At 47.9% G+C, this 63,203-nt stretch overlaps 5 protein-coding genes across 5 annotated transcripts; all 5 read right to left on the bottom strand.

The window, feature by feature from the left end:
* Positions 1–17,133: 17,133 nt before the first annotated feature.
* LOC102455267 (olfactory receptor 52E4-like) lies at positions 17,134–18,105 on the bottom strand. Its single transcript, XM_006111801.2, has one exon. The coding sequence runs from the start codon at positions 18,103–18,105 to the stop codon at positions 17,134–17,136; it is 972 nt and encodes a 323-aa protein (XP_006111863.2).
* A 10,095-nt stretch (positions 18,106–28,200) lies between these two features.
* Positions 28,201–29,136, bottom strand: LOC102455758 (olfactory receptor 52E2-like). Its single transcript, XM_006134189.3, has one exon. It carries the CDS (start codon positions 29,134–29,136, stop codon positions 28,201–28,203), a length of 936 nt encoding a protein of 311 aa, XP_006134251.3.
* Positions 29,137–40,761: 11,625 nt separating this feature from the next.
* On the bottom strand, positions 40,762–41,700 carry LOC106732859 (olfactory receptor 52E2-like). The gene has a single exon (XM_014579825.2). It carries the CDS (start codon positions 41,698–41,700, stop codon positions 40,762–40,764), a length of 939 nt encoding a protein of 312 aa, XP_014435311.2.
* An 11,647-nt stretch (positions 41,701–53,347) lies between these two features.
* Positions 53,348–54,295, bottom strand: LOC142829297 (olfactory receptor 52M1-like). Its single transcript, XM_075928755.1, has one exon. It carries the CDS (start codon positions 54,293–54,295, stop codon positions 53,348–53,350), a length of 948 nt encoding a protein of 315 aa, XP_075784870.1.
* A 6,582-nt stretch (positions 54,296–60,877) lies between these two features.
* On the bottom strand, positions 60,878–61,882 carry LOC142829284 (olfactory receptor 52R1-like). Its single transcript, XM_075928638.1, has one exon. It carries the CDS (start codon positions 61,823–61,825, stop codon positions 60,878–60,880), a length of 948 nt encoding a protein of 315 aa, XP_075784753.1. The 5' UTR covers positions 61,826–61,882.
* Positions 61,883–63,203: the final 1,321 nt, after the last annotated feature.

Raw genomic sequence — 63,203 nt, 5'->3', positions numbered from 1 at the left:
GATTCCACCCCCTTCCTAGAGAATCCATTCCAGCACTTCCTCACCCTCCTAGGGGAATAGTTTTTCCTAATATCCAACCTAGTCCTCCCCCACTGCAACTTGAGACCATTACTCCTTGTTCTGCCATCCAACACTACACTACAGGCCTCTCTCCATCCTCTTTGGAACCCCCCTTCAGGAAGTTGAAGGCTGATTGGGTCAGCCCTGGTGGAGGCCAGAACCGCATGCTAATCATAGTCATAGCCAGCTTCTTGTTCAGACTTGGCGTGCAGGTGTATGGGTGATGTCTTTTTCGATGGCTTGATACAGTACATTGGCACTTAGCGTCCTCCACCATAATAATAAGGACGCTTGGGTGGAAGTTCCAATTGAACAGCTCTCTGTTATTCTTTGTGACCGGGAAAGGGCTGGTTTAGTATTCTTCCTTCCACATCACTGAAAATATATAAGGGTTTCTGCTGTAGGGCAGAAAACCTTCCCTGTGCTATCCTGTGTGGGGCATGAGCACGCACAGGGCTTGGCTTCTCCTGGCAAGTTTTCTGGGCAAGAGGATCTTGAGCATTCCCTGGGGGCCGGCCCAGCCCGAGGCAGTGGGGGACGGAAGGAGCTGGCCAGCCAGGCTGGTGGTGAGCTGAGTGATCTGGTTCTCTACACAGTGCAGGGAGGAGGGTGCCCCTGATGGGAGGGAGATGCAGACATGACAGGCTGACGGGGCACAGCAGGGAGAGGGATGGGCACAGAGGTGACACGTAACCAGCCACCGCCTACCTGCACTCACCAGCAGCCTGTGGTGGCTGGAAACGGGACTGGAGGTGAGGGAGGTCTGCTGAAGAGGAGGCATCACCGCAGGGATGGACCAGCATTGGGTGTGGATGGCCCTGTCACTGCAGCTTTGCCCAACCACCTCCAGCCTTGGGCACCCACCTTGTGGTTAACCACTGGACCCCCCACCCCTCCCTGCTGGTGTGCGGGCAGCTGGCAAGCGAGGATCCGGACAGCTATAGGACCCACCAGTACAGATGGGAAGGGGGAGACAGAAAAAAAAAACAATTTGCCCATTTAAACCACAAGAAGAGATGGCTGTAGCAGGGCTTAAATAAGTGACAACCCTTGGAAAATGAGACTCTGGCCACTCTACAGCCAAGGATCAAAGAACGCAGGCGATGCTTCCATGACGGGGGATTCTCATTAGAATCGTGGTACAATAACGGGGTTAATTAAATAAGCAAGAGACGCTAGCGTGGTTCTGTGGCCAAAGGAGACAATATAAGCCTTGGATGATAACTGGTGTTATCTCACGTAGAGGTAGAGAAATCATTTTACCTCTTTCCATGACACTGGTGTGGTGGCTGCTGGAATCCCGCGTCCAGTTCTGGTGCCCACGATTACAGATGGATGTCGATACACTGAAGAGGGTTCAGAGAAGAGTCACAAGAATTAGCAAAGGATTCAAAACCCTCCCTTATAGAGCTCGCCTCAAAGAGCTCACTCTGTTTAATTTTAAAAAGGTGGTTATTGAGTGACTGGGAACCAGTCTGTACGTTTGGGGAACAAATATATAATAGGCTTTTCAGTCTAGCACACAGAGATGCAACGAGATCCAATGGGTGGAAGATGAAGTTTAAGACTGGAAATAAGGCACGGCTTTTTAAAGGATGGGAGAAGTTAACCATTGACAATTTACCAAGGGTCTTGGTGGATTTTCCATCACGGAGCATTTTTAAATTGTGATTGGATGCTTCTTTTAAAGATCTGCTCTAAGGCTCATTTGAAGGAAATTCTCTAGCCCGAGTTATGCACGAGGGGAAGTTAGACTAGATGATGACAATAGTGATAGAAATGTAGCCGTGTTAGTCTGGTGTAGATGGAACAAAAAACAGGACTATGTAGCACTTTAAAGACTAACAAGATGGTTTATGAGGTGATCAGCTTTCGTGGGCCAGATCCACTTCCTCAGATCAAATAGTGGAAGAAAATTGTCACAACCATATATACCAAAGGATACAATTAAAAAAAAGTGAACACATGTGAAAAGGACAAATCAAATTTCAGAACAGAAGGCGGATGGGGCGGGGAGGGAAGGTAAATGTCTGTGAGCTAATGATATTAGAGGTGATAATTGGGGAAGCTCTCTTTGTAATGGGTAAGATAATTAATGTCTTTGTTTAAACCTAAGCGTAAAGTGTCGAATTCAAGCATGAATGACAGTTCAGAGGATTCTCTTTGAAGTGTTGATTACCTGCATCCTGTGTCAAAGACTTTTTCAGACCACACTTCAAAGAGAATCCTCTGAACTGTCATTCATGCTTGAATTCGACACTTTACGCTTAGGTTTAAACAAAGACATTAATTATCTTACCCATTACAAAGAGAGCTTCCCCAATTATCACCTCTAATATCATTAGCTCATTGATTTTAACTCCATAAATCTGCGCTCAGGACTGACTGAGCCATGGAAGACTAGGGCTGGAAAAGACCGCAGGAGGACGTCTAGTCCATCTCCCCCTGCTCCTCTTGCCATAGCAGGATCAAACCCAAATAATCATCCCAGCCAGAGCTTTGTCAAGCCTGGCTGTGAAACCTTTAGGGGTGGACATTCCACCCCCTCCCTAGGGAACCCATCCCAGGGCTTCCGCACCTTCCTAGGGAAATAGTTTTCCCTAATATCCAACCTAGATCTCCCCTTCTGCAACTTGAGCCCATTGCTCCTTGTTCTGCCATCTGTCACTACTGAGAACAGCCTGTCTCCATCCTCTTTGGACCCTCCCTTCAGGAAGTTGAAGGCTGCTATCAAATCCCCCTCACTCTTCTCTTCTGCAGACTAAATAAGCCCAAATCCCTCAGCTGCTCCTTTAGATCATGTGCTCCTGCCCCCAATCGTTTCTGTTGCCTTCCCCTGGACCCTCTCCAAGGTGTCCACATCCTTTCTGCCATGAGGGGCCCAGAGCTGGACTGTACAATACTCACCATTAATTATTAAAAGCTCTAGGTAGCAAATAATCAAATGTATCATAACTCTGCTCTACTAACATTGTAATAATATCACTATGAAGAACAGAGCGGGGCCATATCACCCAAAGGTCGATGGTGCTTTTCACCGGTGAAATGCCTCGATAGTTCTTTTCACCGGTGAAATGCCTCGATGATTCTTTTCACCGGTGAAATGCCTCGATGATTCTTTTCACTGGTAAAATGCCTTGATGATTCTTTTCACCGGTGAAATGTTTCGATGATTCTTTTCACTGATAAAATGCCTTGATGATTCTTTTCACCGGTGAAATGCCTCGATGATTCTTTTCACCGGTAAAATGCCTCGATGATTCTTTTCACTGGTGATATGCCTCGATGATTCTTTTCACCGGTGAAATGCCTGCAGTTGAATAACAACAGCCACCACTGGAACCAAAACTGAGTAATGGTTATAACACGAGGCTGCTGTTCTGTAGCTTGCCAGGGCAAAGAGACCCAGTGACCTGCTCAAATGCCAGCAGGGCCAGAACACGTCCCAGCGCTGGCCTTGGACTCACAAAAACACACAAACATTTGATTTCAGCAGCACGGCCTTCCTGTCTGTGCATGTGATTCTCTATTCTGTACCTGAAGTGTGGCTAGTCTGTTCCTGTATATTCTTGTCACCTCCACAACACTCAACACTGGCTCTTTCTTTGTGGACCTCCCCACACTCTGCAGCATTGTCAACCTCCACAGCCCTAAATACTGGCCACTTCTCTCTGAATTCATCCAGCCATGCACCCACACTCCCAGCATGGCTCGACTGTCTGCGCGCAGCCCGCTCACCAACCCATAAATTTCAGGACTCCCGACTGCCCTTGTCCATCTCTCTCCTTCCCCACCATCTCCACTGCTGGCCATGTCTCCACAAAGGACCTCAACCCCACATATTCCAGCCCCACCACACTGAGACACCCCTCACCCAGGACCAAACCAGGTGCCAGACCCTGCTGCAGGAACTCACATCAATAGCTTGTCACGCGAGGTTAAACTCAGTGTCTTCCTGCCCCGGAAAAAGGGAGAAATCAGCCTGACCTGCCTTTCTGGGGGCGAAGGGAACCAAGTTCATCCTGGAAAGGGAAGGAGAGAGGGCCAGGCTTTGGTAGAGGACGAGAGGATGTGGAAATTAAGAGGAGCCAGCAAAATTAACTCTCCCTTAGACTATCCAAAGCTTTAACGTACTGCAGCCTGTTAGAAACCTAGACACACCGGAACAGGGAGAAGCAGGCTCAATTCAAACTGCTGATGTTGCTATGAGGCTGCAGAGGGATCATTTATGGGAAGAGGGATGGTCAGATGGGGGACAGCGTCAGAGACAATCTGCTACAGTGTGGTCCTCAATACCTCAGAATGTGAGGCACCCTGCCACCAAAGGAGGCCTTGTTACACCTCTTTGGTCCGTGCATTAGGCAGGCTGTCCATCCCCCATTTTGCCCAGTTTCAGGACTCTCAGGGTATCTGGATACCACATGTCCCACCGTTCTCCCTCCTCCTGCCTCCCACCATGCATTCCGGAACCTTCCCCGGCGAGATTCCCAACCCCTCACCCTCCCACTTTCCTCTCAGTCAGCATCACGCTTCTGTGTCCACAGCCTTTTGTTTCTTCTCCTCCTCTCCAGAACCAGTGGTGCAGGGGCACCAAGAGAGCAGAGCACCTCCCTATTTTTCCTGATTGTTTTGAACTTCTAAGCCTGTGAGTTGGAGATTTCTGCAGCTCCCCTGTCAGCTCGTCTTTGGCCGAAACAAGCTCACCCCTTCTTCAACAGCAGTTGAAATCCCTGGAGGTCCATGTAAAGTTTAAGTCAATGTATTTAAACCCCTGTGAGTGACTTAAGGGGAATAACTGGCTTCTAATTTTCCCTTTGATCTCAATAGGATCAGATTCACCTTAAGCGTTTAATTTTTAGCACTGAGCTCCAAAGATCAGGGCTTCCGAACATGCTACAGACAGCGGTATTCTGTGAAAGGGCTGAAAGAGACAGGGGGACACACCGAGTTCATGTGACATTCTGAGACTGGTTATGAACCACAGAGGTTTCGAAACATGGGCCTGATTTTATTCTCTGGGAGGACAGTGTCAAGGTGGCCTGACCGGGTGGAGGCAGATTGTGAGAGCAGAACCTGGCCCATGCGCAACCCATTCTTGCTGTCAACCCTCTGGTCACAGACACCCACTGCAGAGGTTTTTCCTGTCGTGTCTACCTGGCCAGTGTGGCTACATCTACACTGCAATGCTATTTCAGGATACTAGCATATCCTGAAATAGCTATCCCGCATCTTCACGGCAAGCCTGTTATTTCAGGCTGGCTATTCCAACGTTCCCGTAAACTTCATCCTACGAGGAGTAAGGCACGTTTTGGAATAGTGCTTTATTTCAAAATTTGGCACTATGTAGACAGCACCAAATGACAAAATAAGCTATTTAAATAGCATCAAAATAAGACACGCAATTTGTGTGGCTCAAGTTACTTATCTTATTTCGAGATGCTATAGAGAACTTTTTTCTGGGTGTCTGGCTCGTGAGTTTTGCCCACATGCTCAGGGTTTAGCTGATCGCCAAATTTGGGGTCGGGAAGGAATTTTCCTCCAGGGTAGATTGGCAGAGGCCCTGGAGGTTTTTTGCCTTCCTCTGTAGCATGGGGCATGGGTCACTAGCAGGAGGATTCTCTGCATCTTGGGGTCTTTGAACCATCGTTTAAGGACTTCAATATCTGAGATATAGGTGAGAGGATTATTCTAGAAGTGGGTGGGGAAGATTCTGTGGCCTGCATTGTGCAGGGGGTCAGACTAGATGATCAAAATGGTCCCTTCTGACCTTAAAGTCTATGAGTCTATGAGATAGGCTGTAGTATAGATGCACCCTGAAGTTGCTGAATGAGGCTATGTCTACACTGCAGTTATCTTTTGGAAAAAGGTACACAAATTGCGAAGTGCAATTTGCATGCCATTTTCCGATTCTTTTTTTTGGAAGAGGTTTTTCCAATATTTGGCCCGTCTACACATGGCCAAATGTGGGAAAAACCTCTTCTTTCAGAAGAGCTCTTATTCCTCAGAAAATGAGGAATACAGGGATGCCGAAAGAATGTGCCCACTTTTTCGGACACTGTTCCAAAAAGGCAACTGCATTCCCTGGACGCAGCAGAGTTTTTCCGGGATACCAAAGATATCCCGGAAAAACTCTATCATGTAGATATAGCCTGAGAGAAAATGAGCAAACTCAAATGAAAAGCCACACCGTCCAAAAAAAAAAAAAAAAGGAAGTTACTCAGGCAAAGCAAAAGACACAGCAGGGACAAGCAACTGATACGACAAAAATTACGTCTAAATTATTTCCGATGGATTGTAGATTTAATTTTACCACATAAATGCCTGGGCGTCTCTGAAAGCACTACACTTCTGCCCAGATGGCTCTTTCCTTAGACACGGGAAGCCTCTCTGAGCCATTGGCACTAACTCTAAAGCAGAAAGAAGCAACTCACAGAAATGACGTGAAGCAGAGAGGGGAAATCTCCTCACAGCGACATGAAAGCAGAGCCCTGGGAATCCGCATAGGAATGTCACCTGTCTGAGACGCAGTGTGCTGCACAGCAACCTTTATAGCTCTCCTTCACAGTCCCTACGTGCTCTCAGGTTGGCAGGATGCCCCGAACATTCCCTTGACTCTGGGAGCAGCGGGCAGAAAATAGACCCTGCGGAAGCACAACTAGGGAGCCTCCCCTGGGGGTGAAGAAATGATTATCCAGTTACCAGGGGGGAGATTGTTTTAGCAAACAGAGCTGTGCAGGCTGTTCAGCCTCACGATTGATAACAGCTTTTTTTGGTGTGTATAATATACGGACTTTGTCACTTAGGGTATGTCAACACTATAAGCCTCTTTCGAAAGAGATCGTCTAGACCATGGGTTCCCAAACTGGGGGGCGTGCCCCTCTGAGGGGGGGCATAAAGAAATTCCAAGGGGGTGCGCGGCGACCCAGCCCCACCCCCATCAAGTTTTGCTGCCCCACTCAGTTCCTATTTTTTTTTTGCTCAAGTTTTTTTTTGGAGGGGGGGCGTGAGGGCTTTTCAAAAATCAGAAAGGGGGGCATGATGCTGAAAAGTTTGGGAAGCACTGGTCTAGACAGCCCCCAGACTTTCGACAAAGTGATCTGCTTTTTCAAAAAAGAACACCCAGGCAATCTGGACGCTCTCACTCAAGCAATGCCGTTACGCCAATTATTTTCAGGAATAACTGCATTGCGCAAGAATGGACAATGTAGACAGAAAGGCAGAAAGGGATCTAGGAGTTATAGTGGACCACAAGCTAAATATGAGTCAACAGTGTGATGCTGTTGCAAAGAAAGCAAACATGATTCTGGGATGCATTAACAGGTGTGTTGTGAGCAAGAGACAAGAAGTCATTCTTCCGCTCTACTCTGCACTGGTTAGGCCTCAGTTGGAGTACTGTGTCCAGTTCTGGGCACCGCATTTCAAGAAAGATGTGGAGAAATTGGAGAGGGTCCAGAGAAGAGCAACAAGAACGATTAAAGGTCTAGAGCAGTGGTCTCCAACCTTTTTACACCCAAGATCACTTTTTAAATGACAGAACAAGCCAAGATCTACCCACTCCGCCCCTTCCTTGAAGCTCCACCCATTCCTTGAAGCCCCACCCTCTCTATTCTCCTCCTCTCCATCACTTGCTATCCCCAACCCTTATACTGCTGCTTTTTTCCCCAATTCTTCTGTAGGACGAAGTTTTTCCAACATTTGGTCTATCTAGACTGGACCAACTGTCAGAAAAACCCCTTCTTTTGGAAGCTCCCTTATTCCTCGTGGAAAGAGGAATATAGGGGTGACCGAAAGATCATGTTTGCTCTTCCACTAAAAGAAGTGGAAGAACAAACGCATCCCTAGATGCAGAAGAGTTTTTCTGGGATATCTCCGGAATCCTGAAGAACTCCTGCAGTCTAGCCGGACCCTCACTGGGTTGAGACAGGATGTGTAGGCTCCAGGGTGGGGATGAGGGATTTGGGTGTGGGAAGGGGTGAGAGGTGCAAGCTCTAGGAGGAAATCTGGATGCAGGAGGAGGTGGATAAGGGGACAGTGGCTCGGGGAGGGGGATCCAGGCTGGGAAGTGTTGGGGTTAGATGTAGGGTTAGGGTACTAAGCAAGCCACAGATTTCTGGATGTGAGGGCTCAGGAATTTGTGTTGGGGTAAGTGAGGGGCTCAGGGCAGGGGGTTCCAGTGTATGATAGGCTCACATGTAGGGTCTGGGGGAAAGGGGAGTGCAGGAGTGTTATGCAGTTGTGGCCAGATGGGGACTTGGCCCCAACTGGGGGTTTGTTGACCAGGATTCATTTTCAAATAAAATACTATGTCAAACAAAAAGTTTCTGCATTGTTTTTATTTCTGAGAAGGGCAGGGAACCTGTTTTGAGTCGGGGTCACTGACCCACAGAAAAGTCCATTGGGGCCACACAAGTGAGATGCAAAAAAAACCTCCTTCAACCCGCCCCCCTAAACTTCACTAACGTGGCCCTAACTGTGTTGGTGGGAGCAGGGGACATAGTACTGGGGAAGGGTGCTAGTGGGTGCTTTGGCAGGGGACAGGGTGCAGTGGGGACAGAGTTCTGCAGCTGGGGACAGGGGAGAGGGAACAGGGCACTGGGGAGACAGGGGACAGGGTGCCAGTGGGAACAGGTTTCTGAGTCTGGGGAGTGGGGAGAGGGAACAGGGTGCCGGGAGGGCAGGGTATAGGGTGCCAGTGGGGACAGGTTTCTGAGGCTGTGGAGTGTGGTGAGGGGACAGGGGGCTGGGGAGAGGTTTCTGAGGGTGGGGACAGGGTGCCAGTGGGGACAGGTTTCTGAGGCTGGGGAGGGGGGACGGGGAGGAGGAACAGGGGGCGGGGGAGAGGGCAGTGGGAACAGGGGGCTGGGGAGAGGGGGGAGGGAACAGGGGGCTGGGGAGTGGGAACAGGGGGGAGGGGAGTGGGAAAAGGGGAGTGGGGAGAGGAAGCAGAGGAGTGGGGAGAGGGGGCAGAGAGTCCCCTGCACCCACCTCCTCCCAGGATTCTCCCCCCCCTCCAAGGGAAGCCGGTGCATGCCTCCTCAGAGGCCAACCCCACGCCCCCCTCACAGTGCAGCCAAACCCCCGTGCGCGCCTGCCGCAGGGCCAAACCCCAGGGCCGACCCCAGCTCCCGTGACACAGGGAAACCCCTGCACTCAACTCACCCCTTCTGCAGTGCAGGGAAGCCACCGCACTCCTCCTCCGGGGCTGATGCCCCCTCCCGCAGCATGCCCAGCACGTCACAGAGCTGTGGGAGGGGAGCAGCCAGTGCACTTCCGGAACCCCTGGAAGTGGCGCAAAGCTGCAGGCAGGACTTCCATTCACCCTGCGGGAAACTGGCACTACGCTGGAGGTAAAGTAGTGGTGCTTCTCAGGGTGGGGGGAAAATGGGCGTTGGTTGGACATGAACACTTTGCGATCGACTTGTCGATCATGATTGACCGGTTGGTGACCACGGGTCTAGAGAACATGGGCTATGAGGGAAAGCTGAAAGAATTGGGTTTGTTTAGTTTAGAAAAGAGAAGATTGAGTGCGGGGGGCAACATGATAGCCGTTTTCAGATATCTAAAAGGGGGTCATAAGGAGGAGGGAGAAAACTTGTTCATCTTGGCCTCTGAGGATAGAACAAGAAGCAATGGGCTTAAACTGCAGCAAGGGAGGTTTAGGTTGGATGTTAGGAAAAAGTTCCTAACTGTCAGGGTGGTCAGACACTGGAATAAATTGTGCAGGGGGGTTGTGGAATCTCTATCTCTGGAGATATTTAAGAGTAGGTTAGATAAACGTCTATCAGGGATGATCTAGACAGTATTTGGTCCTGCCATGAGGGCTGAGGACTGGACTCGATGACCTCTCAAGGTCCCTTCCAGTCCTAGTATTCCATGATTCTATGATGCTTGTGCAAGAGCCTCTTCTGCAAAAATGGCGCCTCATTAGATATGCAAATGAGGCTTGGTGATATTCCACACTTAGCCGCATTTGCATATTTCTGACTCAAGAAGCTGTAAGTGTAGACAATAGCCCGGGAGTTTATCCTTTGTGGTATCCCCCATTTTATGAGAGAACAGCCACAGAGTTTGCCCGAAGTGTTGCCTGATGGCCATTTCAGTGTGGTGATGTTTCAGGTAGGTGTGCCCCAAAGCAGTGACATCAGAGTGGTAGAGATATCCAACTCCTGCAACTGTATCTTTTGGTTCAGCGACATCCCTGCCCCATGCTGGTGCTCCAGGAGTCTCAATTAGGATCCAAAGTGTGTGAGTGTGATGTGTTTTCACCCCTGGGGTGCAGTCTGTGAGCTGTAGGAATTGCCGTGTTCCTGTGACCACAAAGGTGGATTTGCACTTCTTCAGAATGCTTTCTTCAGATGCATCTAGACTGCAGGGAGTTTTTTTGGAAAAATGTCCATTTTCCGAAAACACTTCACGTACATCCACACTGTAATCGCATTCTTTCAAAAATAAATCCAAAAACCAAAGGGGTTTTTCCGACATTGGCAAACCTCATTCTACGAGGAAGAAGCCTTTTTCCAAAAGAGCTCTTTTGGAAAAAGGCGCGTGTGGACAGGTAAGAGGGAATTTTTTTGAAAGAAGAGTGAAGAGGAAAAAGCACATTATTATGCTTGATCCATAATAATCACAGTTTACATGCAAGGTGGTGTCCATTCAGTGTGGATACTCTCCTCCGGAAGATTTTTCAGAAGATCTCTTTCAGAAAAAGCTTCTTTCAAAAGAAGCCAGCAGTCTAGACGCACCCTTGGTGATGAAGGGGATGGTTTGATGGGATAACATGATCTTGGCAACTAATTGACCTTTCACTATCAGTGGTAAATAGGCCAATGGTGGGATGATAGGAGTTACTATCGAGAACTTTTTTCTGGGTGTCTGGTTTGTGAGTCTTGCCCACATGCTCAGGGTTTAGCTGATCGCCATATTTGGGGTCGGGAAGGAATTTTCCTCCAGGGTAGATTGGCAGAGGTTCTGGAGGTTTTTCACCTTCCTCTGTAGCATGGGGCACGGGTCACTTGCTGGAGGATTCTCTGCATCTTGGGGTCTTTAAACCATCATTTGAAGACTTCAATATCTGAGATATAGGTGAGAGGATTATTCCAGGAGTGGGTGGGTGAGATTCGGTGGCCTGCACTGTGCAGGGGGTCAGACTAGATGATCAAAATGGTCCCTTCTGACCTTAAAGTCTACGAGTCTATGATTCATTGTCTCGAGGCCCTGATATTAGCCAGCACAATAGCAGATGGCACCACACGCCTAAATGGAAGATCTTGGGGGCTTGCCTATGCAACCGAGTGCAAACTTTAAACATCAGCCAGTGTCCCATTTCCACAAGTTCCTCCTCCCCCTCTGACAAGTAACCTCTTGCACTGTACAGGTTAAACCCGACCATCAAGCTGAGCCATTGACAAGCAAGAAGATTAAGGGGGGACATGATAGCGGTTTTCAAATATCTAAAAGGGTGTCACAAGGAGGAAGGAGAAAATTTGTTCCTCTTGGTTTCTGAGGACAGGACAAGGAGTAATGGGCTTAAAGTGCAGCAGGGGAGGTTTAGATTGGACATTAGGAAAAAATTCCTAACTGTCAGGGTGGTCAAATATTGGAATAAATTGCCAAGGGAGGTGGTGGAATCTCCCTCTCTGGAGATATTTAAGAACAGGTTGGATAGACATCTGTCAGGGATGGTGTAGACGGATCTTGGTCCTGCCTTGAGGGCGGGGGGCTGGACTCGATGACCTCTCGAGGTCCCTTCCAGTCCTATGATTCTATGATTCTATGATAAGGCCGGGTTCAATCAATAGGGATGACACCTTTTCAGCCACACAGCACAGAGCTACCTTGAACCTCCACCCAGTAATCTGGGGAAATCCTCTGTGTACCTCAGGGTGCATCCACACTATAGAGATTTTTCAGAAAAACGGCCATTTTTCGGACAAAGCTTGAATGACGTCCACACTGCAATCGCATTGTTAACAGAAAATCGAAAAAACAGAGGGGGTTTTTTTCGGACATTGGTAATCCTCTTTCGATGAGGATGAAGCCTTTTGCCGAAAGAGCTCTTTCGGAAACAGGTGTGTGTGTGGAAGAGGGAGTTCTTTCTTAAGAAGAGGAAAGAGGAAAAAGCACAGGTGCCCTGGTGGCCACTCCGCCCAAAGTAATCACAGCTTACATGCGAGATGGTGTCCATTCAGTGTGGACGCTCTTTCAAAAAAGCAGATCACTTTTTCGTTGTGCTTTGGCTGTGTGGATCCTCCTTTCGGAAGAAGATTGTTCGGATGATCTCTTTCAGAAAAGCTTCTTCCAAAAGAAGCCTGCAGTCTAGACATAGCCTCAGAGGCAAAACTTCCCCACGCACAAGCACAATGCCTGAGTGGAGAAAAGGAAGGTTTAATGAAAAGAGTGAAATATCACAGATTTAGTTGGGCAAAACCACAAGCAGGGGTCATAAAGTTTCCTAACTTTCAAAAAACGTACTATCAGAGGCATCGCCACTCATGATTTTTATCCTTTTATCTGCTTACATCCTCACTTATTTACATGCAAAGCACCTGGCCGGGGTAGGACATTAGCCCTGCAGAGCAGGGGGTGGGCGTGGCTGTGACCTCACAAGAGCCCTTTGCAGGACCTCAGCTTATTGGTCAAAGGAGACTGGGAGGTGCTGACCTCACAGAGAGTCCATAACAACCACCAAGTCAGGCTGGCTGCAGGGCATTGGCTGCCTTAGAGCCCCCTGTAGCTTTGCTACAACCAGTGTCGCTTTTGAGGTCTGCCTTGAGGATTGAGAGAAAATTCTGGATCGTGTATGTGAGCGTGGGGAGGATCCTCCTCAGGATCATCCTCTTTTGCCGGGGTATTCCTCCCTTGTGGACAGAGATACTTAGCGCCTCTCTCCATGCATCTCCTGCTGAGAAACCTAGGGTAAGACTGTCCTGACCCAGGGGGCACTGGGAGCGGACAGTAGAAGACCGATGGAGCCGCCTCTCCTCTCCCTTCCATTAGAACTCAGCTCAGTTCCCCAAGACGGGGAATCTCAGGGCTCAGAGCCAGCCATGGACATGGGCAGACATGCCAGGAAGTGGATTTACTGGCTCTACCCACTGCTGCCACACCAGAGGGGGACAGAAAGCCAGCGGGGACATGGTACCCAGTAGAAGTCTGCAGTTGACAGATGTTGGGCACCAGGGCCCTAGAGGAAATGAGCCCTCTCACATCCGAGAGTGGCCCAGATGTGTAACGGGCCCCCTGTCAAAACCTGCCCACTCCTCTGAGATTGCCTCCCGCTGAATGATGAGTCTTTCTCCTCCTCTTCCTCCCCAATTTAGGATCAGATTCCCCTCCCCCACCCCTGCAGGATACGTCTTCCACTGGAGGGATCTCTGCTATTCTGTTGGGCCAGGGATGCAGAGAGAGCCCCTCCACGGTGTGGTCTCCAATGTGATGGGAAAGAGACAGGATGGGAAGGGTTCCATCCTTAGGAGAAGTCGCCATTGGCTTGGGTAAGGGCTGGAGAATTCTTTACAGAAACTAAGTTGATGTAGGTGTCTGACAATTCTGTTGTTTACTAGTTTAAATCAATTTGCCTCCTACTGAAGTTAGATTTATCAGCCAGTAATTTCCAGGGTCACCTCTAGAGCCCCCTTTAAAAATGTGTGTCACATTAGCTATCTTCCAGTCATTAGGTACAGACACTGATTTAAAGGCTAGGTTACAAACCACAGTTAGTAGTTCTGCAATTTCACATTTGAGTTCTTTCAGAACTTTGGCAGGAATACCATCTGGTCCAGGTCACTTGTTACTGTTTAGTTATCGTTTTGTTCCAAAATCTCCTCTGATGACACCTCAATCTGGGACAGTTCTTCATATTTGTCACCTTAAAATAATGGCTCCAGTTTGGTTAATCTCTCGTATGTACTTAATAAATGAATTCTTTGTGTCAGTCTTCATGGCTTTCTCTCCCCTTACCTTGAGTACCCCTTTAGCATCTTGGTTGTCCTATGGCTCTACTGGTTATTTAGCAGGCTCCCTGCTTTTGGTGTCCTTAAAAAACATGCTACTACTTTTTGAGTTTTTGGCTAGCGGTTCTTCTAATACTGTTCTTCAAGTCCCTAGAAAAATCCTGGAGAAGTTCATAAAGAAATCTATTTTGAAACACATGGAGCAGAGGAAGGTGATCGGGAACATCCAGCATGGATTCACCAAGGGCAACTCAAGTCTAGCCAACCTGACTCCTGTCTATGATAAGATAACTGGGGAAAGCGGTGGACATGACATATCTTGACATTAGCGAAGACTTTGATACAGATTCTCACAGTACACTCACCAGAACAATATACTGTATACTCACAGCATACTCACAGTATACTCACAAGAGGTCTGGCTTGGATGACTGGACTATCAGGGGGATATAAAGCTATCAGGCTCAAAGGGTAGTGAACAACAACTCGATGTCTTGTTAGCAGCTGGTATCAAGCAGAGTGCTCCTGAGGTCCAATCAATATCTTAATTAATGATCAGGATGAGGGGCTGGTTCGCACCTTCAACAAGTTTGCAGATGACACTAAGGCTTTGTCTTCACTATGACTTCTTCTGCAAGATCCAATGCAAATGAAGCACAGATTAGCATTTTCCCGTGCTTCATTTGCATACTCCCTTTCCTTCCATTCTTGCCCTAGGGGTTTTTCTGCAAGATACTTATGCCTCTCTGGGACAGGCAGATATGCTGGAGGGCAGGGATAGGGTCCAGAGTGACTCAAACAGATTGAAGGACTGGGTCAAAATAAATCTGATGAGGTTCAACAGGAACAAGTACAGAGTCCTGCACTTAGGAAGGAAAAATTGCATGGACAGTTAGAGGCTGGGGACCGACTGGTTAACGGGCAGTTCTGCAAGAAATGACCTGGGAATTGCAGTGGACTGGGACCAGGAAATGAGTCAAAAGTGAGCTCTTTATGTCAACAAGGCTAATGGCATATGTTGGACCATCCAGGGTCGGGGTATGACAATCCCTGCCCCTCTTGTATTTTTAACAACTCCCGGTGGAGTTGATTACTGTTGGCTGTCAATAAAAAATGCCAAACCAGGGAATTTACCTGTGCCTGCCTGGCAACTTTATTAAGATGAAATTATACCAGCAGTAGGGGGGTTACATCAAGCAAGCAGCTCCCATGTTAGACATAGCGATGCATGAGAAACTAGACCTCTTCCAAGAGCCTTTCTTTCACAAACATACACAGACAGTTCTTGGGCTCACCTCATATACTGTTCTGGTCTGATTCCCCTGAAGCAAGCCCTTGGAAAGCCCTCTGGTTGACATTTTCATAATCTACAAAAGGAGCATCATCAGCGTCTTCAGGTGCTTAAATTAAGGAACCACTAGTAGTTGGTTTGGCTTGATTCTTATTATCTCTTGCCCCAGATGAGTCACATGTTATAAAATCCTGTCCAATGGGTGAGTAGTTACTAATTGTTACCTAGTTAGTATTTTAAGGAGTACTAAAAAGGAGTGGTAACCCCCAAATCACCCCATTTTTATGCACTTATGAATCATTTTCTCTGGCCAATGCGTGACCTTCTGCTGTTAGGTTCGGATGACCAAGTCAGCTTGTGCTCCATGCTGGAACTTTACTAATTCTGGATGTAAACACTCCTCAAATCCAGGGTAACACAGTCCAGCTCTCAAAAAACACACTCCCACAACTTTCAGAAACAAACTCTAGTACGTCTTTAATTCTACAGCATATTTTCTGTATTAGCAGTTTCCAGTGGGAATATTTGGTTTATAATCCAGACTTTCTGAATTATGGGACATAGAGAAATCTGGTAATTTTTGCTCCCTATGTAATCCACACCCCTAGGCTATGTCTACACTCATGGCTTCTTGCACAAGTATGGCCGTTCTTAAGCAAGAATCCACAGAGCCTCTACACTGCCCACCCGCTCTTGCGCAAGGAAATTTTACAGTATAGCATGGTAAGAGAGGGCTTCTTGCAGAGGAGCTACGCTCTTTTTAACAGGTGTAAGCCTTCTTGTGCAGGAGCTCTCGCGCAAGAGGGTAGTGTGGACTGTGGCAGGGATTTTTTGCGCAAGAAAGCCCTATGGCTAAAATGGCCGTCGGAGCTTTCTTGAGCAAGAGAGAGTCTACACTGCCATGGGAGCTCTTGCGCAAAAGCACAGCACGCACATGGCAGTGTGGACATTTTCTTGCGCAAGACTTCTTGCCGCGAGTGTAGACATAGCCCTAGTGTGAGTCACTGTCCCATGCAGTGGCACTTAGACCACTTATGGCAATAGCTAGGAACAAGGGAGCTCTACAGCCTGGGCTGACAAGCAGCTGGCTTTTAGCTGAAACAGTAGAAGCTCCTACACTAAGCTCCAACAGTCCAAGGTTCAAATCTGCCCGATGGCAGTTACATCTGGATCACTGTACATATAATTAAGAAGCTCAGCATTGGAGTTACTTTCTTAGGCTATCAAAAACCATAGCTTCTCTTCCTGAAATCGATCCAGAAACCTGTTCACACGTGGTCTAACCGAAAGCCACATTGCTTCAGAAAAATGCAGTACATCCTGGTGGTATGGATACTAGGACTTTAACAGAGTTCAAAAAAGAGCTAGATAGCCATGATAGACCTAACTTCCATGAATCTATTAGCCAGGATGGGTAGGAATGGTGTTCCTAGCCTCTGTTTGTCTGGGAATGGGTGAAAGGAGAGGGATTATGTGAGGATTACCTGTTGGGGTCCCTCCTTCTGGGGCATCTGGTATTGGCCACTGTTGGCAGAGAGGACACCTGGCTAGATGGACCTTTGATCTGACCCCATATGGCTGTTCCTATGTTCTTATGATACCACAGAAAGGCTGAGTGACAGATTGTGTGAAGATGGGGGTGGACAGGTCATGCTGAAAATGATAAGGTGATGGTCAGAAAGAGGGATCCAAGAAATTGAGAGAGCAGTGTTTGGTTATAGAGGGATAGATCGGAGGGACTTCTTAGACTGAATTTCCATGTTGCTTCATCTTAACCAAATTAGGAGACAGAACCCTTGATTAATAAGGACATGGCCTTTCTCTCTCTGTTCACCCAGGTTTAATGTCAGTAATCCCAAGGGGTAACACCCTGCAGATGTATTGGCCCAGCTTGTCATGAAGCTCTTTGGTTTTAACCCCATAAATGAAAGGGTTGAGCAAGGGCGGGACGAGGATATAGAGGTTGGCCAAGATGATGTGCACGTGCGGAGAGATGCCCTGACCAAACCGATGTGTGAGAGTGGAGAAAAGTAAGAGCGGGTATGATATGAGCATCACAGAGATGTGGGCGGTACAGGTGCTGAAGGCTTTCAGGTGGGCTTTCTTGGAGGAGATTCTGAGGACGGCCCGGATGATCAAGCCATAGGACAGAGCAATGAGTGTCAGGTCTAACACAATTACTATAAATGCTGCTACTAACCCATAAGTTTTGTTTAATGTGATGTTCCCACACGACACCTTTGCCACAGACATATGGTCACAGTATGTGTGGGGGATGATGTGGTTGTCACAGAACGGCAGCCTGCTCAGGAGTAGGGGCATGGGCAGAATGAAGAGAACAGCTCTTAGCAAGCCCACTAGCCCAAGCTTAGCTACTTGTGTGTTGGTGAGGATGGTGGCATATCTCAGGGGGTTACATATGGCCACGTAGCGATCGAAGGCCATTGTCACCAGGATGGCTGAGTGTGTCATAGAAAATGTGTGAAGGAAGAAAGTCTGGGTGAGGCATCCACCCATTGTAATGTCTTTCAAATTGAACCAAAATATACACAGGGCCTTTGGTATGACAGAGGTAGAAGTCCCAATTTCAGTGAGCGCCAGCATGCAGAGGAGCAGGTACATTGGCTGGTGCAGGGTCTGCTCTTTGCCTACCACAAACAAAACTGTGACGTTTCCCAGCAGGCTGATAATGTAGAACGTAGACAAAGGGATAGAAATCCAGATGTGGGCACCTTCCAGGCCAGGGATGCCCATAAGGACAAAAGTTGTAGGGTTAAGGTGGGTATAGTTGAAAGTTGCCATGAGGTTGTTGATGCCTGGATTGGGCTTAGAAATGCTCATAGTGCCTATGAAGGGAGAGAAGCACAGCAAGGTGGTTATACAATTTATAACAAATAGTATGGTGAATATTTTATACCTATTAGGGATCTAAAAAGTGGGTGCAGTAAGGTGCCAACATATACAGAGAGCAATCGATTATTTAGGATGCAGTGCTGTTTAGGGAAGTCTTTGGAGGGAGATAACCAAGTCTCATGGATGGGCAACATGATGGGAGGAGAAATTGGATATCAATAACTGCAACCGGTCTTCCCATTGGAGGGAAAATCTTGAACTCCTCAAACAACTAACAAGGTTCTAATTTAACATTATGAACTCAGGACAAGGACTTGGGCTGTACGATAGGCAGTTCTGTGAAACCCTGGTCATAGATTCTCCTCCTGCTTACACTAAGGCTGTGTCCAGACTCAGGGGTTTTTTCGAAAAAAGTAGCCTTTTTTTGAAAAAACTTCACCTGCGTCTAGACTGCAGCCGCGCTCTTTCGAAATTAAATCGAAAGAACGCGGCTTTTCTTTCGACGGCGGTAAACCTCATTTCACGAGGAAGAACACCTTCTTTCGAAAGTGCTTCTTTCGAAAGAAGGCGTTCTTGAATGTAAATAGGGCTTCTTCGAAAGAGAGCATCCAGACTCACTGGGTGCTTTCTTTCGAAAAAGCGGCTTGCTCTTTCAAAAGTTCTGCGTGCAGTCTAGATGCTCTCTTTCGAAAGAGGCTCTCTTTCGAAAGAGGCTTGCAGTCTAGACATAGCCTAAGTGAAATAGAAAATGTAATGCTATGAGATCAGTTGGTTAACATTTCACCCTCCTCTGGACTCCTCTGTGTAGTACTGGAACCCTTTTAGAACAGGAAATTGCCATTCTAGAGGGGTTCATGCAAAGGCAAGGATAATGATCAAAGGGGAGAGAGAAGTTAAGAAGACTGGGACTGTTACCTTACAAAGGAGATAAATTAGAGGAGACTTGGGGGAAAATGTATATGATACCAACTCATAGATTCTAGATGGAGAATGTGTTCTCTCTGTCTCACAAGACAAGGGACATTTGTTCAACGTGAACCATGGCAAATTCAAAACGTTAAAAAAGGAATGGTTTCTTCACACTAATTAGACTGGGGAACTCACTGACACAAGATGTGGTTGGGGCCATGAACTAAACATGAATCATGAGAGTCTTGGACATTTACATGGATACTGAGATTATCCAGTCATAATACTTACAGCTAAATACATATTTTCAAAAAGCCTTTATCCCCCTGTTTCAGGGACACACCCATTTCTAGCTGTTAGGCATTCGGTTGATTGCCTGAAGAAGATCACATAATGCCCTGCATCCCCATTCACCCACTTCAAGTTGCAGTGGGGGAGGTCTAGATTGGATATTGGGAAAAACTACTTTACTAGGAGGATGGTGAAGCACTGGGATGGGTTCCCTAGGGAGGAGGTGGAATCTCCATCCCTAGAGGTTTTTAAGTCGTGACTTGACAAAGCCCTGGCTGGGATGATTGAGTTGGGGTTGGTCCTGCGTTGGGTGGGAGGTTGGACTTGATGCCTCCTGAAGTCTCTGCTAGCCCTGGGATTCTAGGATAGCTCTGGCAGGAAGAGCTGGGGCTGTCACTGTGAGAAGCAGGAATATATACATGATGGGTCTGTTCCACGTTGCAATTCCAATACTGAGAAGGAGCATGGTTTTCCCTCCATAGTTTATTTTGAAATAACATGTCCCGATAGGGAAGCCCCTAAATTAGTCCGAGGCAGGCTCCCCTAATGTGGATGTCATACCTCGATTTAAGAGCCCCAGGAGGCACTGGGGAGAAATTACTTTGAATGGCCCTAGGGAGGACTTATTTCAAAATAGCAGCAGTGGAGCATCCACACTACTGCTATTCCAAAATTTAGCAGAAGAGGCGTTATTCCTTGTGGAATGAGGTTTACAGAAGTCAGAATAAGCCGCCCGTTATCTCGAATTTATTTCAAAATAACAGAATTGCTGAGTAAACGCTCACATTGTTATTTCGGAATAACGCTATTGTGTAGACACACCCTAGCTATTGATTATGACTTTGTGTTGAATAGAATGGGAATGAAGGGCGCAAGGGTGTTGGTATTTCTGGATTTGGACCTCCACCTCGGTTACTTCCCTTATGTCTTTTGGGGAGGCACTTTCTTGCAGCTTTGCCTGATACATAAATTACAGACGTTAACTGACACGCTGAAGCAGAGACACTTGTCAGCAACTCATCTGTTTACTCTTCTCCTGGCTGGATCTTGATTATGTTTGCTGATGACACATAAACTAGGGGATTGTAAATAATAAAGATGATAGGCCACAGATTCAGAGTAATTTGGGTTAGTTGGAAAACTGAGTCAGATCAAATGATGTGTTCTAATACAGCCAGATGCATATGCACATCTGGGAATAAAGAAAATGTAGGTGGTGCTTTCATGATGAAGGACTATCATGGAACGAGCAATGACTCTGACCAAGCTGTGGACCAGAAGGGATAATTAGCTAACCATGAGCTCCCAACGTGCCCCTGTGGCTAAAAGAGCTAACGCTATCACAGGATGACAAACAGAGAAATCTGAAGGAGAATCAGAGAAATGATTTTACCTTTATATTTGTCACTCGTGCGACTGCTGCTGGAATCTTTTGTCCAGTTCTGGTTAACACAATGAAAGTTGGATATTGATATACTGAAAAGGGTTCAGAGAAAAGTCAATGTAATTAGAAAAGATGAGAAAACCTGCCTTATACGGAGAGACTCCAAGAGCTCAATCTATTTCATTTAACAAAGATGGTTAAGGTTTGACTTGAAAACAGGCTATAGGTACCAACAGACCCGGAAGTCCCTACATGGAAAACCAATAGCATAGATTTCTAGAAATAATTTTGGGGAAATTCTCCAGCATGCGCTTTGCAGGAAGAAAAACCATGATCACAAAGATCCCTTCTGGTCTACGAACATCTGTTACCTGCAGGATTTCTGAGCAGCCACTTTACGAATCAACAATAGAGAGGTTACAGACCAAATAGCTCGCTTGAACAGGACCCCACATCTTGACCATCCTGCCCTCATTCATTGAATCATAGAACCATAGACTCTTAAAACTGGGAGGACCTTGAGAGGCCATCAAATCCAATTCCCTGCCTTCATGGCAGGTCCATGCTATATGGAGCATACTGAGGAAGGCTCACTAGGTTGGAGATAAATTTCTCCTAAGGCCTATTGATTTTCCTAACGGTTCATTGCCTCAAAAAAGCTCTTTTCAAGCTGCTATCTACATCTTTCCTAGTGGCCAGTACCCAATGTAACTATATTAAAAATACAAATATATAGTCAATATTTATAACTTCAGATATAAACACAGAACATGCATACAAAGAAGATTTATATTATATTATATTATATTATATTATATTATATTATATTATATTATATTATATTATATTATAATCTCTATGAAGAATATGGCTAGCAGTGTCACTTAGGGTACGTCTACACTGCCCTGCTATTTTCAAATAAGCTATTCTGGAATAATTATTCCAAAATCACTTATTTTGAAATAGCATGTCTACACTGCAGGGAAGCCTCAGAATTAGTCTGAGGCAGGCTTCGCTAATGTAGATGTAGATTTAGGATACCTCTAAACTACATGGCTCCGTCGATGGAGCCATGTAGATTTGTTTTTTTGGCAAAGGCAAATGAAGCCGCGATTTAAATGATTGCAGCTTCATTTAAATTTACATGGCTGCCGCGCTGAGCTGACAAACAGCTGATCAGCTGTTTGTCCGCTCAGCACGCTAGTCTGGACGCTCCCCTGCCGACATCAAAGCCCTTTGTCGGCAGCCCCGGTAAACCTCATCCCACAAGGAATAACAGGGCTGCCGACAAAGGGCTTTGATGTAGGCAGGGGAGCGTCCAGACTAGCGCGCTGAGCAGACAAACAGCTGATCAGCTGTTTGTCGGCTCATCACGGCAGCCATGTAAATGTAAATGAAGCCACAATCATTTAAATCACGGCTTCATTTGCCTTTGCCTATCTGTCTAATCTACATGGCTCCGTTGTCGGAGCCATGTAGTCTAGACACAGCCTTAGAGTCCCAGGAGGCAGTGGGGAGGAATAACAGAATGACCCTGGCGAGGGGCTATTTCAAAATAGCAAGTGGAGTGTCTACACACGCCTTATTTTGAATAGCTATTTTGGAGTAGGTATTATTCCTCGTAGAATGAAGTTTACCGATTTTGGAAAAAGCCCTCCATGATTTCAAAATTATTTAGAAATGGCGGAATGGCGGTATAGAGGCTCACGTTGTTATTTCAAAATAACGTTCGTTATCTCAAAATAACAGTGCAGTGTAGATGCACCCTTAGAGATCAGTGTTTCTTCCCACGGGTGAAAGGCCTAATTTTACATTACAGCCAAGACTGTACATAAGAGTGAGAAAAAATGTGACCCCCAAGCTGCAGTTCTGTGGCTTGCCAGGGCAGAGACGCTGAGACCCCCCCCCAAATGCGCTCAGGGCCAGGGAAGGTCTCAGCGCTGACCTTGGACCAACAATCACAAAGAATAATTTACTTTCAGCAGCTCTGTCCACCTGCCCGTCCACCCGTCTACATGCTGCTTTGCCTCAGCACAACTCTCAGTACAGCTTGTCGGCCTATATACCTCCCGCTCCTTCCCCACACCCCTAGTGCTGGCCACGTGTCTATGCAGAACATTCACCACTCAAACTTCCGGCCATGCCACACAACAACACCCCTCCCCCAGGACCAAACCAAGTGCCAGACCCCACAGTGACACCTCACAGAACCATCCCCTCGGCCTAGGTTGAACTCAGACTCTACCTGCAGCTGGGAAAAGGGGGAGATCATCTTGAACTGCCTGTCTGGGGGAAGGGAACCCCAACAGCCTCTCAGCCTGGGCAGAGATGGAGAGAGGGACAGCCCTGGAGGGTGGGACAGAGGAGGCAGAGACTACAAGGAGCCACAATGAGTAACTTCCTGAATATGCCACACACCATGAATGTATGGTAGCCCATCATAATCCATGGTTGACGTTGCCCTCAGGCTGTAGTGGAGTTGCTTATGGGCAGAGGAATGGTCCGGATGGGGGATGGTGACAGAGACAGTCTGCTACAGTGTGGTCCAAGTTATGTCACAGTCTGAGATGCTCCTGTCACAGGGGGACCTACTATGCTTCTTTGGTCAGTGCTTTGGCAGGGTGTCCATCCCCATTTCACCCAGTTTCCACTTCACTTACACCTGGACACTGCATATCCCCCTTGAACCCCTGCCCCCCCCATCCATACACAGATTGGGTGTTCCTCAAACTGCCCCAGTGAGATTTCCAACACCACCTGATTTCCTCAAAGCCAGAAACTGCCCTTTGGTGCTGGCTGCCCATTCTAGATCCAGAGATGCAGGGGCACTGAGAGAACAGACCCCTTCCCTCCCTTAATTTTTTTCCTAATTGTTCTGAACTTCCGAGCCTATGATTTTGAGAGCTCAGCAATTTTCCTCTGAGTTCTGATTTGGTCCAAATGGCCTCACCAGTTCTTAGAGGCCACAGGATGATTCCAAGGGTACATCTAGACTACAGGCTTTTGTTGGCAGAAGTTTTGTCGACAGATACTGTGTAGATGCAAAGGACAGTGTAGATGCAATAACGCTTTCTGTCGACAGAACTCTGTTTGCAAGCCGCGGGAAGTGGTGTGGGTCGGGCCGCTGCTGCCTGTGGCGCCTTTGGACTGCAAACGGCGAACCAGAGCCAATGGAAGCTGGTGAGGCTCCGTGGGTGCGGAGCCGGTACATAAACACACCGCAGGGGCCAGTGAGTGGGTTTCTCAGAGTGGATCCACGGCCCACTGTGAGAAACACTGAGCTAAAATATTTCCAGTACATTTCTCATTCGAATTTTACCAGGTAAATCCAGTGTTTTTTCCTGACCATACTAAACAGTTCAAGTTATTCTATTGGTGAATTCCAGCTAAGATCTTTCTTTACTTAAACCCTGGAACCCTTGTGGACCCTTAGCACTAAATGTAATACAGAAACAAGCCACTCACCACATTCTCACTCAGCCGCGAGTGGAAACTTCCATCCCGTGACAGGAAAGCAGAACCCAGAGAATCGAGGAATGGATCTCACCTGTCTGACACGTGCCCTGCTGGGCAGCCACCTTTATGATTCTCCTGCGGAGTCTCTGTGGACTCTCAGGTTGGGCAAGATTCACAGACAAATCCCTCATCTCCTTGGGCAGCGGGAAGAGAAGAAAAATGACCTTTGGGCACAACAGCTTGGGAGCTTCCCATGGGAAAGGGGAAGAAATGATTCGTTGTGAAGCAATTGTCAGAGCAAACTGAGTCCTTCTCACACAAATAGGATAATCCTTTTCAGCAAAGGATAACTTCTCGGATGACACCGGAAAAGACAGACTGTACAAAATACATTGTATATGTCATAATTCTGTCATAATCATATGGGGAGGAATGTCACCATGAGGTTAAGAGGAAGATCCACTTCTAGGCTTCAAAAAGATTGACATGATAGCAGCAAAGCACAACAGAAAACACAATCCTAACTACACATATGAAATGACGGGGTCGAAATTAGCTGTTAACCGTCAAGAAAGAACTTGGGGACATTGTAGATAGTTCTCTGAAAATGTCTGTTCAATATGCATCAGTGGTGAAAAACGCTAATGGAAGGTTTGGGACCCTTAGGAAAGGAACAGAGAAACAATAATGCCATTGGCTACGTCTAGATTGGCATGATTTTCCGCAAATGCTTTCACCTGTCTGGCTGGTTGTTTGCTGCCATAAGAACATAACATAAGAACGGCCACACTGGGTCAGACCAATGGTCCATCTAGCCCAGTATCCCATCTGCTGACAGTGGCCAATACCTGCTGCCCCAGAGAGAGTAGGGTTGCCAGGTATTTTTGTCCAGTATTTTCTGGTTTCTAAAATGTCTGGTATTTTCTGATTTATTGTCCGTGCCAGGAGGCAAAAATACCGGACACCTGGCAACCCTACAACACACTCAGCAACTGAGACCAGCTCCTGCCCCGCTGGGCCCCCTCCCTCCTCTCCCAGAACTCCCCGTTAACCTGGTTCCTCAGGGAAGCTGCCTTCTGTCTCCAATCGAGAAAATAAGATGGCCGCTGGCAAAAAGCCTAAATTCTTTTCTTGAAAGGGGCCATGCTGATTTCATGCTGTTTTATTTATTTTAATTTTTGCTTAATAACTCTTGGGGTCCTTTTTTTTTCTCAGCAACTTTGGTTCCCCCCCCCTTTTTTTTCCCTCAACAGAATTTTTTCCCCAGTGGGTATTTCTTTTGTGTGGGGGGGTGCTGCTCGTTATTTTAGGTTAAACCATCTGGCAACCCTAAGAGAGAGGGAACACAACAGGTAATCCTCACATGATCCCTCTCCTGTCACCCATTTCGAGACAGAGGCTAGGAATACTATTGCTACCCATCCTGGCTAATAGCCATTGATGGACCTAACCTCCATGAATTTATATAGCGCTTTTTGAAACCTGTTAAAGTCCTGGTCTTCACCAAATCCTCTGGCAAGTAGTTCCACAGGTTGACTATATGCTGTATGAAGAAAAATGTCCTTTTGTTTGTTCTAAACCTGCTGCCTATTTATTTCATTTGGTGACCCCTAGTCCTTATAGTGTGGGAATAAGTAAATAACTTTTCCTTATTCACTTTTTCCACACCAGGCATGATTTTATAGACCTCTATCATATCCCCCCTTAGTCTCCTCTCCGTAAGTCCCTCTGGCTCTTGGTTAGCAGCTGTGGGAAAATAAAATTCTGCCTCCTTCAGTATGTCACCGTTGGTCATCACCCGTACATCCCACGTCAAAGGCCAACTCTGGGTTTGACCTCAGGTTTGACCCCACGTCTCTTAGGGGTCTCTTAGAACAGGGATTGGTGTTTCCCCACTAGCTGCTCTCTCTCTGCATTAGATGTGTTCCTAGCCCACTGCTCACTGCATTACGTTCAAACCACATACCACGTATTAACCAGCAATGAAAGAATAATATGAAATAAATGGGAAAGGTTCAAGGAAACAAGGAACCCAGTTCTGGGGGCACAGGACATGACACACAGCTGGCTGTGGAATGTAAGGAAAGTGCAAAATCAAGCCCTCACATTTTGCAGGCCACCCTGCTGGAGGCACTGCGGTGATACCACCAACAAGGCACCTGCCCTGGTAGTGACTGCATGCCTCTAGGCTGTAGGCAGCAGGACACTTCTCCCCAGCATCTGCCCTCCTGTTAGATTCTTTTCCCTGTTCTGAGTCCAGCCTCAGGGCCCTCTTTGGTGATGTCTCCCTGCACTGGGCCCTCTGACCAGGGCCCCACCTTGCTCTCCCTGGCTGTTCATTGTGCTCAGCTGCCTTGTTACTACAGGCATGGCCGGTTTCTCTGTGCCTACACTCCCTTCTGCAACTCAGCCCTGGCTCCCCATCAGTACAGCAGATCTGGACTTCCCCAGCTCTGCCTTGGTGGGTCTGCCAGCCGTTCCTCTGCCTCCATCCTAGTTTGAAAGACTCCCACATTTCTACCGCACTGATCATCCAGAGTCACTTGAAACTAACACGTCAGAACACTCCATTTAGTGAAACAAATGGGCTTTTATTCTTAACATGCTGACCTATCCGCCAAGTCATAAAGGAAAGCGTTGTTTATTCATTAGCAACATGTGGAAAAGAAAATCAAATTCACATTGAAACCCCCAATACTGGTACTTGTATCCAAACAGATTGTCGGCAGAGGTTTCAAATCCAAAAATGGTCAATCACAGCACTACCATAGCCCAGAAGGAGCCCAAAATATATTCAGTACAACAATAATATTAGTATGCTACTCATTTCTAAAGGGATCCCATGATAGGCACCAATTGGTTTTGTTCCATTAGATGCTGTTATTCTCTAAAATGCAACATTTCAGCTTCAGTGTCTTCATCAAAAGTCGAATGCTTCCGCTGCCGTCCATGCGTTTCGGCAGTAATTGCTCTCCTTGATGCAAACTGTTCAAAATTGGTTTAGTTGGTTCAGATATATGAATGTTTTCTACACCTTCTTGTTGCTCAGCTTTGTTTCTACCAAGTAGCTGAGGAAGCAATGTCTCATCTGCCAGGTTGCTAAAGGGTAGTGAAAGTGCCGCAGGTATAAATGTCCTAAATAACCCAAAAGGCGTTTGTCCATGGCCACATTAGAGTGTCAAGCTAAAAAAGCTCAACTTGTTTGGCCTAAGTACGAGGCCAGTAAACCTCTCTTCAGCTACCCCAGCTGTCCAAGTATTCACAAAACAGGGGCCAAAAAAGTGCTACCAGCCAATATATGTTGCGAAGAACTGTGCACAGTACATAAGAACATAAGAACGGCCATGTTGGGTCAGACCAAAGGTCCATCTAGCTCAGTGCCCTGTCTTCCAACAGTGGCCAATGCCAGATGCCCCAGAAGGAATGAACGGCACAGGGACTCATCAAGTGATCCTTCCACTGTCACTCATTTCCAGCCTCTAACCAATAGAAGCAAGGGAAACCATTCCTACCCATGCTGAATAATAAGTATTGATGGATCTATCCTCCATATAGGATTTGCTACTCCCTTCCCAGGTCATTGCACATATTTTAAAGCCATTTAGCACTGTAGTTTATGGCGTTGATTTAGGCTATCTGAAAGTGGAACTTCTCTAAGTTGGTCATGATCCCTGTTTACACAGGTTCTAATGGAAAGCCACCTTGTGTGAGAAAGCCACCATCCTCTGGTGGCTTGGAAGTCACGGAGAGGATGAGTGATAGAGTGTGTGGAGGTGGGGGTTGACAGGTGACACTGAAATAGGTCAGATGATGGTCGGAGAGGGGGGATTCAGTAATGCAGAGGGGTGTGATTGGTGGTGGAATGCTAAGTCATTAGGAACTTCTGAGACTGTGAACTTCCACAATCCTGAACTCAGCCACGCTGGCACGGAGAAATTTTGATTAATGAGGAAATATCCTTTCCCCTCTTATCACATGGGTGTCAATTAAGTGGCCTCAAGTGCTCACATTCTGCAGGTGTATTTCCCCACTTTGTCACGAAGCTCTTTGGTTTTGACCCCATAAATGATGGGGTTGAGCATGGGGGGAACGAGGACATAGAGGTTGGCTAAGAAGATGTGAATCTGGGGAGCGATGCCCTTACCAAACCGATGTGACATGTAGGAGAAGAGACACGGAGTGTAAGACGTCAGCATCACACAGATGTGGGTTGTGCAGGTGTTGAGGGCTTTCTGGTGGGCTTTCATGGAGGAGAGTCTGAGGACGGTTGTGATAATCAGACCATAGGACAAGGCAATGAGTGTCAGGTCGAACCCAGTGACTACACATGCCACAACCAACCCATATATATTGTTGACCGTGATGTCCCCACACGAAATCTTCGCCACAGCCATGTGCTCACAGTACGTGTGGGGGATGATGCGGTTGGCACAGAACTGCAGCCTGTTCAGGAGCAGGGGCATGGGCAGTATGAAGAGAACAGCTCTTAGCAAACCCACTAACCCAAGCTTCATTATTCGGGTGTTGGTGAGGACAGTGCTGTATCTCAGGGGGTTGCATATGGCAACGTAGCGATCAAAGGCCATTGTCACGAGGATGGCTGACTGCATCACAGTGACCGTGTGAAGGAAGAACACCTGGGTGAGACAACCACCAACCGTAATGCCTTTCAAATTGAACCAAAATATGCACAATGTATTTGGCACGACGGAGGTAGATCCGATGTCGGTGAGCGCCAGCATGCACATCAGTAGGTACATTGGCTTGTGCAGGGTCTGCTCTTTGCTTACAATGAAGAGAAGAGTGAAATTTCCCAACAGGCCAATAATGTAGATTGCACAGAAAGGGATGGCGATCCAGACGTGGGCAGCTTCTAGGCCAGGGATGCCCATTAGGATGAAATTTGAAGGGTCAGAAGAGGTGAGGTTAAAACCTGGCATAAGGTCACCAATATGTCTAACCGGCTCGTCAGTGCATAAGGTGCCTGTGAAGGGAAAAAAGCAAAGAAGGGAGTTTCACGCTCTGTAACAAAGAGTACTGTCAATATGGTATTGTCCTTAACAATGCTTGTTTATGATTATTTATGATCCTCCATTTTTGGGTCATCTGCAAACTCGATCTGGAGTCAAACCTCAAAAGAGTAACCCCCTGGGCTAATGACAAATGTAGCGGCTGGTGCTTTTTGGGTAACAACTGTAATGTCCGTCACAGACCTAGCAGTAGGGAGCCTGTAAGATCATGTCTCACAAAAAGCATCTTCCCTTTTGTATGTTACCCAGGTGAGTAACTCCCTGTACAATACAGATCCATCATCAATGCTGGTAACTTCAGATTCAAAATGATGCATGGATGAGAATCATATTCAGCAAATTGTACCTTTATAAAGAACATCTCACCTGCCTCTCTTATATAAAATGTACTCTAATTGTGTTATGGCCTCATAATAATAATAATATGGAGATATACTTATCTCCTAGAGCTGGAAGGGACCTTGAGAGATCATCAAGTCCAGCCTCCTATGTTTATAGCAGGAGCAAGTACCACCCCTGACAGATTTACCCCAGATCCCTAATTGGCCTTCCTCAAGAATTGAGCCCACAACCATAGATTTAGTAGGCTAAAGCTCAAACCACGGAGCTAGACCTACTGCCTTCTCTAGCAGCCTACTATTGCTGTGAAGAAGATGCTGTGCAGGGTTATTTAATGATCAATGGTTCTTTGCCCTGCTGAAATCATAGAATCCTAGGACTGGAAGAGACCTCAGGAGTCATCGAGTCCAACCCCCTTCCCAAAGCAGGACCAACCCCAACTCCATCATGGCAGCCAGGGCTTAGTCAAGCCGAGGCTTAAAAACCTCTAGGGATGGAAATTCCTGAGGTGACACAGCTCCCACTACCAATGTAGGAAAGATTTTGCCCCCCTTGCTGCAGTTGTGTGGCTTGCCAAGTCAAAGAGAGCTGAGACCCCACCAATGCATTCGGGGCAGGGAAAGCAGATGTGGACCAATACTCACAAAGAACAATTTAATTTCAGCAGCGCTACCCCCTCCCCCACGCCCTTCGTGCACCCCCAGCCCTCCTTCTGCCCACCTCTCCACATCAATCCCATCCTCGCCCATGACCCTCAGCGCTGCCCACCTCCCCGTGCACATTCTGCTTCCTGCCCCACATCCCCCCAGGGATGGACACTTGTCCATGTAGGTCTCCTACCCTGAGAACTCTCTGCTCTGCCACACTGTGATCCCCCTCACACAGGAGTAAATCCAGGGGACAGCTCACAACAAAGGTTCCTCAGACTAGGTTAAACTCAGGGTCTGCCTGCACCAGGGAAAGGGGAAATCAGCCTGAACTGCCAGTCGGGGGGCAAAACGCAGCGGCTGTGTCTAGACTGGCCAGTTTTTCCAGAAAATCAGCCGCTTTTCTAGATAAACTTGCCAGCTGTCTTCACTGGCCGCTTGAATTTCCGCAAAAGCATTGACTTCCTATTGTAAGAAATCAGTGCTTCTTGCGGAAATACTGTGCTGCTCCTGTTCGGGCAAAACTTTTGCGCAAAAGGGCCAGTGTAGACAGCTCAGATTTGTTCTGCGCAACAAAGTCCCAATCGCGAAAATGGCGATTGGGGCTTTTTTTGCGGAAAAGCGCGTCTAGATTGGCACAGACGCTTTTCCACAAGAACTGCTTTTGTGGAAAAGCATCCGTGCCAATCTAGACGCTCTGTTCCGAAAATGCTTTTAACGGAAAACTTTTCCGTTAAAAGCATTTCCGGAAAATCATGCCAGTCTCGACGCAGCCAGCCTGTACAGGGAAGGAAAGAGGGACAGACCGGGTGGAAGGGACAGAGGTTGTGGGAACAAAACCAGGGTCCAGCATCACTAGCTAATCCACTAAAATGCCAGAAAGTCTTACGATACTGCAGCCAGGGGACACAATAAAGCTGACAGAATCTTCTTTAACGCCAGGGTGGGGAACATTATTTTGGGTCGGGGGCCTCTGACCCACTGAAAAATCTGTCGGGGGCTGCACAAGTGAGAACCCAAAAACAAACCCTCACTGATGTGGCCCCGGACTAAGGAGTAAGACCCTCCTCACATTCTCCTCACACACCAGAACCTAGGGGGGCCAGCCTAGTGGATTTTTGGTACTGTAGCCCCATAGGGAGCGGGTTTGGGGTACCAGCGGAGGCTCCCGCATGCTGGTGGGGGATCCCTGAGCCTCAGGAGCTAGATCCAGGCAAGCGGGGGACTGCAACTGCCCTCTGGGCCTTAGGTTCCCCACCCCGGCTTTAATGTTGACTTTTTTTGGTTGTTGCTTCTCATACTCTATACAGACAGAGATGCAGGGACACAGAGAAAACAGAACCTCCCTCCCTTCTTTAAAAAACCCCAAAACGTTCTCCTCGTTTTAAACCTGCATGTCAGCGAGTCTGAGATTTCAGCATCTCTCCTTTCAGGTTTTCTCTGGTCTAGATGAGCTCACCTCTCCTTAGAGGCCATGGGACAGCTCCAGTTGGAGACCCTGAAGACTCCGGGTCAGCGTAAATCAGGCCATATTGGTTTAGGATGAACTCCTGGCCATGCTGGGAGTTTTGCCATGGATGTCAGTGGAACTAAGATTTCACCCTTCATGTTTAACTTTCAGGTCCAGCCTGCTGAATTGTGGAGGTCTAGGTGGGATATTAGGAAAAATGATTTCACGGGGAGGAGTAACAGAGAGGTAGCTGTGTTGACTGCTTTTTTTGTTCCACCAAGATCAGACTCTGTAGCACTTTAAAGACTAACAAGATGGTTTATTAGGTGATGAGCTTTCGTGGGGAAGACCCACTTGGTCTGCTCCATGAAAGCTCAACACCTAATAAACCATCTTGTTAGACTTTAAAGTGCTACATGACTGCTTTTTTTGTTTCACGAGGAGGGTGATGAAGCACTGGGCTGGGTTCCCTAGGGAAGTGGTGGAATCTCCATCCCTAGAAGTTTTTAAGTCCTGGCTTGACAAAGCCCTGGCTGGGTTGATTTAGTTGGGGTTGGTCCTGCTTTGGGCAGGGGGCTGGACTTGATGACTTCTGAGGTCTCTGCCAGCCCTAATAATCTGTGAGTCTACGATCTACAGGGAGAGCTATTCTAGGATTGTGCTGAAAGAGTCTAACCCCCCCCCCCCCCGTGCACGTATCTTTCTGAGAGTGGTTAGGGCAGATGGACATTTCAAAATAACTGACCCAGGGAAGGCAGACTGCCAGCGTAGGATCTGACCAGCGTGTGACCCATTCTTGTGGTGAGCTCTTGGTTAACTCAGGTACTCACTGCAGAGGCGTGGACTGCACAGGTTAAAAGAGAAATGAAGTTGCGGATTCTTTTTGAAATCAAGGGAACCAGAGGAGCCATCAGACAGTCGCCCAAGAGGAAACGACTGAGACGGATCGGAAGACACAGTCAGATCAAGCGACTGACATGAAATACAAACGCTCGTCTAAATCATCACCCATCCATTGGTGGTTCCAGGGTTACCCTGGGTGTTTCTGACAAAACTAAACTGTTCAAGTCACCAGGCTGGGGAATTCCTAACCAGGTGGTTCTTGGCTTGAGCCTGGGAAACCGCCCTGAGCACTAACTTTATTGCGGAAACAGGGAACTCACCACAAAGCCGCTCAGCAGCGAGGGGAAATCTCCTTCGTGCGGCGGGACGGCAGGGCCCTGAAAATCAGCAAATCAATCTCCCAAATGTGACGTTCTTCATGCTGGCCAGTGAGCTTTATGTGTCTCCTGACTCGTCCCCATGGACGCTGGTTGCCAGCTCTTCCAGACAACTCCCTGAGCAATCTGAGCAGTGGGAAGAGTAGAAAATTGGACCCTGAAGATCTTCAGCTTCAGAGCCTCCCTGGGTGAGAAGAAATGATTTGCAGACTGAGCATAAGAGCGCACAGCGGCACACCACCCAGGCAGCTGTAATACCCAGTCCATAGGCTACCCTGTTGAGACCAAATGAACATAGGAACAGCCATACTGGGTCAGACCAAAGGTCTATCCAGCCCAGTGTCCTGTCTGACGAAAGTGGCCAATGCCAGGTGCCCCAGAGGAAGAGAAGAGAATAGGTAATTCTCAAGTGATCATTCTCCTGTCACTCATTCCCAGCCTCTGACTAACAGAGGCTTGGGACACCATTCCTACTCATCCTGGCTAATAGCCATTGATGGGCCTAACCTCCACAAATTTATCTAATTCTTTTTTGGACCCTGGTAAAGTCCTGGTCTTCATAGCATCCTGTGGCAAGGAGTTCCACAGGTTGATTGTGTGCTGCATGAAGAAAAAAAAACTTCCTTTTGTTTGTTTTCAACCGGCTACCTCTTAATTTCATTTGGTGACCCCTAGTTCTTGATAACTTGATGCTGCATTGATACAAGCTGAAGGGCATGGGAAAGGATTTCTTCTCCGAGGCTTCTGGCATCAAAGTCATTTTCAAGTAGCCCACTGTAAGGTCTAAAGGGTGTATCCATCTGGGAGCTCTCAAATGTTATAATCAGCTACTCTTTTCATCGTGGAAGCAGGACAGTCCAATACTGTGTTGATCTGCAAAAAACTGATGTGTAAACAGGCTACGCTGTTCTCCACTCACTGTGGGACTCCCTCGCCTTTCCCAAGGACAGAGTGACCTGCTGTTTAGCTAACATGGGAGCCCACTTTTTTACAAAGGATCAGCCATGGAGTTGGTCTGAGGTGTGGCACTGGGGTCAATCCAGGAGGGTGGCAGTTGCAGTAGGCGTGCTTTGTTAGGGAGAGAACATAGTGGTGAAGGGATCAAACCTCTCTACATCTGGATTTTTTGTTAGGGCTCCGGTTCGCTCCGGTTCCTCCCCCCTCATGCTTGGGTCCCAGATGCCAGGGGGTGTAATTTAGACCAGGGAGGGTCTGAGTGAGATGGGATGTTGCCCTGGGCTGCAGTCCGGGAGCTATGGGAACTGCTATGGCCCTCTAACCACCCAGCTGGCCTGGCCCCTTTTCACATTTCTGTGCTGAGGCTTCAGCATCTCCACACTCTGTTATCACCCCGCAGGACAGCAGGTGGCGCCAGGCACCCTAACAAGCCTACCCAGGGCTTACCTAAGCCACCCAAGTACAAAGAGCAGATAAGGGGCTTTCCCTGCACCCTCTGGCCTGGGTCTTGCCCCACAGACAGAAAGCAAAAGGCCAGAGGTATGAAGGCCAGGTGATATTTCTTGGGGTTAGCTTCCCGCAAGCAGAACTCTGACCCTGCAGAGCCTTGTTTTGCAGGGTCCTTTCCTAGCTTTGATGGCGTAAAGCCTTCCTGTCCACTGTCCCAGCCTCCCGCTCCTTAGGGGGTAGTTCTCTTGTTTCTTCCATCATAGCTACAAATCGATCTGGCCGGGCAGAAAGAACGCACCGTGTCTATGGCCTTTGTTCACATGCATTGGCATAAGTGCGAAAGAGAGATACAATTTTGGATCTTGTTTGCCTCTTTGATTTTTGATCCTCATCTATCTGTCTGAAACAAAGATACAGGCTGATTCTTTAATTATCCCTCACACTCCTAGAACTTAGCTCTTTTTTTCTCCTCCCCCTGTTCTCTGTTTACTGAGAAGTCCGGGTATAACCCATGCATTTAATAGGGAGCTTTCTCTTTAAGAGACCCCTGTGGGGGAGGTAGGAGTGAGTTGAGTGTTACTGTTGCTGGACAGATTCGGCACTCCCCCCACAAGCTTCTGGAGGTGGGCCCAATAGTTTGGGGTCAGACTTCATGAGCAAGCGGGCAAGGCAGATGCTTTTCAAAGGCCTGTGTGAGCTGGAAGGAGCTAAGCCAGAAGCAGAGAACTGGCTGCTGTTCCTCACTCTTCAGCACTTTGCAGCAAGCAGGGATGTTCTTAACCCTCCACCAGGGATCACGGGCTATCCTTGCTGAAATTCCTTGGGGTATGTCTACACTACAGCGCTAATTCGAATTCATTAGCTAACCCTGGCTCATAGCACTCCATGGACCCAACCTCCATGACTTGATCTCACTTCCCTTTAAACTCTGTTCTAGTTGTAGCCTTCACAGCCTCCTGCAGCAAGGAGTTCCACAGGTTGACTCTTTGCTTTGTGAAGAACAACTTTCTCTTACTAGTTTGAAGCCTGCTACCCGTTCCTTTCCTTTGGTGTCCTCTAGTCCTTCTTTATGGGAACTAATGAAGAACTTTTCTGGATGCACCCTCTCCACCCCACTCCTGCTTTTAGAGACCTCTATCCTGTCCCCCCTCCGTTTTGCCACTGATCTCAACAGGACCAGATACTCCGTTGGTCTTTAACTTTCAACTCCGCTCTGAGAAAATCACAGCTTTGGGTCTTCCTACAGAAATGGTTATTCTCTTAGGGTACGTCTACCCAGCAGCAGTATTAGTTCAGAATATTTGGCGTTATTTTGAAATAACAAAGTGTGCGTCTAGACAGCAAGCTGTTATTGTGAAATAATTTCCAGGTGGCAGACATCTTACTCTGCCTCTTACTCTGCCTTCTGTAACCCTCATCGTTCGAGGAGTAAAGGAAGTTGAAGGAAGTGCGTTCTTCCTTTGACTTCCTGCTGTGTAGACAGTGCCAAAAGCCAAATTAAATGATTTCGACTTCAGCTACACAATTGACATAGCTGAAGTTGCATAGTTTAATTTGACTTTTGCTCTGCAGTGTAGCTATGACTTTAGGGTCTGGAAGAGTCTGAAGGAAACTCCCAGGCCATGTGGTGTGCTGAGACAGGGCACGAAATGGGGATTCCAAACACAGGGGCCCTGGCTCTGCTTTCAGAGAGGCCTGTGTCAAGCTTGAGTGACCCAGTGAAGGAAGAAAGTGAGAGCAAAATCTGGCCAGTGGGTAACGCATTCTTGTTGTGAAAAATCTTGTAACACAGATGTCCACTGCAGAGGCTTTGGTGGCACTTCCTGCCTGTCAAGTGAAGTTGCTTATTTGGAAAACTTTAGTGAACTAGAGGAAGATTCACCACGCCCACCCCCCAAAGAAAGTGACTGAGGCAGGTAGAAGGACAAAGTAAGAAACAAGGAACTGATGTTTGAGAAACACTGGTTTAGGCAAAGATTTCTTTAAAAGTGGCCCACGGATCCACTGAGAAACTTGCAAACTGGCCCCTGCGGTTTGTTCATTTATCAGCTCTGCAGCCACAGAGCCTTGCGGCTCCCATCAGCACCGTTTTGCCACTTGCAAGCCGCGGGAAGTGGTGTGGGTCGGGCCGCCGCTGCCTGTAGCGCCTTTGGACTGCAAACGGCGAACCAGAGCCAATGGACGCTGGTGAAGCTCCGTGGGTGCAGAGCCGGTACATAAACACACCGCAGGGGCCAGTGAGTGGGTTTCCCAGAGTGGATCCATGGCCCACTGTGAGAAACACTGAGCTGAAATATTTCCAGTACATTTCTCATTCCAATTTTACCAGGTAAATCCAGTGTTTTTTCGTGACCATACTAAACAGTTCAAGTTATTCTACTGGTGAATTCCAGCTAAGATCTTTCTTTACTTAAACCCTGGAACCCTCGTGGACCCTTAGCACTAAATGTAATTCAGAAACAAGCCACTCACCACATTCTCACTCAGCCGCGAGTGGAAACTTCCATCCTATGACAGAAGGAAGAACCCAGAGAATCGAGGAATGGATCTCACCTGTCTGACACGTGCCCTGCTGGGCAGCCACCTTTATGATTCTCCTGCAGAGTCTCTGTGGACTCTCAGGTTGGGCAAGATTCACAGACAAATCCCTCATCTCCTTGGGCAGCGGGAAGAGAAGAAAAATGACCTTTGGGCACAACAGCTTGGGAGCCTCCCCTGGGAAAGGGGAAGAAATGATTCGTTGTGAAACAATTGTCAGAGCAAACTGAGTCCTTCTCGCACAAATAGGATAATCCTTTTCAGCAAAGGATAACTTCTCGGATGACACCGGAAAAGACAGACTGTACAAAATACATTGTATAGGTCATAATTCTGTCATAATCATATGGGGAGGAATGTCACCATGAGGTTAAGAGGAAGATCCACTTCTAGGCTTCAAAAAGATTGACGTGATAGCAGCAAAGCACAACAGAAAACACAATCCTAACTACACATATGAAATGACGGGGTCGAAATTAGCTATTACCCGTCAAGAAAGATCTTGGGGACATTGTAGATAGTTCTCTGAAAATGTCTGTTCAATATGCATCAGTGGTGAAAAAAGCTAATGGAAGGTTTCGGACCCTTGGGAAAGAAACAGAGAAAAAATAATGCCATTGGCTACGTCTAGATTGGCATGATTTTCCGCAAATGCTTTCACCTGTCTGGCTGGTTGTTTGCTGCCATAAGAACATAACATAAGAACGGCCACACTGGGTCAGAGCAATGGTCCCTCTAGCCCAGTATCCCATCTGCTGACAGTGGCCAATACCTGCTGCCCCAGAGAGAGTAGGGTTGCCAGGTATTTTTGTCCGGTATTTCCTGGTTTCTAAAATGTCTGGTATTTTCTGATTTTTTTTTCCATGCCAGGAGGTGAAAATACCGGACACCTGGCAACCCTACGACACACTCAGCAACTGAGGCCAGCCCCTCCCCCTCTGGGTCCCCTCTGTCCCTCTGGGCCCCCTTCCCCCTCCCCAGAACCCCCCGTTAACCTGGTTCCTCAGGGAAGCTACCTTCTGTCTCCAATCAAGAAAATAAGATGGCCGCTGGCAAAAAGCCTAAAGACTTTTCTTAAAGGGGCCATGCTGATTTAATGCTGTTTTATTTGTTTTAATTTTTGCTTAACTCTTGGGATCCTTTTTTTCTCAACAACTTTGGTTTCCCCCCCTTTTTTTTTCCTCAACAGAATTTTTCCCCCGCTGGGTTTTTTTTTGCAGGTGGGGGGGCTACTCGGTATTTTTGGTTAAACCATCTGGCAACCCTAAGAGAGAGGGAACACAACAGGTAATCCTCACATGATCCCTCTCCTGTCACCCATTTCGAGACAGAGACTAGGGACACTATTGCTACCCATCCTGGCTAATAGCCATTGATGGACCTAACCTCCATGAATTTATGTAGCTCTTTTTTGAATCCTGTTAAAGTCCTGGTCTTCAACAAATCCTCCAGCAAGGAGTTCCACAGGTTGACTATATGCTGTGTGAAGAAAAATGTCCTTTTGTTTGTTCTAAACCTGCTGCCTATTTATTTCATTTGGTGACCCCTAGTTCTTATAGTGTGAGATTAAGTAAATAACTTTTCCTTATTCACTTTTTCCACACCACTCATGATTTTATAGACCTCTATCATATCCCCCCCCCCCCCCTTAGTCTCCTCTCCGTAAGTCCCTCTGGCTCTTGGTCAGCAGCTGTGGGAAAATAAAATTCCGCCTCCTTCAGTATGTCACCGTTGGTCATCACCCGGACGTCCCACGTCAAAGGCCAACTCTGGGTTTGACCTCAGGTTTGACCCCACGTCTCATTGGGGTCACTTAGAACAGGGATTGGTGTTTCCCCACTAGCTGCTCTCTCTCTGCATTAGATGTGTTCCTAGCCCACTGCTCACTGCATTACGTTCAAACCACATACCACGTATTAACCAGCAATGATAAGAATAATATGAAATAAATGGGAAAGGTTCAAGGAACCCAGTTCTGGGGGCACAGGACATGACACACAGCTGTCTGTGGAATGTAAGGAAAGTGCAGAATCAAGCCCTCACATTTTGCAGGCCACCCTGCTGGAGGCACTGCGGTGATACCACCAACAAGGCACCTGCCCTGGTAGTGACTGCATGCCTCCAGGCTGTAGGCAGCAGGACACTTCTCCCCCGCATCTGCCCTCCTGTTAGATTCTTTTCCCTGTTCTGAGTCCAGCCTCAGGGCCCTCTTTGGTGATGTCTCCCTGCACTGGGCCCTCTGACCAGGGCCCCACCTTGCTCTCCCTGGCTGTTCATTGTGCTCAGCTGCCTTGTTACTTCAGGCATGGCCGGTTTCTCTGTGCCTACACTCCCTTCTGCAACTCAGCCCTGGCTCCCCATCACTACAGCAGATCTGGACTTCCCCAGCTCTGCCTTGGTGGTTCTGCCAGCCGCTCCTCTGCCTCCATCCTACTTTGAAAGACTCCCACATTTCTACCGCACTGATCATCCAGAGTCACTTGAAACTAACACGTCAGAACACTCCATTTAGTGAAAGAAATGGGCTTTTATTCTTAACATGCTGACCTATCCGCCAAGTCGTAAAGGAAAGTGTTGTTTATTCGTTAGCAACACATGGAAAAGAAAATCAAATTCACATTGAAACCCCCAATACTGGTACTTGTATCCAAACAGATTGTCGGCAGAGGTTTCAAATCCAAAAATGGTCAATCACAGCACTACCATAGCCCAGAAGGAGCCCAAAATATATTCAGTACAACAATAATATTAGTATGCTACTCATTTCTAAAGGGATCCCATGATAGGCACCAATCGGTTTTGTTCCATTAGATGCTGTTATTCTCTAAAATGCAACATTTCAGCTTCAGTGTCTTCATCAAAAGTCGAATGCTTCCGCTGCCATCCATGCGTTTCGGCAGTAATTGCTCTCCTTGATGCAAACTGTTCAAAATTGGTTTAGTTGGTTCAGATATATGAATGTTTTCTACACCTTCTTGTTGCTCAGCTTTGTTTCTACCAAGTAGCTGAGGAAGCAATGTGTCATCTGCCAGGTTGCTAAAGGGTAGTGAAAGTGCTACAGGAATAAATGTCCTAAATAACCCAAAAGGCTTTTGTCCATGGCCAAATTAGAGTGTCAAGCTAAAAAAGCTCAACTTGTTTGGCCTAAGTACGAGGCCAGTAAACCTCTCTTCGGCTACCCCAGCTGTCCAAGAATTCACAAAACAGGGGCCAAAAAAGTGCTACCAGCCAATATATGTTGCGAAGAACTGTGCACAGTACATAAGAACATAAGAACGGCCATGTTGGGTCAGACCAAAGGTCCATCTAGCTCAGTGCCCTGTCTTCCAACAGTGGCCAATGCCAGATGCCCCAGAAGGAATGAACGGCACAGGGACTCATCAAGTGATCCTTCCACTGTCACTCATTTCCAGCCTCTAACCAACAGAAGCAAGGGAAACCATTCCTACCCATGCTGGATAATAAGTATTGATGGATCTATCCTCCAGGTAGGATTTGCTACTCCCTTCCCAGGTCATTGCACATATTTTAAAGCCATTTAGCACTGTAGTTTATGGTGTTGACTTAGGCTATCTGAAAGTGGAACTTCTCTAAGTTGGTCATGATCCCTGTTTACACAGGTTCTAATGGAAAGCCACCTTGTGTGAGAAAGCCACCATCCTCTGGTGGCTTGGAAGTCACGGAGAGGATGAGTGATAGAGTGTGTGGAGGTGGGGGTTGACAGGTGACACTGAAATAGCTCAGATGATGGTCGGAGAGGGGGGATTCAGTAATGCAGAGGGTTGTGATTGGTGGTGGAATGCTAAGTCATTAGGAACTTTTGAGACTGTGAACTTCCACAATCCTGAACTCAGCCACGCTGGCACGGAGCAATTTTGATTAATGAGGAAATATCCTCTTATCACATGGGTGTCAATTAAGTGGCCTCAAGTACTCACATTCTGCAGGTGTATTTCCCCACTTTGTCACGAAGTTCTTTGGTTTTGACCCCATAAATGATGGGGTTGAGCATGGGGGGGACGAGGACATAGAGGTTGGCTAAGAAGATGTGAATCTGGGGAGCGATGCTCTCACCAAACCGATGTGTCATGTAGGAGAAGAGGCAGGGAGTGTAAGACGTAAGCATCACACAGATGTGGGTTGTGCAGGTGTTGAGGGCTTTCTGGTGGGCTTTCTTGGAGGAGATTCTGAGGACGGTTGTGATAATCAGACCATAGGACAAGGCAATGAGTGTCAGGTCGAACCCAGTGACTACACATGCTACAACCAACCCATATGTCCTGTTGACCGTGATGTCCCCACACGAAATCTTCGCCACAGCCATGTGCTCACAGTACGTGTGGGGGATGATGCGGTTGGCACAGAACTGCAGCCTGTTCAGGAGCAGGGGCATGGGCAGTATGAAGAGAACAGCTCTTAGCAAACCCACTAACCCAAGCTTTGTTATTCGGGTGTTGGTGAGGACAGTGCTGTATCTCAGGGGGTTGCATATGGCAACGTAGCGATCAAAGGCCATTGTCACGAGGACGGCTGACTGCATCACAGAGACCGTGTGAAGAAAGAACACCTGGGTGAGACAACCACCAACCGTAATGCCTTTCAAATTGAACCAAAATATGCACAATGTATTTGGCACGACGGAGGTAGACATGCCGATGTCGGTGAGCGCCAGCATGCAGATCAGTAGGTACATTGGCTTGTGCAGGGTCTGCTCTTTGCTTACAATGAAGAGAAGAGTGAAATTTCCCAACAGGCCAATAATGTAGAATGCACAGAAAGGGATGGCGATCCAGACTTGGGCAGCTTCTAGGCCAGGGATGCCCATTAGGATGAAATTTGAAGGGTCAGAAGAGGTGAGGTTAAAACCTGGCATAAGGTGGCCAATATGTCTAACCGGCTCGTCAGTGCATAAGGTGCCTGTGAAGGGAAAAAAGCAAAGAAGGGAGTTTCACGCTCTGTAACAAAGAGTACTGTCAATATGGTATTGTCCTTAACAATGCTTGTTTATGATTATTTACGATCCCCATTTTTGGGTCACCTGCAAACTCAATCTGGAGTCAAACCTCAAAAGAGTAACCCCCTGGGCTAATGACAAATGTAAGACCCTCCTTACGTTCTCCTCACACACCAGAACCTAGGGGGGCCAGCCTAGTGGATTTTTGGTACTGTAGCCCCATAGGGAGGGGGTTGGGGTACCACCGGAGGCTCCCGCATGCTGGTGGGTGATCCCTGAGCCTCAGGAGCTAGATCCAGGCAAGCGGGGGACCGCAACTGCCCTCTGGGCCTTAGGTTCCCCACCCCGGCTTTAATGTTGACTTTTTTTGGTTGTTGCTTCTCATACTCTATACAGACAGAGATGCAGGGACACAGAGAAAACAGAACCTCCCTCCCTTCTTTAAATAACCCCAAAACGTTCTCCTCGTTTTAAACCTGCATGTCGGTGAGTCTGAGATTTCAGCATCTCTCCTTTCAGGTTTTCTCTGGTCCAGATGAGCTCACCTCTCCTTAGAGGCCATGGGACAGCTCCAGTTGGAGACCCTGAAGACTCCGGGTCAGCGTAAATCAGGCCATATTGGTTTAGGATGAACTCCTGGCCATGCTGGGAGTTTTGCCATGGATGTCAGTGGAACTAAGATTTCACCCTTCATGTTTAACTTTCAGGTCCAGCCTGCCGAATTGAGGCTTCAGGGGAGGTCTAGGTGGGATATTAGGAAAAACGATTTCACGGGGAGGAGTAACAGAGAGGTAGCTGTGTTGACTGCTTTTTTTGTTCCACCAAGATCAGACTCTGTAGCACTTTAAAGACTAACAAGATGGTTTATTAGGTGATGAGCTTTCGTGGGGAAGACCCACTTGGTCTGCTCCATGAAAGCTCAACACCTAATAAACCATCTTGTTAGACTTTAAAGTGCTACATGACTGCTTTTTTTGTTTCACGAGGAGGGTGATGAAGCACTGGGCTGGGTTCCCTAGGGAAGTGGTGGAATCTCCATCCTTAGAAGTTTTTAAGTCCCGGCTTGACAAAGCCTTGGCTGGGTTGATTTAGTTGGGGTTGGTCCTGCTTTGGGCAGGGGGCTGGACTTGATGACTTCTGAGGTCTCTTCCAGCCCTAAGAATCTGTGAGTCTACGATCTACAGGGAGAGCTATTCTAGGATTGTGCTGAAAGAGTCTAACCCCCCCCCCCCCCCCCCCCCCGTGCACGTATCTTTCTGAGAGTGGTTAGGGCAGATGGACATTTCAAAATAACTGACCCAGGGAAGGCAGACTGCCAGCGTAGGATCTGACCAGCGTGTGACCCATTCTTGTGGTGAGCTCTTGGTTAACTCAGGTACTCACTGCAGAGGCGTGGACTGCACAGGTTAAAAGAGAAATGAAGTTGCGGATTCTTTTTTAAATCAAGGGAACCAGAGGAGCCATCAGACAGTCGCCCAAGAGGAAATGACTGAGACGGATCGGAAGACACAGTCAGATCAAGGGACTGACATGAAATACAAACGCTCGTCTAAATCATCACCCATACATTGGTGGTTCCAGGGTTACCCTGGGTGTTTCTGACAAAACTAAACCGTTCAAGTCACCAGGCTGGGGAATTCCTAACCAGGTGGTTCTTGGCTTGAACCTGGGAAACCGCCCTGAGCACTAACTTTATTGAGGAAACAGGGAACTCACCACAAAGCCGCTCAGCAGCGAGGGGAAATCTCCTTCGTGCGGCAGGACGGCAGGGCCCTGAAAATCAGCAAATCAATCTCCCATATGTGACGTTCTTCATGCTGGTCAGCGAGCTTTATGTGTCTCCTGACTCATCCCCATGGACGCTGGTTGCCAGTTCTCCCAGACAACTCCCTGAGCAATCTGAGCAGTGGGAAGAGCAGAAAATTGGACCCTGAAGATCTTCAGCTTCAGAGCCTCCCTGGGTGAGAAGAAATGATTTGCAGACTGAGCATAAGAGCGCACAGCGACACACCACCCAGGCAGCTGTAATACCCAGTCCAGAGGCTACCCTGTTGAGACCACATGAACATAGGAACAGCCATACTGGGTCAGACCAAAGGTCTATCCAGCCCAGTGTCCTGTCTGACGAAAGTGGCCAATGCCAGGTGCCCCAGAGGAAGTGAAGAGAATAGGTAATTCTCAAGTGATCATTCTCCTGTCACTCATTCCCAGCCTCTCACTAACAGAGGCTTGGTACACCATTCCTACTCATCCTGGCTAATAGCCATTGATGGACCTAACCTCCATGAATTTATCTAATTCTTTTTTGGACCCTGTTAAAGTCCTGGTCTTCATAGCATCCTGTGGCAAGGAGTTCCACAGGTTGATTGTGTGCTGCATGAAGAAAAAAAAACTTCCTTTTGTTTGTTTTCAACCGGCTACCTCTTAATTTCATTTGGTGACCCCTAGTTCTTGATAACTTGATGCTGCATTGATACAAGCTGAAGGGCATGGGAAAGGATTTCTTCTCCGAGGCTTCTGGCATCAAAGTCATTTTCAAGTAGCCCATTGTAAGGTCTAAAGGGTGTATCCATCTGGCAGCTCCCAAATGTTATAATCAGCTACTCTTTTCATCGTGGAAGCAGGACAGTCCAATACTGTGTTGATCTGCAAAAAAACTGATGTGTAAACAGGCTACGCTGTTCTCCACTCACTGTGGGACTCCCTCGCCTTTCCCAAGGACAGAGTGACCTGCTGTTTAGCTAACATGAGAGCCCACTTTTTTACAAAGGATCAGCCATGGAGTTGGTCTGAGGTGTGGCACTGGGGTCAATCCAGGAGGGTGGCAGTTGCAGTAGGCGTGCTTTGTTAGGGAGAGAACATAGTGGTGAAGGGATCAAACCTCTCTACATCTGGATTTTTTGTTAGGGCTCCGGTTCGCTCCGGTTCCTCCCCCCTCATGCTTGGGTCCCAGATGCCAGGGGGTGTAATTTAGACCGGGGAGGGTCTGAGTGAGATGGGATGTTGCCCTGGGCTGCAGTCCGGGAGCTATGGGAACTGCTATGGCCCTCTAACCACCCAGCTGGCCTGGCCCCTTTTCACACTTCTGTGCTGAGGCTTCAGCATCTCCACACTCTGTTATCACCCCGCAGGACAGCAGGTGGCGCCAGGCACCCTAACAAGGCTACCCAGGGCTTACCTAAGCCACCCAAGTACAAAGAGCAGATAAGGGGCTTTCCCTGCACCCTCTGGCCTGGGTCTTGCCCCACAGACAGAAAGCAAAAGGCCAGAGGTGTGAAGGCCAGGTGATATTTCTTGGGGTTAGCTTCCCGCGAGCAGAACTCTGACCCTGCAGAGCCTTGTTTTGCAGCGGTATCCCAAACCCCCTCCCCCGCCAGAGTCTAGCCGTACCCTGAGACATGACAATGAATGAGGTCAGGTGAGCAGCAGAAAGAGGGGACACAGTGATGTAGGTGATGGAGTGATAAGACGCGAGGTTTCAGGAATTTCTCATGCTCTCAACTTCCACAAGGCTGAGCTCAACCAAACTATGAGAGAGCATCTGTGACTAACGTGGAGCTATCTGGTCCCCCTCTTGTACCTTATGTATAAAGTCAGTGGCCCTATTCAATCACCTTCCAGAGATGTATTTGCCCCATTTCTCATGACGCTCTTTGGTTTGGACTCCCTAAAAGATAGAGTCGAGCGTGAGGGTGGCAAAGAGACAGAGGTTGGGCAATAATTTGTGGGTGTGGAGAGTGACACCCTGACTGAACCGATGTGTCAGTACAGAGAACAGGCAGGGTGCGCAATAGGTCAGCATCACACAGAGGTGGGCTGTGCAGGTGTTGAGAGCTTTTTGGGAGGAAGTCGAAGTGAAGAACACTCTTATGCATGGAAGGACGGGTACAGGAGTCGGAGTAAGAACTTCTAAAACTCAACATTATTTCAAAATAAAGGCTTGTAGTGTAAATGTGCACTGACATTATTCCAAAATAAAGCTACTGTATAGACATATCCTTAGTCTTTACATGGTTTAGCTCCTGAAGGAGATTATACCTGAAGGATTGGATGTAAAGTATCAGGTACATTTTGCTCACTGATTCACTGTAGAAATGGCAAAGAAGTAGTTTCCATTTTTCCTTTTTGGTTATCTGAAAGCGTAGCTTCAGTTCATGCCTCTAACAGAGAACCCTGTTCACAAAGGGTATGTCTACACTACAAAGTTAATTCGAACTAACAGACGTTAGTTCGAATTAACTTTGATAGGCGCTACACTAGCGCTCCGCTAGTTCGAACTTAATTCGAACTAGCGGAGCGCTTAGTTCGAACTAGGTAAACCTCATTCTACGAGGACTAACGCCTAGTTCGAACTTACTAGTTCGAACTAAGGGCTGTGTAGCCCTTTAGTTGGAACTAGTGGGAGGCTAGCCCTCCCCAGGTTCCCCCTGGTGGCCTCTCTGGGCACAACCAGGAAAACTCCTCTCCTCTCCCCCAGCCCCGGGCCCTTAAAGGGGTAGACTCTGGCCAGACGGCACTTTGCAGAAACAGCCCTGCCAGCAGTCTCTGCCCCTGACCCAGTGGCCGCAGGATGAGCCAGGCAGCCAGTGGCAGCGACGTGTCCCTCGCCCAGTCCCCCAGCAGCCAGGGGCCAGCCAGGGGACATAGATGGTGCGCGGCCTCCTGGACTAGTGCGGAGGTTATGGACCTCATTGAGGTTTGAGGGCAGGCCCCCAATCTCCATGACCTCTGCACTAGGAGGAGGAACGCGGCCGTCTACGGCCGCATAGCAACCGCCATGGCCCGCAAGGGACACAGGCGCACCCAGGAGCAGGTGCACCTGAAATTCAAGCAGCTGCGGCAGGGGTACACCAGGGCCACCAGGGGCGGCGCCACAGCAGAGGCTGCCACCTGCCCCTACTTCCCTGCCCTCAACCGACTCCTGGGGGGAGGAGCGGTCCGTGCCAGCCCGGGGGACAGCGAGCCGGGACCGGAGGGCCCTGACCTGGGCGCACCAGAGGGGCCACCGCCAGCTGTTCCAGCAGGGTCATCCAGGGAGACCGTACCGGGTAAGTAGTTTGAATTAAGTAGTTTGGGGGGGGAGGTGGGAGGGAGACCAGGGACCGCGCGCGTGGGCCATGCCTTCCACGGATCACGCAGACACCTGTGCACGTGTGAGCACGTGCCATGCCACGCTTGGGCAGGTGGCTCCAGCTGCGTGACACCCAGGGGCCATGGCCCAATAGGCACATGCTTGTGCAAAGAGACGTGACATGCTCCCGACCCCGGGGTGGGACCCAGCAGGATGCTTTCCCTTCACATGTCCCCTCTACACGGAGGCAGGGGACATCTCCCCCTCCTCCCCGCCACCCCGGCCACACTATACATGGCACAGGGACATGGGTACGGTCTTGGGGCAGCTCCCAGTCCCGGGGAGAGCCAGACATCCTGACCATGGCCTCTGTACAAGCACAGCGGCTGTGACGGTGCAGGACATGGTCACCCTCACGTTGCGGGGTGGGGGAGGGGGCTGGGCATCATCCTCTGCGTCCCCAGGGAGAACTGACCACTTCTCTTCTTTCTCTACAGCTGCACCAGCTGCTCGTGCAGGGCGCACCACCCCGCCCGGGACATGCTCCCGCACCTGCGGCCTGCTCCAGACCGCCAGCACGGAGCAGGAATACTGGGACCAGCACCTGGGGGCCCTGCGAGCCCTGCACTGCACAGTGGAGGCCTGGATGCGGGCTGACCTGCAGCTCCGCCAGGAGCAGCTGGCTGAGGACCGAGGGCTGAGCACCAACCTGCAGCTCCTCCTGCAGAGCATGGTGCCCCATGCTGGTCCTGCGCCTGCTGCCCCCCCAACTGCTCTCCCTCCTCCCACTCCTGCCCCTCCTCCCACCTCTTCCTCCTCAACCCCCACACCCTCTTCCTCAATGTCCACACCCCCCACCTCAACCTCCGCACCCTCCACCCCATCCCTCTGGGGACACCGAGGCCCCCTCCCTCACTGTGCTGGGAGGCGGTTGGCCCGGCGAGACCCCCACCCCTGATCCCTGAGTTTCCCCACCCCCTCCTTTCCCTTGCTTCCCCCTTCCAGCTCCCTCCTCCCAGTTTTCCCCCTCCCCTCTCCCAGCCTCTCTCTTCCCCTCTCCCACCTCCTTTTCCCAGTCTCCCCGAGTTTTGTGGAATAAAGACAGTTTCTATTTTTGAACACACGTGTCCTTTATTTTGTACATCAGGAAGGGGGGCTAGGGAGGGGTAAGTGGAAGGAGGTGAGGGAGGAATGGGGTACGAGCCCCCAATAGGGAGGACTGGGGTGGCTCTGCGAGCTCCTCGGGGTGGAAGCTCTCCTGCAGCCCCCCAATTGACCCCCCCCCAGATGGCAGCCTGCGGCAAGTGCAGCTGGGCTGATGGCCGAGTGCTGTGATGTGCCCAGTGTGGGCACTCAGGGCACTCCAAGCCAGGACTGGTTTTCAAGCAGGGCACCCCTGAGAACTGTCTGTCTGGGGTGGGAGTCGGGTCCCTTTAAGCACAGCCCTCGGCTAGCCTGAGACAGCAGCTCCACGCTCTAAGTCCTCATCTGATGCCCTGCCGGCACTGCTTCCGGCCATCCTTAACCGCAGTTCAGGGTCCACTCAGTGTGGACATGCTTTTTCGAATTAGCAAAATGCTAATTCGAACTAGTTTTTAAGTCTAGATGCGCTAATTCGAATTAGCTTAGTTCGAATTAACTAATTCGAACTAAGTTAGTTCGAATTAGTGCTGTAGTGTAGACATACCCAAAAGGACTAATTGAAAGCCACCTTGCATTAGAAGTTGCAGAGTCTTCTGGTAGTCTGGGAGTTGTAGAAAGGCCGAGTGAGTGAATATGAGGGTTTGGGGCTAACAGGTGACAATGAAAAAGGTCAGATGATGCAGAGAGAGGGGAAACTCAGAAACGGAGAGAACGGTGCTTGCTGATGGAATGATGTTAGGTGTGAAGAAATTCTCAGATTTTACTAGGAGGGTGGGGAAGCGCTGGGATGGGTTCCCTAGAGAGGTAATGGAATCTCCATCCCTAGAGGTTTCAAGTCCCGGCTTGACAAAGCCCTGGCTGGGATGATTTCGTTGGGGCTGGTCTTGCTCTGGGCAAGAAGTCGGATTTGATGACTCCTGAGGTCTCTTCCAACACCAGGATTCTATGAGAAGTTGAACTTCCATAATGCTGAACTCCTAGAATCTGGGGCAAAGCATCCTTGATTAATGAGATGATATCTTCCCCCCCTCTTGTCACACGGGCTTAAACTCAGGGGCTGGAGGCAATCACATTCTGCAGGCGCATTTGCTCACTTTGTCCTCAACTTATGAAGAAAATGGGGAACAGTGGTACAGGGATGTTATATCGCGGATCCCCTCCTAGGTTTCAAAAAGATTCAAGTGAAAGCAGACACTAAGGGTACGTCTAGATTACATGCCTCTGCCGACAGAGGCATGTAAAATAGGCTACCCAACATAGTCAATGAAGCAGGGATTTAAATATCCCCAGCTTCATTAAAATAAAAATGGCCTCCGCACTGTGCCGGCTCAGCTGATCCTCGGCACAGTGCGGCAGTCAAGACGCAGCTCGGTCGACAAGGGAAGCCTTTGTCGACCACTCCTGTAAATCTCGTTTCACGAGGCATAAGGGAGCGGTCGACAAAGGCTTCCGCTGTGGACTGATCCGCGTCTTGACCCGTGCGTTGTGCTGACGATCAGCTGAGCTGGCACAGCGCGGCGGCCATTTTTATTTTAATTAAGCTGGGGATATTGAAATCCCAGCTCCATTAACTATGTTGGGTAACCTATTTTACATGCCTCTGTCGGCAGAGACATGTAATCTAGACATACCCACAGATAAGAATTCATGATCCGAACTATATCTCCCAAATCATGGGATCTAAATTAGCCAACACCAATCAAGAAAAGGCTCATGGGGTCCTCATATATTATTCTGCGAAGCAAACTGCAGCAACAGTCAAAACTGTGAACCGATTGTTAGGAACCATTAACAAAGAGAGAGAGGAGACAAGCGAAAATATTTTGATGCCAGTATTTAAATCGAACACCAGGGACACCGGGAGCAAGTCGGGTCCTCTCCTCTCAAAAGCGATCTCTTTAAAATTGGAAAAGGTTCAGAGACAGGCAACAATAATGACTATGTCAGAGGAAGGGAATGAATGACAGGAGATGGATGACTCAATAATAGGCCTGTGGTACCTGGTATTGCCCATCTCAGGATACTGGACTAAACGGACCATTGATCTGAACCTATATGGCCATTCTTATATCCTCTCCCTTTGCTGGACATCACAGTTGATGGAGCCCTCGTGTCTCACTTCTTCAAATGGTTCCTGCCCCTACAGCAATAATTTGAGCAGCAAAAATTGTGATAAAAATAAGAACCATCCAGTATGAGCACTCGAAGGGGGACCCCTTCATTGTAGGCTCTCTCTTGCACCTGGGTCGTTCTCCTTTCTTCTGAGGTAGCCTCTTCTTGTGGTACAGCCCTTCCTCCTGAGGCTGGCTCAGTCCAAGGGTTCCCCCCTGTAGGACAATCCAAACAGGAAGTAAAGGGGGTTAGTCAAGACCAGCATTCATATGATGAGTGATTCCCTTTCACACTGTCCCTGCTGCAGACTCCTCCCTCAAGGAGGGAGTTTTGCTTCGGGAGGAGATTCTGCCTTCCTTGAGTTTATCCTCCTTTAGCTGCCAGGAGCAGGTCTGCTCTCCTCTCCGGTCTGCCACTAACCGAGCTGTTCCCCTTGGTTTTGCCTCTCTCAAACACTTCTCTTCAGGCTTCATTTGTCCACCCCATTGTCCTGATAATTTAGTTACTGCACATTTGGGTTCTTTCAGCTCCATCTGAAATGCAGCAATCACTGAAGTGGCTTTGGGAAATAATATGGCTCCATAGGATATTTTGGCCTTGGAAAGGGTTCAGAAAAGGGCAACTAAAATGATTAGGTGTTTGGAACGGGTCCCATATGAGGAGAGGTTAAAGCGACTGGGACTTTTCAGTTTAGAAAAGAGGAGACGGAGAGGGGATATGATAGAGGTCTATAAAATCATGAGTGGTGTGGAGAGGGACGATAAAGAAAAGTTATTTATTAGTTCCCATAATAGAAGAACTAGAGGACACCAAATGAAATTAATGGGTAGCAGGTTTAAAACTAATAAAAGAAAGTTCTTCTTCACACAGCGTGTAGTCAACCTGTGGAACTCCTTGCCAGAGGAAGCTGTGAAGGCTAGGACTATAACAGAGTTTAAAGGGAAGCTAGATAATTTCATGGAGGTTAGGTCCATACAAGGCTATTAGCCAGGGAATAAAATGGTATTTTTGTCCTCTGTTTGTCAGAGGCTGGAGAGGGATGGCAGGAGACAAATCGCTTGATCATTGTCTTCGGTCCACACTCTCTGGGGCACCTGGCGCTGGTCACTGTTGGTAGACAGGCTACTGGGCTAGATGGACCTTTGGTCTGATGCAGTACGGCCGTTCTTATGTTCTTATGTTATGATACGTCTTTCGCCTTGGATTGTAGCACTTTTGAAACTATTTATCGTTTCCGGAATCTCTCAAGCACAATTTGAAAAACAAAACTATTTTTTCCATACATGTCTTTAATGCTCAAGATGCGTAAACTTCATCAACATTGTATATTTTAGAAATGCGCATCTGTTTGCCTGTTTGTCGAAGAACTCTTTCTAAATGGTCAGAGCTAGGACCACCAAATTGGTAGACACCTTCCTCTTATCATAACTGAAAGCATGGTCAGGGTTTGATTGTGACACGACAACCTGGAATTCGATTGTTTCTCATCAAATGGAAAGGGAGGGGTCTAGTAAGAGGGTGTTATATTGTGGGGGGCAGCGCGGGACCAGAGGTGGGGAGAGAAACAGCTATAACCCATTTGGCCAGCCGGTGGAGGGGTTGAAACAGGGAGACCTATCTGCTATATATTTCCAAGAGTTTGTCTGTTTGTGTCTCTAGTTGTGTGTGTGTCTGTCTGTCCACCATCAAATGCAGTGGCTATAGGGACACACTCCTCTGTGGCAGAATCCTTATATTAGTGACACAGCTGAGCCCCGAATTCCTGGGAAGCTCTCATCATAGGCACTTAGTACAGGGGTTAGTGTGTCCCGACTTTGGGGTGTTCTCTTCACACCAGATGCTTTCCTGACCCTGCACAGGACTGGTGCGGGGAAAAGGCAATAAAGACAAAAGACCAATGACATCACAAAGCGGATTATAAATGGAGGTTACACATGTTTGCAATTTGGAGACTTTCAATGCTCGGGAACCTTGTTTGGATATGGCATGGTATCATAGAATCACAGAACACTAGAATTGGAAGGGACCTCGAGAGGTCATCAAGTCCAGTCCCCTGCCCCCACGGCAGGACCAAGCACCATCCAGACCATCCCTGGTCTGTCTAACCTGCTCTTAAATATCCCGTGTCAGGTATTCTTGGACTCTCCCCTCCTTGTGACCCCCTATTGATGATCGGGACTCCTGACAAGACACGTGTGTACCGTTTTATTTGGGGGTATGAATGTGCAGTGGATGAGGTTTGTTTTGTAAATAAGAAAGAGGACTTAGTGTATTACATACCTACACTGTGTCCATTTTCTGCCTGCTCCCCCATCCCATAGGGAGGTCCCTGCTTTGGGGCTAACACAGCCTGGGAGCTGATCTTGTCTTTGAACCTGGAGGCAAAACAGCATTGAATACTTGAGCTTTCTCAACACCGTCTGTCACTAGGGTTCCTTTCCCATTCACTAAGCAACCAACTTTTTCCTGGCCGCCTTTGTTGCTAAGATACCTATAGAAACCCTTCTTGTTCCCCTTTATATACCTTGCTAGCTGCAACTCCAGTGGAGCGTTGGCCTTCATAGTTATACCCCTGTGTGGTTGAGCAATATTTTTCTATTCCTCCCGAGTCATCTGTCCATGTTTTCACTTCTTGTCAGCTTCCTTTTTGTTTTTAAGTTCACCAAAGATTTTTTTTTCTGTTCGACCAAGCTGGTCTTGTACCATATTTGCTCTTTTTTTCCTGCATGTCAGCATAGTATATCCCTGTGCTCTCAACAATACTGCCTTAAAATGTAGCTAGCTCTCTAGAAAGGTCCTTCCCATTTCTGTCTTATTCTCTGTCCTTTTCTTCATGAGTCTCAACATTCAGTTTGCTTTGTTGAGCAATGCCAGTTCAAGGCTAGAGCAATGGTGTTGGGGTGTCAGGATTGACAGTTCTTATCTGTAGCTCTACCACTGCCTCATTGTGTGTCCTTGAGTAAATCATTTTACCTGTACATGACTTTGTCCATCCATGGCACAGGGATAACGCTGACTAAGCAGCAGAGCCAAAGAGCTTCTAGATGTAGTGACAAAAATCATCATCCAAGAGTTAGATGAAGCTTTGCCCTTGAGCATCAGCCCCTTGGAAACGTAAGTCCTGCGGCTCCAGAGTGGATTCCGTATATTCATGCAATTCAGAGAAGATGTCCCAGCACACTCTTACCAGCCAGCTCTGCATGGAGCTCAGTCTGAGAACCTGAGTCCCAGGAGAAAACATTAGGCCCCTTTATGAGTAAAGAGCCAGAGAAACCTGTCCCGGACCTGTTTGGGTCTCATGCTGTAGATGATGGGGTTTAGCATGGGAGGCAGCAAGTGACACACATTGGCAATGAGAACATACAAATAAGGGGGCACATTCTGGCCAAACCGGTACATAAGGGAGGAGATGGTGCTTGGGATGTAAAAGGTTACCATGGCACAGACATGGGACATGCAGGTCCCAAAAGTCTTATGCCGGGCTTCCTTGGTGGGGAGGTTGAAGACAGCCCTGAGGATCTGGATATAGGACACGGTAATCAAAACCAAATCCAGACCCAACACACAGAAGTGCATAGAGAGGCCATAGTAACTACTGACATGAGTGTTGGCGCAGGCCAGGTTCACCACAGACATGTGTCCACAGTACGATTGGAGGACAATGTTGGTTTTACAATATGGCCACCTACTCGCCAGTAAAGGAAAGGGCATTATGATTATACAACTGCGCAGCACCACGGCCAGGCCGATCTTGGCCACCACCTGGTTTGTGAGGATGGTGGAATGTCTCAGGGGATCACAAATGGCCACGTAGCGATCGAATGCCATGGCCATGAAGATCCCAGACTCCATCGTAGTGAAGCAGTTAAAGAAGAACATCTGAGCAAGGCAGGCACTGAAATCGATCTCCCTGGAATTGAACCAGAAGATTGCCAGCATTTTGGGCAGGATGGAGGTGGAGAGCATAATGTCAGTGAGGGCCAGCATGCAGAGGAAATAGTACATGGGCCCATGGAGTCTCAACTCCCTCTTCACGATGATGAGGATGGTGATGTTTCCCAAGAGGGCTATGGCATACATGGCACAGAAGGGGATGGAGATCCAGACATGGGCTCCCTCCAGGCCAGGAATGCCCAGCAGGATGAAGGTGGAGGGATTGGTGAAATGGGTGGTGTTGGAATCTGACATGGTGTAGGGAAGAAGGGAGTCCAGATCTGAAGTAGAACAGTGTCTTCCGCATCAACCGTATGCTCCCCTGACTGCCCATCTGTGCCCCGTCTCTGGGGTGGCGGTTGCAGTACCAATGCCTAGATGGAAACAGAGTGTTAATATGGGACACACCACACACTACCGGAGGTTGTTCTCATGGGTGAAGAAAACTGGTTGCTCTTCACACACTGAAAAATAATATTGTCCTTATTCAGAGGAATGAATCACGCACAACGGAACCTACTAGTGCCAATTCCCAGTTTGATGGTGCTCCAAGAAGAGCAGGAAACACGGGGACATCCGAGAATTTAAAAAAACAACAATACCCAAAGAATCTTTTGCCAAGACAAGTGCCCAGGGGGACCCATCAGAGTGAGAACACAGCTCTGGATGTCCCTAGGAGCTGCACCATGGAAACAACTGCTTCAGGAAAGAGTGGATACGCACCCGCTTTGGACCTATGCTCTGGTTTAGTGATGTAGTCTCTCTGGAGCACAGGTGGGGAACCTGTTTTGTGTTGGGGGCCAGTGATCACAGAAAAATCAGTCAGGGTCTGCACACAAAGACATTCTCCACATACCCCTCGCACACCAGAACCTAGGGGGGCAGGCTAATTGATTTGCCGAGCTCCTAACTCATGGGTATATGGGGCAGGATGCTGGAGGAACAGCATGGGCTCCCCAATATTGGGGGGAGTCCTGAGCCTCAGGGGTCAGATCTAGGCTAGCCGGGGAGAGGAAGGGGGGCACATCGAGTTCCTGGGCATTAGGTTCCCCACCCCTGCTCTAAAGCATATAGCAGGTAGAATATGGGATTGCAAAGACAGGCCATGAGACAGGGGGTGCTGCCATATGTGGACAGACAGAAAAGTTTGGGACTGCTCCCTTCAGAGAAGATACAAAAAAGGGGGCAACTGATAGAAGAGAGGAAAATAAAGAATGGAACCGACAGCATTCACCCAGACAGCGGATCCCAACTAGTAATGTCCAGAGATACCTAGTGCCTCAAAGGGCTCGTTCCCCAGAACTGAGGAAATGTATCTGCCAAACTTATCTGGAGAGAAAACGTGTTAATTCTTTATGAGGAGAGAACGAAAATTTTGGACAAAGAAAACCCTGATTCAGTGGCAAAAGGGAAACAGTAATTAAAGTGAAATACGATATCAAACTTATGGGGGAATCGTGAGAGGCAACGATACACACTAAAAGTTATTAATATTGATATGGGATGTTAAACACATCCCGGCAGAGAAGATGTGTTCAGGAAATAGAACTGTGCTGCATTTGGAAAGAAACGGCTATGAGGAACCCTGGCACATAAAATGTTGAAACACTTTCCTATTCATTAGCAGTTAAGGAGGTTTTTAAGCAGCACCTGCAACAGAACCAGAGCATTGGGAACTCCAGAGTTACAAACTGACTGATCGACCACGCATCTGATTTGGAACCAGATGTACAAGCCAGGCACCAACAGGCCAAACAAAAAGAAAACAAAAGGCAAATACAGGACAGTATTGTGTTAACAGTTATATGTTTAAAAAAAAAACAAGGCTAATCTTTTAACAAAATTGATAAGGTTAAGAAAAAATGGAAAAGCTGGGATTGGTGCAGGTAAGAAGTTACATTACACCAATCAACAACATGGTTTATGGAAAACAAGTCTTGCCAAATAAACCCAAATTCATCTAACAACTTTAGTTAGAAAACCTCTTTTATTCATTTGCTTATATATTTGGGAAATATTAAGCATTTGGAATGAAAGTCCCCACACTAGCGGTACGTCAGGACTACAGGGTTTTGACGACAAAAGTGGACTTTTGTCGACAAAACTATACCTGCATCTATACTACCGACCAGTTCTGTCGACATAACGTCAACAGAACTCAGCAGCTTTGTCGATGGCGGTAAACCTCATTCTATGAGGAATAACGCCTTTTGTCCACAGAGTTCTGTCGACAGAAGGTGTTATTGCATCAACACTGTCCTTTGCGTCTACACTTTCATGTCAACAAAGAGGCTTGCTTTGTCGACAGAACTGGCTGTAGTGTAGATGCTCTTCGTTGACAAAAGCTTTGTTGACAGTATCTGTCGACAAAGCCTCTGTCGACAAAAGCCTGTAGTCTAAACATACCCTAGGTGTCTACTTCCAGATGAATTGTTTGCTGAAAATTTTAGGCATAATAATTTTAGTCAACTCCAAGGAAAGGAGTCTTGTGAAAAATTCTTAGAAGTGTTCCAGTGAGGAGCCATAGCTCCTCCATGCCGTCCAGAGTTTAAAGTCAAGTAACAGCCCCCCATTTCTTTCCGTTCACAGTAATACATTTTCCAAACTATATGCATTTGGAATCAAATTTCCTGTTCTGGGTATCTGCTTCTCACTCTGTGTGTGTGTGTGTGTGTGTGTTTTCTTTGTTTTTCAATTTCAGATAAGTTCAGCTGACTTCTGGAATAAAGCTAGGAGAAAATATTTATTGCCCATGTCGTTCCAGCAGGTAAAAGAGAGGTATCCCCCCCACATTTAACAGCCAGAGGAGTGCTGAAATGCAAGAGCAGAAGGTGGAGTCTCTGAGCATTCACACACCGCTGGCTTCTCTGGTGTTTACACACTTCTCACTGTGAAGGGAGTTTTTCTTCGGTGTGGCCTGAACAAATTATGCACCAGAGTTTCAGAATTTGGCCTAATATGCTACATCTACGAACACCTTTCATCCTGGAATGTGGCAGCCTCAGGGCTGGAGGGCTAATGAGCTGGGCTGGGAGGGGGCCCAGAGGAAAAAGAGACATTTTGGCCAGTGACTCTGAAGCAAACTCATCCCTGGTGGAAAGACCCCTGGAATGTGTCATGGCCGTGCAGAGCAGGAAACCCCATGGACTTACTCTGCGTCCCACCAATCCCAGGTCGCCCTGAGTCGTTTGAGCAGGGGAGCCCTTCAGCGAGAGATGGGTACCTGTGAATTCTGAGAGGAAAGTGTCTTCCCTGGGAACCCCCCTCAAGCAACCATGTTCCCACATTTTCTCACTCCATCGTCTGCAACAGCATCCGACGCCGAGAGCTGACACAGGGACGTGCGCCATGAATGATATAGCTCTGTGCAGTCCCAGTGGGGTTTGATCAACCTCCCCAGGAGAAACGGCCACTGGGTGTAAACAGGCTGCACACGCGCCTGTCTGTGTGTCCCTGCTCTTCATCCAGTGTTAGGAGTAAACATTCATTAAGGGACCTTCCCAAAGCGAGAAGAAAACTGTTGGGCGCTGGGCTGAGTCAGAAAGGAATTGGCTATTCTGTGTATTTGTGTGTATTTTATAATAGCTTATTTTGATCTTATTTTGAAATAAGGCGCTAGCCCGAAATCTCCCTTAAGCCTTGTTCAATGAGATTTGCAGGGAGGTCGGAATAACGAGACTGTTATATTTCGATATTATGATGTGGAGGTATCCCGAAATAGCCCTGCAGTTTAGACATACCCCATAAGGCCTTATTTCCTATAAGTTCCCAGGAGGGATGGATAGAGAGGAGGGAAATCCGAATAACGAGCTCGTTGTATTTCAGTATAATGGGCTTGCTCTTAAGATGTGGAATAGATATTTCGGGATACTTCTGTGTAGCTATAGCCCATAGGGTCTCATTCCCTATACATTCCCAGGAGGGATGGATAAATTGGAGATTACACAGGTAAAAAGACTAATGCCTGAGAGAAGACACTTTCTGTGAATGCACACGGCTGTCACTGAAAAATCAGCGATCTGTAATTGTAATCAGTAATTTTCTTCTTACTGGGCAGCGTCTTTCCATTGAAAAATCTTGAAATCACCTAGCAAAGAAAAGTTGCCTAGGGAATCTCCATCACTGGAGATATTTAAGAGCTGGATAGACAGGCATCTAGAAGGGATGATCTAAACAGTGCTTGTTCTAGCCGTGAGGACAGGGGACTGGACTTCATCACCTCTCAAGGTCCCTCCCAGTTCTAACAGTCTAGATTTCTATGATTATAGAGATAGGTAAACTGAGGCACGGATGCATTATTCGGCCAAAATCACACAAGAAATAAGTGGCAGGATGGCAGACAGGAGTCCTGGCCAGGCCAGCGTGTTGGGCGGATTGCAGCAGAAAGGCTGGAAGAGGGAGGCCTTCGCCGTCTCTCAAGGTGAACTGGAGATTTTCAGAACCACCTGGCATATGGTCTGAGGTAAACAGGATGAAGTTTAATAAAGACAAATGTAAAGTGCTCCACTCAGGAAGGAACAATCAGTTTCACACATAGGGTATGTCTACACTGCCATCCTAGTTCGAACTAAGGCGGCTAATGTAGGCATTTGAACTTGCAAATGAAGCCCGGGATTTAAATATCCCGGGCTTCATTTGCATGTTCCCAGGAGGGCGCCATTTTTAAATCCCCTTAGTTCGAACTGACTGCCCGCGGCTACACACAGCACGGACTAGGTAGTTTGAATTAGAGCTCTTAATTCAAACTACTGGTAAACCTCCTTGCAAATGAACAGCCTCTCTCCCAGGAACGTCATGTACCTGGTGACAAAGAGGAAGCAGAATCTAGTGAGCCGGGCGTGAAGAATCCCAGATCAGCCATGAGCATACTGGGTGACCTTGGAGAAGTCACTTCCTCTCTCCAGACCACAGCATCCCTAGATATTAACTGGAGATATTTACCTAGTATTTCTAGCTTATACTGAAAGTGTTTACAAGGGCTGTAGAGGCACATGCTGCACTGATTTGGTTCCCTGTAGCTCACTGTTGGCCTGGATGTACTGTGTAGAATGCCAGTGTGTTGTTTCCTGGTAAACCAGTGAGACAAGGCTGAAAACAGAGATGTGTGGAAACCTGTTTTTGTGGCTGTAGTTATTTAAATAAAAGTTTATGGAGATTGTCTATCTCCTAGAACTGGAAGGGACCTTGAAAGGTCATCAAGTCCAGTCCCCTGCCGTCATAGCAGGACCAAGTACCATCCCTGACAAATTTTTGCCCCACATGGCCTCCACAAGGATTGAACTCACAGTCCTGAATTTAGCAGGCCAATGCTTAAACCACTGAACTATTTGTTTATTACATTCCTTCCTTTTAGGAAGGACTGCACCTCCACTGATCCCAAGACAATAATAACCCCACTGCATGGAATAAAACCCAGAGGAGCAGTAAGAAGACAAAAACAGAAGGCATAAGAACGGAAGTGCTGTATCAGATCACAGCTCCATTTAGCCCAGTATCCTGTCTTCCAACAGTAGCTAATTCCAGATGCCCCAGGGGGAATGAACAAAACAGGGGTCCATCCTGTCACCCAATCACAGCTTCTGAATAACAGAGGATAGGGACACCAAAACTGCCCATCTTGGTTATTAGCCAATGATGGAATCCTCCATGAACGAATCAAGCACTTTTTGAACCCTGGTTTTCACAGCATACTCTGACGAGTCTTTCCACAGGCTTATTGTGCCTTGCATGAAGAAATACCTCTTTTTTTTGAATGGGCTGCTGCTTAATTTCATTTAATGACACCTTGTACTTGTGTTATGGGAAGGTGTAAATCTTTGTCCTTATTTTCTTTCCCCACGTCAGTTACGACTGTATAGATTTCTATCACATCCTCCCTTCGTTGTCTCTTTTCTCTGTTGAAAAGTCCCAGTCTAATAAATCTCTCCCCATACAGCAGCCATTCCAAACTCATAATCACTTTTGTTACCATTTTCTGAACCTTTTCCAAGGCCAATATAACTGTTTTGAGATGAGGTTACCACATCTACGTGCAGTATTCAACATGTGGGCATACCATGGATTCGTAGAGACGTAACGTCTTATTCTCTGTCTCTTTTTTCATGAGTCCCGATATTCGGTTTGTTTTTCTGAGCATTGTCAGTTCAAGGCCAGAGCAATGGTGCTGGGGGAAGGGGTGTCGGGACTGACAGTTCTTATTCTGAGCTCAACCACTGCCTCGTTGTGTGGCCTTGAGTAAATCATCGGACCTCTAAGAGGCTCCAGCCACCCATGGCACGGGGTTAACGCCGACTAGTAGCAGAGACAAAGAGCTTCTAGATACAGTGACCACAAACACCCTCCAAGAGGGTAGATCAGACGAAGCTTCACCCTTCGGCATCGGCCTCTTGGCAATAGGCGTCCTGTGGATCTGCAATGGGAGCCGTGGGCCCATGTAAATACCAGGCTAATAGAAGGTTTGCCATTTCTCTCCCTCCCTGTGAGCTACCAAAGCCTCCCTCACCTCAGCCAAGCCACCCGCCTTCCCAGCTGACACTAGGGCTTATCCTTCCAACTCTCTTCACAGCTGTCCCCCTCCCTTCTCAGTTCATCCCTTGCTCTTCCACCGAGGACTGAGACCCTGCCACCAACAGGCCCCAACCATGAAAAGCCACATGGAGCAGGACGCTTCTACCTCTTCCCCAGTTACTCATGACAACACAGGACAGTCTGGCCGAGAAAAGGTTTAATCTCTTTTTGAGTGCACAATCTGCGATTCAGAGGAGGAGGCCTAGCCCCATTTCACCAGCCAGCTCTCGATGGAGCTCAGTCTGAGAGCCAGAGCCCCCAGAGAATATGTTAGGTCCCTTTATAGGTAAAGAACTGGAGTACCCTGCCCCAGATCTGTTTGATTGTCGCCCCGTAGATGACGGGGTTCAGCATGAGGGGCACCAGGAGGCATACGTTGGAAACGAGAATGTGGACATGAAGGGGCACAATCTGGCCAAATCGGGACATAAGGGAGGAGAAGACATCGGGGATATAAAAGGCTAACATGGCACAGAGGTGGGAGATGCAGGTCCCAAAAGTCTTGTGCCGGGCTTCCTTGGTGGGGAGGCTGAAGACGGCCCTGAGGATCTGGATGTAGGACACGGCAATAAAAATCACATCCAGACCCATCACACCGATTTGCACAAAGAGGCCGTAGTAATTACTGAAACGAGTGTCAGCACAGGCCAGGTTCAATAAGGATGCATGCCTACAGTATGGTTGAAGGATAATGTTAGTTCTGCAATATGGCCACCTCCCTGGAATTAAAGAATAGGGCATTACGAGTATACTGCCACGCAGCACCATGGCCAGGCCGATCTTGGCCACTACCTGGTTTGTGAGGATGGTGGAATGTCTCAGGGGATGGCAGATGGCCACGTAGCGATCGAACGACATGGCCACGAAGATCCCAGACTCTATTGCTGAAGAGCACTTAAAGAAAAATATCTGGATAAGGCAGGTATGGAAATTGATCTCCCTGGAATTGAACCAGAAGATTGCCAGCATTTTGGGCAGGATGGAGGTGGAGAGCATAATGTCAGTGAGGGCCAGCATGCAGAGGAAATAGTACATGGGCCCATGGAGGCTCCGATCCAGCTTCACAATGAACATAATGGCAACGTTCCCCAAGAGAGTTATGGCATAGATGGCGCAGAAGGGGATGGAGATCCAGACATAGGCTCCCTCCAGTCCAGGAATGCCCATCAGGATGAAGACGGAGGGGTTGGTGAAGTGGGTGGTGTTGGAAACGGACATGGAGTATGGAAGAAAGGAGATGAAATCTGAAGCAGAGCCGAGTCTTCCGCATATACCGTGTGTTCCCCTGACTTCTTGTATGTGCCCAGTCTCTGGAGTGATGGTCGCAGTACCAATGCCTAGATGGCGAGAGAGAGTGTTAATATGGGACACAACATGCACTACTGGAGCTTGTTCTCATGGATGAAGAAGGTTGGTCGCACTTCACACACTGAAAAATGGTATTGTCCTTATTCGGAGGATTGAATTGTGCACAACTATGTCTGCTAGTTCCAATTCACCCAGACCAGGTCTACACAACAGGAGAAGTTCGAAGCAAATAGGCAACTCCAGCTTCCTAAATTACATAGCTGGAGTTGATGTATCTTACAATGCATTTCCACACTGTCCATACAGCATATCCTCATTAAAATCAGGAATACTGGCACCCTCTGAGTCGAATCCCGGAAGATTGATCGCAGCAGCATCAGTCTTCCACATAGTGCAGACATGTCCCTAGTATATCTAAAGGATATTGCAGGTATAATGAGGGATTTTCAGGATGGGCATTGTCCATATGTGGACAGACTGAAAACTCTGGGACTGTTTAGTTCAGAGAAGATACAAAGAAGGGGGCAATAGAGTAAAATAATGAATAGAACGAATCACATTCAAATGGACAGAGAATAGTTTCCAACTAGGAATGTTCATAGAGACATGGACTTTCAGGGGGTAGCAGAGTTGTCTGTACAGGATAAACTTAAAAAAACAACAATTGTTCAAGTAGCACTTTATAGACTAACAAAATATGTAGATGGTATCATGAGCGTTTGTGGGCACAGCCCGCTTCTTCAGATGACCGGAGATTTGAGTTTAGGTTGTGCAGACCCAAAATAAATAGGAGAGAAATGGGGAGGGGGTGGGGTTAGAAAAAAAAGAGGGGGGCAGGAAACAAGTAGCAGAGGGTATGGAAATATTAGAAGGGAAAACAGGAAGGCAGAACTGGCAATCAGTAAGCACCTGAAGACTGGATAGTTAAAACGAAGCTAATAAGGATCAAAGGCGGTAGATAGGAAGGGTACTAATGGAAAAATCTACACAAAGAGCTATGTGCACTTTCATTGAATGTTGGGTTGATAATGTCCCAGCCATCCCTCATCTTGATTGAGGCCATTTGCAGGAGAATTGAACTTGCGGATGAATTGTAATTCCAACACCTCTCTGTATATTTGACCTGTAGAATTTGTGCTTCAAAAGGCTAATTCCCCAAAGCAAAGGGAATGAATCAGCAAAATTGATCAGGAGGAAATTTCATATAGAAACTGAGAGAGCAAATAATATACACCGGAGGGTATGATAAATGATATGGGATGTCGCGTGTAGCCGCGCGGCACGGAGT

The sequence above is a fragment of the Pelodiscus sinensis genome, chromosome 1 (assembly GCF_049634645.1).
Source record: "Pelodiscus sinensis isolate JC-2024 chromosome 1, ASM4963464v1, whole genome shotgun sequence".
Lineage (NCBI taxonomy): Eukaryota > Metazoa > Chordata > Testudines > Trionychidae > Pelodiscus > Pelodiscus sinensis.
This window is presented reverse-complemented; position numbering and strand designations above follow the sequence as displayed.

Coding starts and splice junctions, on each gene's coding strand:
- LOC102455758 (XM_006134189.3), bottom strand. CDS start 29,136: ATGCCAGGTTTTAACCTCACCTCTTCTGACCCTTCAAATTTCATCCTA.
- LOC102455267 (XM_006111801.2), bottom strand. CDS start 18,105: ATGGCAACTTTCAACTATACCCACCTTAACCCTACAACTTTTGTCCTT.
- LOC142829297 (XM_075928755.1), bottom strand. CDS start 54,295: ATGTCAGATTCCAACACCACCCATTTCACCAATCCCTCCACCTTCATC.
- LOC142829284 (XM_075928638.1), bottom strand. CDS start 61,825: ATGTCCGTTTCCAACACCACCCACTTCACCAACCCCTCCGTCTTCATC.
- LOC106732859 (XM_014579825.2), bottom strand. CDS start 41,700: ATGCCAGGTTTTAACCTCACCTCTTCTGACCCTTCAAATTTCATCCTA.